This window comes from Strigops habroptila, chromosome 1, assembly GCF_004027225.2.
Source record: "Strigops habroptila isolate Jane chromosome 1, bStrHab1.2.pri, whole genome shotgun sequence".
In the NCBI taxonomy this organism is placed as follows: Eukaryota; Metazoa; Chordata; class Aves; order Psittaciformes; family Psittacidae; genus Strigops; species Strigops habroptila.
The window spans coordinates 137,887,971-137,960,059 of NC_044277.2; the positions used below are offsets into that span (position 1 = coordinate 137,887,971).

Below are 72,089 nucleotides of genomic sequence, written 5' to 3' on the forward strand. Positions count from 1 at the left end.
GCTAGTTACAATGCTAGTGAAGAAAAATTGCAAAGTCCATTGCACTGAATGCGAATCCTGGGGTTTCACCCTTGTTAAAAAAACCCAAATGGATTTATAGTGAAAAAACCTCATTATCAAAAACTCACTTTGAAGTAGGGAAACAACTGATACCACTAACGATATTGTCAGGGGCTGAGTTGACTGATGGCTGAGATAAAGGCAGTTCATACATAGTTCTGACACTTGAGCAAGAACTTGCTGAAGGCACTGTTTGCCTTTGTAAGGCTCCATGACGATACTTCCTTTCAAAAAAATATTTGATTTATAAAAACCAAACCAATTAGTTTAGTTTGCTAAATAAACCCCCAAATGATGCAAATTTGACATTCACTTATCAGCATTAACCTGATCTTACTTTATTTATCCGCAAATGTTCAAATTAAAACGTAGTGTCTAACATGTCCTGTCTGTGCTGCTACCTCCATTGTGGAGTTTTGGGGGTTTGTTTGTTTGTGGGGGTTGTTTGTTTATTTTTTAATTCCAATCTGTTATTTCAAATGTTGGTTTTTTTCCTATTTTCTTTGAAACCATCATTGCTAACACCATGGAAATAACACCATGGAAATGAGCAAGTATCCTTAGGCAGAAACCTAACAAAGGAAAACACCCAAACCAAACATCAGGGGCATGCTTCTTACTAAACCAGACCAGAACAGCTCCAAAATTCTTCATGTAGTCCACAAACAGGCACTTCCCTTTTGGCCAATAAAGTTTTACATCTTTTTGCCAGCAGTGAACTTTGGTTTTAATATACCATGTATTTCCTTGATGCTTTGGCTAAAAGCAAAAACTGCTGCAGTTTAACTATGTTACTTTGATTTTTGATATAACGCAAGCATAGACACATGTATATTATGCTACCTTCTATCCTTCTCATTACAATGGTAATGTAGAGGGAAGAAGCAAGTCTCTCTTTCCATTCTGAAGTTTGCTGTTCTTTCCATCTGCTCCAAGGGGTTGTGATCAACTGTTCCACCTACTTTACTAACAGTTTGCTTAAACATCGCTCTTGGATGTCTTCATTTTCTTACGTTAGCTGGTTTCCTGATGACTGTTTCACAAGGGAGTCTGTATATTGTTATTTGAAGTGCTTATCTAAAATAAATCCAGCACTGCCTCCTGATTGTGACAGAAGTAAGGTGCTAGCTGATGTTTTTCTGGAGGGGATATGGGAGACACACATTATATTACTGAAGTTCCAAGGATATGAAATAACACATAGCATTACGTAATGGAAGGATCAAATTAACAGAACACACATGGATATGTTACAATCAAAATGCATAGTGAAATAATCTTTCCCACCCCCCATTTACAAGATCCCTAACAGAAAATCATAGCTAGCCAGTACTTAAAACTCAGTCCTCCAAGTCTCTATAGGTGCTCAATGCCACAATGAAATCTCATAATCATTACAGATAGTGTGCTCTTATAATTCTTGCTTACAGTATGTCACTAAACATACTTTTTCCAAAATCAAAGACTGAGGTTATTCACTGGAAGAAAGGAAGGAATGAATCTGTGTCAAGCAGTAGATACTCTCAATTTTAAAAATATTTCTATAGCTTAGACTAGTAAAAATAAAGGATGTTTAAAAAAGGGCATTCCTGAGATCTTAGACTGCTCTGCAAGAAAAGCTGTTCGCTATTCTGGGCACTTTTCTTCTACTGAAAATTTTTAGTGACTTAAATATAAATGAGCACATAGAAAAACATCTCAAAAATGGGGTCAACCGTGGAAGTTACCTCTGCCAGCACTAGCTTATGTAGTCCATTACATTTTCTTTCCCCATTACATTTTATTAAATACTGGGGGTTTCTGTTGGTTTTTGAGTGTAATCAGATTTAATTACTATTGCCTTTTTTTAATTGCCGAGTTTGAATATTTTTAATCTATCCCTTTTGTCTGTCCTAACTAAATAAAAGTAAAGCAACTAACTTAATTTTTGTCGTAGTATATTTACCATACAGTTGCAATCCTCTGTATAAACTAAAAGCAATTTGAAATGTATTTTAAATTAGATGGAAATGTGTAGAAAAAGATGAAGCTGCAGAAACTGAAGCAGGCTGATCATCAATGAGGCTAATAGCCTAATTACAAAGCTTACCATAAAAAGCAAAGCCCAAGAACAGACATAAAAATCTAGACAAAGGAAAAAAAACCCTGTTCTCTTATTCAGAGAGGCAGACGGTCACATTTAGACCCTTACACATTTCACAGTATCTATACACCTAAAATACAGATACTTCAAGCTGTTTGACCTTGGCTTCTTACTTGGCCGTTCCCAAGTGCCATATTGTAGGATGGAAAGGCCTCAAAATTCTGCTCCTGAAACTAATAACCTCAGGGAAGAAGAAACCGTATCAACCTACTAAAGACTAAGATCATTGCAGATATTGGTGCTATGACTCTTTCATTCTACCCACGCTGACAGCACTTTGTGACCAACAATCAGTAAATATAGTATCACTGATTGTTGCTTAGAGAGACCGTAAGCTACAAGGCGTAAAGCACTGCTGGCAACGATAGTACCCTATAGAAAAACCCTAAGAGCTAGCACACAGTAAAGCTGAACCACTGCCAGTGATGCTGAATAACTTTTAAAGAAATATTCAAAGTATTGATAGGACCTACATCTATTCCACCGTGTTCGAAGAAGTCATGGGTCTGTATTTGTTTCTCCACCCTCCACACGATATGAAGCAATGATATAGAAGTTTTTTCAACATAGACACATTTTTTAAGTTGTTGAATTGCTTACAGAACACTGGCAAAATCTTAAATTTTGTCCAGAACGAGAGGTTTGAACCTATAGTGGAAATTAGAAATGTATTTTAAATAATGTCTGTGCTTTACAAATGCTGAGTTTTGACAAATAGTAAAAGGGTACATCAAATTCTTAACTGGTAGTATATTTCCCTTTCTAGCTTAAGCAACCGAAAGTGAAGAGACAGGGACTGTGGGCATGGAGGACAGATATCCTGCTATCTCTGCCCCCCTTGGAGTTCCTTTGTTTTGGCTTGTTTTGTTTTGAGCTGCAAGAACTATGGAATGGGTGTTCCCAGCTTCTGGCAGCCATATGTGCTGCCTACCATCTGTTTTCATTCCACTGTGCTATGGAGACAAACATACTTCATTTTTAGTGTTCTGCATTTCCCGATGTTGCACATAATAGGGATTACATCTGACGTCTAAGCCCCTGTATGTGAAAAATCTTCTGTGGATAACTGATGAGAAAAGGCAACAGATTATCACACAGGATGAGATGAGATAATTTGCATTGCCTATTTCTCAGTACAAGTACATAATTTATACAAAAGTTTGCTTGATTCCTGTACACTTATGCTTTCTCTCTACACTGCCCACATGTGGCTTCCTCCATATGTTTTAAAGATACATTTTCCCAGCAACTTCCTGGGTTGTAGGAAATTACTACTACAACTTCATGGGTTGCCCCTAGTGGTTGCAATTCTGTGCGCAGCAGAGTCAAAACAGGATATGAAGAAAAGAACAGCTGTAGAGAGATAAACCGCAGAGCCAACAGCGCAGTACAACAAATACTGGTTTGAAAGGAGGAATTCTGTGCACAGGCTCCCACATAGTTCTGCTGGAAACCATGCACTACAAAATTAGTTTGCCAGCATTAATTGGATCGTACAGTATTTATGTAAAATTTGATTGAGAAGATTTCACTGCTACACCTCACTGCAACTCTGGAAAGCACTTATGGCACATTGGACAGCCAGCAACTCTTTAAAGTGCACTAGACTAAACTGAATTCTAGAAAACATTGCTGGCTTTGCCTATTGACATTAAGCCATACGTTTCTAGGCAGCAGTATTTTTCTTCCCCCCATTTGACCTCTCCCTCCTCAAGGTTACAGGAAGCTGAGTAAGCACTGACTTTTAGCTGCATATGCCCTGATAATAACTTCTACAGCTCAACCAGTATCATATCATTGCCAGCATAACTTAATACCCATACTTTCAGAGCATGTTGCAGTACAGATCTTTCTATCATATTTGTATGGTGGAATATAATACTGCAAATTAAGGATACTCTAAGTTATTATTAAGCAACTACTGATGAGGAATTACCTCTGGTTTCAGAAAATAATGAAAAAGTTATTGAGCTGCATTGAAAGAGATCAACAGGGAAAATTAGTGCCTTTAAAACAGCCTATGCATGAAGAGATTCAAAACACTCACTGTTTATAGGGTACTCCAAAAGACATCTGAAGGAGTTCCATGTAACTTTTTCAGATTAGTTCTATTCAGTCTGAGGTTTTTATTCATTAATTCTTTCCTATAATAATGTACTTCTACTCATTGCATGTCATCTTACAAATACAGAAGTACTTCTTGATTAATTAGGTTTGAATCTTTTTAATTCATTCAAACATTTTAATAATGGACTTCAACTACTCTTCTGTTTGAGTGGATGATTCTGTTAAGTTATCTGCAGCTATTACTCTTCCCCCAGAGATTCTGACCAAAATTGTGAGAAAATTACTTTTATCTTACTACTATTAAATGTACTTTGCCTTCTGCTTTCAAATTACCAAATGTAGTTAAATTGTTCAGCAATTCCTTGAGGTCATCTGTTTTAAGTAATACAATGCAAGAAATTATTTCTGTCTTAAAGCAGTATCTTTTTCAGCCATCAAATTACGAAGCAGGAATACTTTTGCTGATTGGTGTCACCAAGTCTTTTTCTGCCTTTTTTCTTCCCACATAGCATACATATTAGTCTAAAATACTTTTCTGTTGGGTTCCCACTCAAAATCTCAGAACTAGCATTTAGCTGAAACTAAATACAGGAGGAGTTTTGAATGGAGACTGGCAAATTCCCTTTGCATTAGTCAAGTGTTGATGAATGCTCTTCTATAACAGTTCCCTGTCACTATGTTGTTTTGCATTAAGGGAGTGAGACCATCTCTTCTAATCCCCCTCCTAAAATGCCAATTTACATTCTGAAACAAAATATATAATCCATCATACATCATTCTGTCACCCCTGAACTGCCATAAGCTGCTGCTGGAGAGGGACTCTTCATCAAGGACTGTAGTGATGGGACAAGGGATAACAGGTTCAAACTTTAACAGGGGAAGTTCAGGTTAGATATAAGGAAGAAGCTCTTTACTGTGAGGGTGGTGAGGCACTGGCACAGGTTGCCCAAAGAAGTGGTAAATGCTCCATCCCTGGCAGTGTTTAAGGCCGGGCTGGACAGAGCCTTGGGCACCATGGTCTAGTGTGAAGTGTCCCTTCCCATGGCAGGGGGTTGGAACTAGATGATCTTAAGGTCCTTTCCAACCCAAACCATTCTATGATTCTATGTCTGTGGCATAATTTTGATGCCTCTGCTCACTGTGCATATGCAGTTTCCTAATAAAATCTGAATAGTTTTATATTTGCTTAGATTTGTTGAAAGGTCAGCAAATATTTCAATTATTTTTAACAATTATTTCAAATCAATACAGAGGCTGGAAACGGTCAGAAAGAGGAACAAAAAGCTATAAAAACACTGATCTTGAGAACATCATCTCTAATTTTCACTTATTTTAAAATAAAACGATAGTTTGAATTTTGCATTATAGTCCTGTAATAGAAAATTTCTTGTACAATCCAACTGTAGCCTTCCTCAAATTCTCTGATAAAGATTACCTAATCTGAACATTCATTCCATACTTTATTCACAGCACTGACATCTGGGTGGCAGTTTTTATTAGACTCAACGAAAAGAAATTTAAACACTGCAGTAACAAACAGAAAAATTGCATATAGTTTTACATCAAATTTGGGAATAATATTCAAAGTAACTCAAGACAATAGCTTGAAAAGTGATTTCAACCTACATGCTTAATAAATCTTTTAAAAAGTAGGCAGATCTGAATTTATATCATTAAAAAGTATTTATAATGAATAATCTATTTTTATAGAAAGAAATTCAGATAGTTTTAGTCTCAATTTCATATCACAGACTACGACATTCTTAGGTACATAATGAACACTTCTTGCAAAATTATTTTCCTAGCATATCATTATATTTCCAAACATTTCTAGGTATTAAATGCAACTTTAATACTTACATAAAGGTATATAAGTATATAAGGTATATAAGATCATTTAAAGATTGCTTCAAAATTTAGTTTAATTTCAGCTCCTATGGTTATTACACAAATTAATATTTTTAAAATGTCTAAGACTTCTATTATTCTTTAAAATATCTTAAAATCATCACAAGCATCTGCTGTAATTGGAAAATTGAAATCAAATTGTTTTTCCAAGGAGATTATATATAAAAAAAACCCCAAACACAAAACTCCCCAGAAACTAAAGAAAAATACCGCAGCAAGCCAACCCCAAACCTCCAAATTACAATATATTACAATTGCTCTGTGATCATATTTTGCTTCCTAAAAACTGTTTCCTTTTCATTATAAAGTTTAAGAAAAAGGTATTTAATGGTTCAATCCCTTAATTCTGGTGTTTGGTTTTAAAGCGAAGAGGTTTTCATTGTGATCTTTACCTATTCAAGTTGGTTAAATGGATGTTTCAAGTGCAGTTTCAAGTTGGTTAAATGGGAGCAGTGAAACAGGAAGTATCTGCCAGGAGGATGAACAAGAACAGCCGACCAAACCTTCATATGTTGTATCCATGGTATAAGGTCTTCAAGGAATCCAAAGGACATTTCTTCATTTCAGGTTTTCAGAGGTCACTGAGTTTTATAATTATCTCTAAGCAATTTTCTCCACATCCTGTTAAGCTCTCTCTAAATAGCTGTGTGTGTTGCCATGCAGCTTCACCATCCCCTCCATCTAGAATTGCTTCCAACATAACTTCTGTGGCACCAGAAAAATCTGAATAGGAGCAAAGATTTTTATCTATCGGAGGAAAAGATAAGCAATTCAGTCAGCCACTGCTCCAGACAGCATAAAATGCTAGAATACATGTTAAAAAGGGTAAGTTCTAATGAAAGTTTAAGGATCTCAGTTGGAACCACTCAAATTCATCTGCCAATCAGTGGCAGGAAAAAACACAGCTGCAAATTTTCAGTTATTATTTGTTTAGTGCTCATGCTCAGAGGACTTAGTCAAGACTGAAGCCACTGCACGTATAGAAGCATCTATCCTTTCTAGTAAAACACAAAGTATCTTGTATCCACTTTGCTCTTGCTAACCATGCTCTGTTGCAGATAGGGCTGTGTATATTAATAAAACTGGAGTTTGTACCAGTTTTCATTAAATACATAGTATTTTCCTGACCTGGCTAAGAAGTTGGAAAAATCAAAATGCATTTGCATTTCATTTTTAGTATTTGCACAGTGCTCTCTCCATTTAAACACCTTTGCTGCATGATATAATTCATTATTTAAATTCCACACTTACCTCCTATCAGTTCAATTTCCGCTGTTGGAGAGCAAAGCCTCCACTTTACTCTTCCACTCTGAAATGTCTGACTGCTTGTCCTCACTGAAATGTTATCTATTTTTAGACTGACTGACTTGCACTCAAACTTCCAGCTGATGGAAGCAGAGGATGACCCCTCTTTTCGGGCTAAATAAACCTAAAAGGAAAGAAGACATAGTCAGCATGTCAAAAACTAAGATGACCAACATGCATCTAATTAATCATTGTAAAAAGGACATAAAATCTTAAGATAACACACTTTCATTCTTTATCAAGCCTCTGAACCTTTAAAACTGTACATAGCAGTTTTGTACATCATTCTGAATCCTTAAGTCTATTGCACAGTTAGGTAATTGTACACATTTACAACCCTTCACTGGAGAACATTAACCTATTTCATCATGTTTGGTAAAGTTTAAGCCACAAAAATACCTAAGTTTATTATTAAAAAAAAAACCCCAACAAACAAAACCCAACAAAACGACCAACAACAGACCTCTGGTTTTTATATAAACGCACAGGCCCACACACCTTGGTTGTTCATTTTGATTCATCGGTATTGCTGATAAAGAAAACTGCAATCAATATTTTAAATTCTTCAGATGCGGCTGCTGGCTGCACACCGCTTCTCCTAGGACTTGACAAGTCTTGCTTAAAGCAAATCATACATGCTAGCCATATATAAATCTATATTAACATTATGTGAACTGTTAATGATATGCATAACTTAATGTAGTCTCAATGCTGTTCTAAGCTTCACCTGGCTGAACAGTCAAGCTCATGTGCTAATGTTCATTAAAGCTATAATGAACCCTCATAAGAATTTGGTAATAAGCATCTGATGGTCCTTACAAGTCTAGCAACTATTATCAGTAAACCAAGACAACAGACACTACAGATTAAAGAGTCGAAACTGACATGATCCTTTCAGAATCCTTAATTAAGAAAACTTATCAAAGTTCTGTCATGTCCAGGCTTCTGATTAATGTCATACTGAATGGACTTAGACAGGTCTTTAGTTTTTAATCTGGGAAGAACAACCCTGTATAAAACGATAATAAAACACAGTAGTATGCTTTACTAAAGATCCCAGCCTTACACAGAAATGCCATTGACACACTATAGAACAGAATTTTAGTGTTACTATGCACCAGGCATGGAACTGTTGATTCTCATGTTATAGAAAGCCAAAAAACCCCAAAGGTGTGAGGGTACTACACTGAAGATCACCTTCAAAGAGAAAAATGTAACAATTTAACCTGCTTTCACGTAAATATAATGTTAATGCTCAGGAAAGTGCTGATGTCCAAGCGAATTTTTTTACGTACCTTACTAATCCTAGCAAGAAAGCCTCTTGACCAGCTTCTATTGAATTGCTGTATTTGAGTAAGAAAGCTAAAACACTCCATTAATTACTACCTGGTTGAGGTGCACTAAACGTAGGCTTTTAGGGATAAAAACTGAAACATCAGCCTGTCTCATCTCCCATTACAGTATCCAAGCATTTAATCAGAAAAACAGAAGTTAAAGTTTCCTATTGTGCCTTTTTGATGTCCTCAAATTTTCACACCTGGCTACTCGTCTTCCAGTATTATTTGAAAAAAGCCTGAATTCAGGGGAAGAAAAAGAAAGAAAAAACCCCAACTCATTCAAATTCTCTTCCACTGGAGCAATTCTTGTGGAAAGCAAGCTTCAAGAAACCCATGGATTTCAGATCTACAGGTTCTTACATTCTCATTATCATCTACTGTCATCTGCTTGTTTGAGGCCTGGACACCAAATTCTCTCTGGGTAATCTGATTTAAATTTGTGTTTTATATTTGTTTGAGTTGTGTAACAAAGCCATGTGACACTGAATCACAAGAAAATACACAGATACGATGGAGATGGCTACCATCACATCAGATTGGCCAAGATGATCATCTATCTGAATTGTCTTGATCAACAACATTGCAAAGACAGAATATGTAACTGTTCTTTTGTGTTACTCCTGGGCTAATACCTATAGTCACGTTTACTGCGGCTTTTAGATTTAAACTGCTTTCCATTATAATTATAATGGTAATATTGGCTGGTAAGTTTCTTGAAGAGCTGCTGAATCAAAATCCAAATCAGTACCTTGCACATTTACTAGAGACATTACAAAAAGAACAGACAAACCCCAAACAACCTTTCCCTCTGCTGTCATTCATAATACAAACAACCCCCAACAAAAAGCAATTTTAGATTCATACACAGATGCTGTTTCTGTAGAACTAACAAGCCTTACCCAGAAGCCTGAGATATACCTGGATCTGTAGCTCCTAATTTCTCAAGGCCACCCTCTCATTCTTTATCTAGAACAATTGAGGTGCTGTTGAATACAAGGGCAAAGTGGGTTCGCCTGGTCTTATAGATGGGACCCTCCCTGTTTTATCTGATTAGTAGAGCTGAGTGGAAGAGGAGACCAGCAGTAATTGGACTACTGCAAACACAGTATGCTTCTTGCAAAAATGAGGATATCTGATCATCGGAGTCTTGAAGATATAAGGTGCTACCAGATTTTCAGCAGATCCTAGGGAAGCAGAGAACAGTTGTCCCTCATTCTGAGTTTTTGTTACTTCTCTTTTCTTATTAGCCTACTTTTTTGTAACATCTTCTAAACTAGTGTCTAGTCTCCTTCCTTATTCCTTCTCTTTTATGTAGGATAACCTATCCAAGCTATTTCCCTATTGCATTTTGCAGGGTAGTTATATATAGAACCCAGCACAGAAAATCTCAGAAGACAATTACATACTCAGCTCCATCTTTCATCAATGGGAAGCAAACCATCGCTTAAACTAGAAGAATGTTCAGCCAGAGACCTTTCAGACTAGTAAAATGACAGGGGAACAAACCAATAACATGCTATAGTCCCTGACAGGAACATTCAGTTCCACAGTTGGTAGTCATTGACGGAAGTTGTTTGCTTAGTAAATGACCCCTTCCCACCTTACAGGCATCAGTTCTCTTCTTAGATTTAGAGAATATGATTCTTTGGCTGCTCAGTGTCCTGACAGATTGGAATGATTCTGGCCAGGGTATACGATAATCCAGGTAACAGACAGGTTTTTGCCTTGCAGGTGAAACTGTAATATTTAGGATGACAATTTCTTCCTTCAGCTGTGTATCAAAGAGATATGATACCCTGTAAAGCTATTCTCCAAAACAACAAAAGGAAAAAAACCAATTCTTTTTGGAGGGAAGTACTGCTTTTCAAGAAAACAATATTTGTGCATTTGCCCTAAGGCAGAAGAAGGAAGCCATTTCTTTAAATTTGGTGCTTTAGCAAGGATTTTACCTATCTGCAGAGAATTTGATTGTCCTTTCTGAAAGACAAGCTAGATTTATTTCCAATTTCTTAAATCATCCAGCAATCTTACCTGAAGCTTAACTATTTACAAACATCAGCTGAATTCTAGAGGGGTTCTCTAGAGAGGTTTTGATGCCAAACACCAACAAGGGTTTTCTATTTTATTGGAGTTATCATGCTTTTATGACAGATTTTACACTTTTAATAATTGTTATCCTTACCATTTTCCAATCTGTTTCAATCTTTCTCCAGATAGACTCAGCCTTCCAAACACCTGCTTCCCAGCCATTTATTTTTTCATTATTACTGGAAACCCGTGTATAACTATCCTCTACTACATTGTAGATGAGGTAGAAGAGCTTAGATGTCTTCTCTTTTTCAGAGGGAACAAAAATTACTTCTTTTCTTTTCTGAAAAATGAAAAGAATACAAGCGCTGTCATTCCCCAATAGATTTCAGTAAGAGTATGTTACTTTTAAACAGCATACCATGACTTCCCAATTCAGTTTTGCTGCCAACTGAAAAGTATGTCATTTTTAAGAGAGGTCATGGACAAAAGTATTTCTGCAAAACAGAAGTTTTAAACCAGTTTCCTACAATAGACCTGCACCTTTTCCAGAAGGGAGCAGAGATTTTATTTTTAAAATTTTCATTCAATTACTTTAAGAAGTAAATTATTAACAAAATAATATAAAAATAGCAAATTTGAGAGATTAACATATTAGGAATAGAAAATTTACGTTGAGTATATTTCTTGTACAGTCATGACTAACAAATGTCATTTGTGACTATCATACACAGGTTACAAACTGACTTCAAAAAACTTAAGGTAGAAGCTTTAGAATCAATGGACCACCATTAATCCTCAAAAATTACCTGTAGACCTCTACTGAATTCACAAACTCGCACCTAATATTTTGCAAGTTTCACTGTTTGAACTAAATCTGTAGGCTACCTACCATTAAGTGCTATTCCTCTGCAGACCACAATCCTAGAACCTCTAGTTAGCTACCTCTAAGATGGTCACGAGTGCAAAAGTTAAATACCTCTGGACCAATTTCACCTCTGGCTACTCGCCAAGCCATCGAACCTGATGTCCTTCCACCGTATTCTCCGGGTTTAGGCGTTTTAGGAGAAATAAATTCAACAAGCTCCACAATTGTTCTTTCTAAGAGCTCTTTTCTTCTATTTTCTGACAAAGATTGTTGTCTCTGAAAATACATTAAGAAATAAAGCAAAAAATTCAGAAAAATGGTATTTGTAATTCTGCTCTAGAGCAACACCAACAGGGAAAAGAATTGAAAAAGCAGACTAACATTTAAAGTCAAGACTGACTGTTAGAAACACTAATCTTGGAAACAATCTTATACCACATGTGCTAATATAATTCAATTGTAACTGCATGTGAACTTGTGTACACTAACTACATAGCTTTCTTTTAAAATAAGGTTTGTACTATACTTTCAATACATTTGCTTGGATCATAAAACACTTCCAAAGCATATTTTATAGCTATTTCATACGTATTCTGTACCATAGCTGCTCTTGATATTATCTAGGGAGAAAGGAAAGCAAGCATAATTTTGGAGTCAAACTTCTCTAAGGTGGAGTGATTAGATTGGCAACAGCCTTGGTTTTGTGGTTAAGCCCAAATAAATCATTCAGTTGGTCTCTGAAACAGTTATTTCACAGTGATTGATTCCACCATAACCTATGACATTCATATTTTTTACAGATATCAGAAACATGAGAAAAATGTATCACCTACACTCCCAGGTAAATTAATGGAAAAGAGAAAGAATTACATAATACACTTTCTTTGCCCACATGAATAAAACTACAGACATTTTTTGGTACACAACTTACAAATTCGCTGAGAGGCTGGGGTTTTGTCTCCATCATTTTCACGTCAAACATACAGAGTTGATATGTGAAGCATTTTTCCCTAACTGTGGATAGTTTTTCCAACTCTGTGTGGGTGTAAGTTCAACACTGAGTACACAAATGATTACACATCATCTTTTTTTTCCTGCTTTGGTGATGGCCCAAAGCATGCACACTCAGCCTACTACTACTTCAGGCCAGTACGTGTTTCAATTATCAAAAAAGCAGTCCTGACCCCAGAAAGTTTTGCTATTAGGGATCAGAGAAGAGGCATTTGAAGGGTTATTTCCAAACAAACATGTGGAACTGGATACAGGAAAGTAGATACAGAGAAGTTATGAGAAACAACTGCAGCTGAACAAATTCCAGCTGCCTAATACCAGTTCTAACACAGCAAGGGGGTAATACACCTCTGTGTAGCTGGATGACAAGCAGTGACTCCAGCAGTTCCTCATGAAACACCAGGCCTTCCTGAGTCTAACACTTGCCTGGGCACTTTGGATGTCCACACACAGTACTACAGATCTCACTCCAGCTCAGAGGAAGTCTGATAGTACCCTTAAATTAAAAATATCAATCTACAATTTTCTTCAAGCCACTTTGCTATAGGGAAACCCAGTGTCAGGAGTCATTGCTATCAAAATTAGTGAGCGATGCAAGACTGAGACTTGGTTGCCCTTGCTCTGCAAGCTGTTGTAACAGTATCTGAAAAAAACAATTGTTAAAGAACAGTGCTTCAACACAGAAAGGGTGCTTCAGAAGACAGGCCTCTTTCATATACGATAGAAGAAATTGGCAGGTTCCTCAACTGTAAAGAGTACAAGCACCCTAAGTCTTGTCATCTCCCCTCAATCAGTAGACTCTTGCATATAAATACTAGCAGCATGTAAGACATGCATAACACTCAGACTCCACAGAGATCAACACTGCCTGTGCTGGGAAAACCTGTAACTACATTTCCTACAAATGACATTGTCATGAAGCATCCATGTACTGAAATGAGTTCCAAGAATGCCATTATCAACTGCCATAGCTCAAACTTCCTGCTTTTGTTTTTTGTTAAGCTATTACCCTCTACATACACGTTCAGGCCCCACCTTTCTTTGGCAGACAAAGGGAATAGGAAGGAAGAGGAATTGTGAACTGCAGCTTTAAAATTAGTTCTGCATCATGTGCAAGTTATGCTGTTGATGTTTCCTGAAGAATCCTCTGCTTTCAAGATCAATAACCCATGGTTTAATTGGACCCACTGCTGAGTAAAGCAACAGATAATTTGAGGAAATTGAATCTTAAACCTTTGTACAAAGAATACTGGTTCATCTCACATCAATCACCATGAAATAGCTGCAATTCAACCTAAATTACTAGTTATCCTTTTAAGAGCTGATCTGGCTGCAGTTATAACCATTCACAACACTACCAAAAAAATGGGGCCTGGAGCAAATAAAAATTATTTATTTCCCTGCCCCACCACCCCGATTTCCAATGAGAGCAGTGGAAAGTTCAGGGTCCTCTCCTCCCTTTCTATAGAGGTAACATACAATGGATTGGAATAGGGCAGTGCCCATAAAAAGTTGATGAAGAATATTTGTGTGGTACTACAGAATAACATCACATGGTTGGTAATGCAGAGGTTATACACCCATTTAGGAATGCCTGACCCAAATAAAACACACTATTTCTGAGAAGCAAAATAATGTAATGAATAGATTAAATTATCCTTTGCCTCTTTTCAATATACTTTGAACTGTTGTGTGGTCTCTGGCAACTAAACAGACAGACATGCAGAGAAACAATGGCCACAGCCGTTGCTCTTTATGCAGGAAGGAAAAATAATGATGTCTCAGATTCCATTTTCACTAATATTGCACTACAAATTATAATGTATACTGCATACTGTGCTTCTTGCGCTTCTTTTATTTGTAACTTAGAATAATTGAGCTTAAAAGATGCAGTGTTGAAGCTCTGCATCAAAAAATACCAAGACTATAACCCCTCCTAGTGCGGAGCCAGTCTCTACGAGATGATGGGAAAAGGGAAAGTTAGTGGAGGCCTTTACCTATGTCAGTTATCTGTTGAATAGGTTGCAGTGAAGACCATACTAGCCAAAATAGGACTTGTGACTGAGCAGAGTAATGAAAACCTGCTATAAGATGTCTTGGTAGCTCTAGTGGTGAGCTGCCTTACCCACTACTGTCTGCAAAATCTGCTGAATACAACATGGATATCCTCAGACAGCAACTTTTAAAAAGTCGCTTGATTCCCACTGCATTGTTACCTTAGTATGAATTTTTGGAATGGCCCTTTGACTACGACAAATGGGGGAGAGGGGGAAACTGTTCTTTTGTCAACCCCATGGCAAACCACCTCTAAGCCCCTGAAATCCAATCCAACTATAACAGACAAAAGAAAAAAGGAGTATTAGCAGTTACTTACAGGGATTAAATTTATTAATTCAATTAAACATTATGAACAGCTAACGTGCAAAAGGAAGTGTATGTGAGAAGAGAGAATGAGTATCATTGAGCTTGTAGAAAGGGAGAGTAAGTTGTTCCTCAGAATAAGATACCATTAAAAAGACTGACAACCATAAGACAGATTTAATAATATGGGAAAGCAATAGGGAAAGTGTGCAGCATAGAGAAGAAAAGGCTGAGATTTCCCATGTGTAGAGAAAGGAAGATAGGATACAAGTGTGTCTTGGAAGCACATGTATAGCTTGCTTCCCTGTACTCAGTTTTTAATAAAGTTTTCATTTAAAACATGACCAGAATGCCTGTTCTCTGTTCAAAAAGTGCTCATGTCAGCTCAGGAGCTGCACAGTCCTATAAAGCAGGGGGAAAGGAGTAAGAAACAGGCCAACAGACCAACATGCAGCACCATCTGTTGGAGATGGCAATGCACTTTTTTTACTGGAGTTCTCCAAACTTCTCTAAGCGAAGCAGATCATGATCCTACAGTGATATCATTGAGGTGAGAAGGAGGTCAGGCAAGCCAGCTCATGACTCACTTGTATATACTTTCCTGATTCCATCCATATTGTCAAAGTTATTTTTCAACTTACTAGTGCCCTATTTCCAGTGTTTCCCTACGGACACCTGGTGGAGAAGAGTCTGGTGACTGGTTTCTGTCACCAGCAGATCAGAAGAAAGGCCCTTGAGATCAATTTTGTAGCCAGCAAGGGTACAATGCTTGAAGAGGATGGCATTTAATTCCTTCAACACTGCAAAAATCGCATGCATTCCGATCCTTTACCTCCTTTTATTTTTTAACTCTGGTCAGCCTTCTCAGTGCTCCACTCTGCTGTGACTCTAATATATCACTACTGATAAAATGATTTCAAGCTTTAGCCTCAAACATGAGGCAGGCTCAATTTTTCACACTTTCACTGTGAGGCTATAACCCTCAGGCCAGCAGGTCTCTGAAGAAGGCATAATCTGTTTATTAAGCCATCAGCTGTATGCTGTCACTGGAACTAAAGTTTCTATGCACAGGAATTAGCCTTGAAAGGAAGTGGGACAAAAATGCAACTTTACAGGTGGATCAAGGCTTTGTGGTTTTCTAGTATTTTGAGTCAAGAAAAGTTCATCCTGTCCCAAGTAGGGAGTGGAAAAGCTTAGCAGAGAGGTGCTGAATGCACTCAGGTTCTGTGACTGTGACATGCTGGTGCAAACGGCTCCATGTGTTTTGGGGACATTCGGCATGAACAGTATATGAGGCTCTGAGCCAAAGTTCTGCTGATAGAATCAACACTCCTTGAAAGTCTTGGAAACAGCCTGTGAATCACCCCTCCTGCTTCCTAGAGCTTGTAAGAAGTCACGGAAAACAAATTAGGCCTACTTTTCTTATAACTATAAATACTATCATTTTCAAGTTATAGCATTACTGATGTGGAAAATGCTCAGCTGCCCTCAAGGAGTCCACATAGTTACAAAGCAGTTGTAGTTTACCTGCAACATCTGTTAGTGCACAAGTCTACTCCAAAGCCATAAAGAAAAAAATATACACACATGGTATATATTTTATATATATACACATATTTGACTATGCAAGAGATATGATAATCCTCTTACATACAGCTGTTTCTTATTTCACAGAAGTTCAACACTGTGACCGATTCTTAGGTATTCAGTATAAAATGAAGTCTGTACAGTTAGCAGCATTTTATATTCCATAGTGCACAGACATTCCTATGAGGTTACCAAATGCATTTCTTTGTTCAAGAACTTCGCATTCTGAAGAGACAGTTAGGTTTCACTTAAAGAATGCATTTAAGAAAAGCAACGTACCGTTCTATTCAGTGCGTTAATTGTTTCACGTAGTGTAGCTTCACTGAGTGCTGTCCTTCTAGAGAGTATTTCTTCATGTTTACAGCTGTATCTCCAGGTGACATCAACCACCTCAAGCACAAGTTGAAGAAGAAAATAAAGCAAACAAAAATTCTCATATATCTTGCTTCATTCAAAGAGGCTAGCTAATCAAAGTATGGTTTTCTGTAATAATTCTAGAAATCACACTAAGATGGAATACATCACACCCTTGCATCTAGGCAAGCTTGTTTATTATTGATATCATTACTCCTACCTCATCTTTGGAGAATGCAAATATGTAGGAAAGCTTCTTTCCCCACCCAGTTTCATAGAGAAGAGGCTTATCACAGACATTTTCACAGGGATCACAGTGAAGCCATCTTTTCTGAGATGAAGAATATACTTCGGTCCATACATGATCTATATAACAAGGACCAAGAATAAACAATGAATTATAAGGACAGGTCCTCTCTTCTAATACTGTAGGATATTTTAACTTTTCCTGATTTATTAAATGAAGAAACAGGTGAAAGAACAGGTTTTCTGTTCATCTACATTCAGAAGTAAAGTTACCAGAGCTCTCTCTAAGGATCATAGTCTCCTAGATTCAACTAAAGATTGTATCATTCTGAAGTCAATCATCTAACCTTACCTTGCAGAACTATATTTCATCTCATCAGGCAAGACAGGAAATTAAATTTATATTGTCTTTTTTAGCTGAACAGCAGCTCATAACTCTACATGCTACCTGATGGCTTAATATAATCTGAGACCCATAAAATACATAACCTCATTTTGCATAGGTTTTTATTAACAATACAACGTTCTATAATCCTGATACCTGTACAGTCCCAGACGTATCTAGCTTCAAACCCTACAGCTCTGCAACATAGTGTAAAACAGTTAGCCCACTCGCCACAGCGTCCACATCTGGTTTCCAGAAGTTTTTCCGGGTGGTTATACCTAGAGGAGAAAACCAAAACAAAACCAGAATAACTGAAAATACATTTCACCTTTCAAAATCTTTACATCATGACTGCCCTTACTTGTGATTATTTGAACAGATTTCAGTGCCGTTCAGACCACAAAAGATAATAGGAATGATTGCTGTATTGCACAAAACAAGTGGGAGCAGAATGCTATTTCTGCTTTGACTCACATGACTCCATCACATGTTTATGGCAGCACTTGTATGCTGGTCCTTTTGATAGTCAGCAAAAATATAGAAGAATGTATATCTGCTCTTTTGCTACAGACTCTGTGTAAGATGTGCATTACCCTTCGCGAATTCCATAGAAGTAAAAGTATTCCCTGAAATAACAAAACCCTACCTACATACTATGCCAATGAAGATGTACTTTATGAAGTTAACAAAAAAGAAGAAAATCAGACAAGTATTCAGAAGAAGGCCAGGTAAAAGAAAGCAATGTATAGTTTTAAAAAATCTCTAATCTTACAGTGCAATTGCTGCTTCATCTACCATCCTATTATGTTACTTAAAATGGCTTCTCTAATCTTTCAATCAACAACTTACTACTTGTTTACAAAACACACAAATGGAAAGATGTTTCTTGAAAGACAAGAAAAAAAAAAGACAAAGCAAACCTCTGTACGCTCACCTTGGGAATCTATTACACAACTGACACTGGTTGCAATAATGATTTTCCACTCGACTGGCATTCCACCTTAGCTCATCGTCAACAGGCAACAGGTAGTCACTTTTAGGCTCTGTCTGCCCACCACACCTGCTGCAAGGAAGATTATTTACCCAGCGAAAAAAGTTATTCTTAAACCAGTCCAAGAGCTCCAACAATAAGAAATCCTCTTCATTCACATGTGCACCTGTAAAGTTCACACAACACAGTTAGGTCAAATGGAAAAATAATTTATAGTTGAACTTTGCGGTATCTACATAAATCACCATCTCTAGGCCTTTACTATATTTTAGAAGTCTCATTATAAAAAAAGCTTCATACACTAATTAAGGACACACACACAAAAATCTAAATTCTCAAGACTGAGTAACATCAAACTGTGTATATAAAGAACAAAAAATTGCACTCCTACACACTAGAGCTAGCGTAAGTAAGAAATTGCTCAGAAAAACAAGTTAGATACACATTGAAGCCTGTGAAGTTCTTCATGCTCCCAGTCTTCCACAGCTTTCTGCTCCTAAATGTTCTTTTCCTATTCTTGGCTATTAAACTAGAAATAACAATCACTTTGATTTCATAATCCCAACGAACCAGACATTGGCAGCAGTCTAGACAACCAGGTGTAATTATGAACAGACTTTCTATAAACACAGCTTAATTACTGTTCACATGGTATATGTTCTACAAGTTGTGTTTGTTAATGAATTCAGCAAATAAAGACCTTTGTCATCTTACCCCAGCTAGAACAGGATGCCTTTATTCTTCTACTCTAGCCAATTTCACCACACTGGACTCTTCTGACTCATTTTCCTGTGTTCACAACAGGTGCTAGAATCCACTCACACACTACCACTATTCCACCACCTGGAAATAACTCCACTTTACCTAATTAACAAATTTAATAACATATTAACATATTTAATTAAAATTTAAAAATCAAGTCTTCCAAAAGTCTCCCAAAAGAGATCCTTCTAATTCCTTAGAGTCTTTAAATGTATAACCTGCTCCAATGTCCAGAGAGATACTCTTCCTTCTCAGATTCATAAACATTCAAATAAGCCCTCCTACTAACTCCATTATCTAGGCCACGCTTCAATCTTAGATATTTATACTGAGTTATTTTATGTACGACAGTTTGCATGTAGTCACAGTGCAGATAGGACTGACTAATGAATATGGAGATACAAAAAAGAACTTATAAAAATGCTGATTAAAGGAAGTTGAAGGAATATGCACCAAATTTGTGCACTAGCTCCTTTTTCATGATGGCAAAGAGAGATGAGGTAAGATGTGAGTTTTACTTATTTAAGCTCAATTCACATCTTTCACTGAAGCTGAAGTAGTCTTTCATACAAAAGACTCTGGGGGGGCCTTAACTCTATTAAACACACATTGCCAAGACAATGAAGTGCATGAGAAAGGATCATCTGTTAAGCAAAGCAAGAATACCTGCGTTATAATAGTAGTAAAAGTTCCATTTTTACTTATATGTGAAAAACATTTGTACTGGAACACTCAGGTTGTTATTGCTTACAAAATTAATTATTCAAACTGTCTGCTAAAAACTGAGTAAGAAGATTTCAAGCACACGCTATATTCTCTTTTCCTGGATAACATTCGAATCAGAACCCATCTATGAAAATATGACTGCTATCATACAAATATTCTTCTCTTCATTTGTAAAATAAATCCTTCATGAAAACGTTGCACAGAAAGAATGACAAATGTAATTTATGTGAACAGAAAAAAAGCTGACTGGGACATGCAGCTGTATTTGACAGCACAATCCATCTTTCTAACGGAAAGTGGTAAAGGGAAACGGTTAAAACAAATTTGTGCTTCTGACTAAATGACAGTCATCTTCCTGGCCCAGTCTCTATGATCCAAAAATGCCTATTACGCATTGTAAGGGAAGCCCTAAAAACAAGTGTCACCTAGCACTAAGCAGTTATTCCCACAGGCGAAAGTCTTACTACAGCAGTACAGGTAAGTCAAAGAAGCTAAAAGGGCCAACTACCTGTATGTCTCATACACAGTCCATTCCAAAAAGAATGTTTCTAGAAAGCTCTTTAAAAACAGTTTCAAATTGTCACAATACAAAACAGTGGAGTTCCACCCCTTCCCCTTTATTTGTACCTAAATTAAGGCCTGGAAGCCATTTTGAACAGATCAGTTTGATGGCTTGTGAAGAAGCACCTGGAAACACCACCCTCCTCCTTCCTTCCCCTTTCTAAATTACATGCACAGTATTTAGAAAACTATATTTAAATAATATACACAATAGAGGACAGTCTGAGAGGCCTCCTTGTCTTTCTTTTTTCCTTTTCAAATGAATTTAAATAGTTTTATTACTGCTAAGTCTCTTTTCCCCATTGCATTGTCCTACACTGCTGAATGAGAATGCTTTGTATTTGTTTATGTGGTTTCCTACTTCCCAGTAGTTTAGCTTTATAAAAAAAGAGGAAAATTAGTAAGAAAATCCATTGTCAAAAAGTTCTCTAATGCCAAAGGCAAAATTACATATTAGTGTGTGTCTATATGAGACATTTAGAGGTCTCAATCACAAAGTATTCTATAAAAAAGATGAGAAAAGCTTATTTTTGGCTGACAAATCAAAAGCACTCCCATCAAGTTAGCAGAATTACTTCAATCTTCTATCAAAGATTCACAGTGAAACGATTTTTTGGTGTAAATATGGTCTTGGAATAGTGCTGGGAGTTTTAAAAATATATCTTTATTTCATACAAGTAAAATTGCACTACATTACTAAAACAAATCAAACTGTCATTTGAAAATAGAAATGTCACTTTTAACTGATAAAGACTTTGTACATTCAAAACAGATTTGCATTTACAAGGAAAATGTAAGGTTTAGCCACTGATGCCACAGATATTTATGTCTGTATTTCACTTTTCACTCCTGTTTATTTAAGCTTTAGCAAGAAAGGAAATTATTTGTATCAGGTTGTGTTTTGGAAAGGTCTCATCCAAAATCTCGCCAGTAATATCACTTCAAAAATAAGCAGTATTTTGAAATATTATTTTCAATTTGGAATTGTACATATGGCAGAATTGCACTGTGACAGTGTCAGAACAATGACTACTCAAACAAGAAGCTCCCCTTCTGTTGTACGAACTATTTCACTCTAGATGCAAAGAACATAACAGTACATGCTCACCCTATTTATTTCCCCAGTATTGTTTACTGCTAATTCAGAAATTAAGAGTTCAACATCTACACATACAAGCAAAAAAGGATGGATGACAAAAATTAAAGGAAAAAATAACAGAAGGAAAGAGAAGAGTAGAAAATCTTAGAATTAGGAAGAAGGCAATTCTAACTTAGAGACTGCATTTGGAACCTGTAGACATATGACCAAATCCACACACCTAAAGCACAGTAGATATATGCATCATCCAGATGCTTGAAAGAATATTTTAAATTTCATATACAATATAACTTTGTAGCATTACCTTTGTCCAGTCTTGTAGCTTGTGCTAGCTTTTTCTGAGCCTTCTTTTTCAATTGCTGAAGGGGAATTGAAGCTAGTGCTTTCTGCTGAATAGAGGGATTCTCATACATCAATACAAGATGCTCAAATTTTGTTTGAAGTGTTTTCAAGATATTTGCAGCCTGCAAAAGGATTTTCAGTCACAAGATGATTTTTAAACTTCCACCTTAAGCCAGAAGAACCAAGCCCTCCTATCTTAGTTTGAGTCATAATGCTATACTCAGATAAATTATATATTTTTTTGCAGGTGAAATGTTTATTTGTAAAGATGTCAATAAAAATTACAGACACCACCAACCCAAACTGTAAAGCCAGCCTTGCCACCTTTGAGTATTCGGAATCGTGTTCTGAGTGGAAAACAACCCATAATGATTCACGCAGAAAACTGTTTTACCTCTCATGGCAAAGGTTTTTTTACTTACATCCCCCTCTCCCATTTATTTTGGACACCTTTTACCTGAAATCCACAAAAGAACCTGTAATTCATCACATTTCCTGGACGCTGCAGCACCAGTTCATAGAACTCTGCTACTGATGAACCCCACTCATCTATTTCTACTTCCTTCTCTCACAGATCAACTCTGATACAGACATGGATTGCCCTGTGACCATGCACTGAACAGTGTATTTCACTAGAAATCAAATATAAGAACTAGGCTTCTTCAGACAGTTATCCTAAGTGTCACTTAGTGGCAGCTACATGATGCACCCAATAAGGTACATCCATATCTACTAAAATAAATAGCTAAAGTTAATAATACTGAAGTTAGTACCCAAGCAAACTATTTACTCTTAAAGGGGGACAACGCAGAAAGTGAAATGGGATTTTAAAATTAAGTCTGACATATTCTGGGGGGAAGCCTGTGGCACTTCTGTATTACCTCATTCCTACTGCTAGATCATGTCTTTAGCCTTGTTAACTAGCATCTTTTTTTCCCCACCAAAAAATCGCACACTCTACCGAGATGCTAGCAGCAAATGCAACATAATACAGGTGTGAGAACTCCTCAAGAGTCTTCTTTCAAACAAGCATCTAAATGATGAGCAATTATTTCAATGCTGGACAGTACTACAGGACCAGTCCTTACTTTTCATGACTGCTAAAACAGAACAGAACTTGTTTTACTCTTCCTGGAGCTCATCAGCTGCATGTAACTAGTTTAGCATCATAAACCAAGCTGTGTTCAGGTTCACTTTAATGCAAATTGAAAGAACAGAAATAAGGGAAGTTAGGGACTGCCAGCGGCTTATAGATCTTCATGTTCTGTCAGCTTCCTGAAAGAACATTCAGAGATATTGCTCAGCACAGCAGAAATGACTATTCAGATTTTCCCACTGGCAAACACCATCAGTGTTACTGTAGTGCTCCACTGGTTTAATGGAAGCCACTGTATAGCAATAAAGGCTTATGTAAACATCTAGAGGTGTGGTGAATCTCACTGCAAATCCAAGTTTGGATACCTCTTTCCTCCTCTAATCACTACATTATCCAGGAAGGGATCAGAATCTATCCACCAGTATAATGACTAGCCAGAGCTTTCCTTTCTACTGGTCCTACCACACCTGTTAAATGCTCTGAAACATGGAAAAATAACAGTTGCAGAGTAATGGATCCATAGCTCTGATGGCTAGGTAAGTCAAGTAGTTCCAAGTAGCTAAGAAGGATTAACCTCAGAATACATTGTGCCAATTTGAAATCTGCAACATTTTTCTCATTGCAAGATCGGTGCAACTTCTACAGCTTTAAAAGCTTCCAGTACTGCAGCAAGTCACTCTAGAGGTTTCATAGTCACTTCCAACCACTATCATGGACATGGCTGAAACAGTAAAAACCAAGATGTAGACAAAAAAAAAACCGAACCACAAACCCAAGACTTCAAATAAATTCAAATAAACCCAGTCGGCATAATTTAGAGGCAACTACTAGCATGCTAACATACTTAAATGGCTCAATATTCAAGTGCCTACAAGAGTTCCTTTCCCAAAGGACATTATGGGTGATGATGGGTCACTGAGTACTCTGTCCCCAAAAGCCATCACTTCAATCTATGCTTTGCCATTTGTCTTCCACTGATCTTGGGATACGTATTGGGAAGAAATAGTACATCATAGTTCAGTATCCAGTAATATAATAGCATTTAAATGAGACAAACTGTTTAAGGATGTATGAGAAATGACCTTTTGGAAAGATTCAAGTGACACTGGTTCTAGGGAGAAAAACTCTTTAGAAAGTTAAACCACAGCATCCTTCAAACCTTCTATCAAAAGGCATAACAATTTTTCAAGCCTGTATGAGGTGTTAAAGAGTCTTCTCCCACCAGCCCAAATAATATCAGACAAAACGACTCTACTTCTCTGTCTCGACAGGAAACTTTTTCTCAACCTCTGGGACAAGGGTAACAGCCTAAATAACTGTAAATTTGTCCTTGTCTGGCTAAATTCCTCTCTCTCACAACAACTGCATGCAAAAAAAAAGCAAAGCCGCCTCCTCACAGGCTACACATAGAGATCATAATGCATGAACCAAGATGCCAACAATCATTAACATTATGGCTGTGCTCATATTCTCTTGCTGGATCTCAAAAACCAAACACAATATAGAGCCCTTGTCTTAGCCTCCCACCCCTCTCTTTGTTCCCCCCACCTTGCTGTTCCCTTCCAATCAAATCAGCTTTTTTTTTTCCTTTGACACCCTGATCAATAAAACATTTCCAGACATGTTCAACAAAATCTTTGTTAATATTCTATTTATGGCATGTTTCACATTGAAGTTGCACGGAAACCAAAGAAAACACTCAAAAACTTCAGCAAACACTGGAAAAATAACAAATTCCTCTAGTCCTACTCAAAGCAAGGTTAGCTATGAGGTCAGACCAAGTTATTCTGGGCTTTATCGAGTCAGGTCTTGAAAACACCCACATTTGGAGACCACACAGCCTCTCTGAGCAACCTGTCCCAACAGTTAACTCTTCAGCAATCTTTATATTCAAGATTAGCATGCCCACAAAGTTTTCAGGTTATAATTACCATTTCAAGAGATTGCACAAGTGATGTTTCTGGCTGCTGATGGGCAGGGGCAAGAACAGAGTCAGCAGGTCTTGAAGGCTGATGTGCAACTGTCTGGGTGCTGGCCACAGTTTCAGAGGATCCTGATCTATGGATTTGATTTGACTCATTCAGTCTGCTACTCCTCTCTCCAGCAATTAAGTCTCTGATTCTACGTAGCTGCTCAATTGAAGCTTCCTTAGGGAAAACCAGGTGAGTTTCTTCCTGAAATTTAGACAAATTAATTCAGCAGTTAATGCAGGTCTAAGCTAGTGAGTGATTTCTATCTATAGCTAACAACTATATCATTTACTGGAAGTTAGCATGCTAAGGCTTGGCAGTATACAGCAGAAGCTTGTAAGTGCCTCACAGCAGAAGCCATTAGATCAAGAACCTACAGCCAGTCTAGAGGAAAAAGGCTTGGAACAACATGCTTTTGTTAGTAACTTATTTTGTAGAGCCACACACAGGCAACCCAATTATGGTTTGGCAGAGAAAGCAGCAACAACAAAAATGAGAAACAAATGCTCAGTTCTCACAGTGCAGCAGTGAAATGCTAGGCAACAAAGGAAGATAGCCATTGTTGGGGGAAGAAGCTTCTAGGACGGCATCTGCTGGGAATTCTCTTCTATACTGATATCTTTTAGGTTTCAGGAGCTTTCATCTAGGAAATGTTATTCTTAGAGACATGTAACCAGCTTGATTTCTGGGTTCCTATTTTTGATCGTAACATGATTACTGGTATCATAACAAAAGATTACTAATTGTTACAGAGCAAATATCCTAGAATGGTTTGGGTTGGAAGAGACCTTAGAGATCATGTAGTTCCAACCCCCTACCATGGGTAGGGACACCTTCCACTTGACTACGTTGATCAAAGTGGCTTTGAACACTTCCAACTTAACATGAAGAAATAGGTTGCTAAAAACATGAAAATCCTGAATCATTCATACTTTAAAAGTTTCAGTTTCTAGCACTGCAGCACTTCTATTTATTACACTAATTTGTTTATTCACATTTACTTTTGGTCACCTATCACTGCAGATGCAGTGCTTCACTTTAATGCTTCTACAATCACCACAAACCTAAATTGAATTTATCAATCCAGCAGAAGAATCCTCATTTTTTAATTACCAAGGAGACACAAAAGAAGAAAGAACTTTAGTCATCACAGTTGAATATAAGTTTGTGAGCTCCAGCCTCAACTGACACATTAACCAAAAGATTAAGTCAACATGGTCCTAGAGAGCTGACAGAAGTGGGAGTAGCACTTTATAATATGTTTAGGATGACTGTTATTACGGCTTGAGCGCTTCACTAACTACACTGACTAGCTCTTGGCTAAAACACATCATTAAAAGTCACCTCCTGAGCACCAGCATGAGAATAAATCCACAGACCATTTCTCCCTCTGCAGTCACCATTTCTTTTAGCATACTTTTTTTTTTAATTAGGACAATTACCCTAACTAACTTCACCCAAAGAGAAGGGGGAGGTCTCATGACAGCCAGACCTAAATCACATAATGTATATATATCAATAAAGAAGCATGGCATCAAACGGATAAATTAAAGCAAAGCTCTTCCTTGAGCTTTGCACCACTAAACAAGAGTGCTCTCCTGTAATTACAAAGGCTGCTTCTAGCTTAATCAACTGGCAGTTTAAGCTCTACCAAGACAGGCACCATTTCAGGACACAGAGCAATCTTCAAAATACATCTTTTTGACTGCAACAGGATCAAGATTCACTCAAGACTATTTTGAGATAGAGTTTCATAACTGTTTTAAATGGCTAGAAGCCCCACCCTCTCACAACTTCAAAGGGCTGTTGCCCTCCACTGCTTTGATGACACTCGTGCAGCAACACTATAAGTTGGCTGAAAAATATTTCTTCTCTTGTTTTGGGGGATTAATTTTTAACCAGATCAGCTTCCCTTATCTAGTGACTATAGGGCTACACAAGCCCTACTAATGGTAGGAACAAGCAGCAAAAGAGCAGGACTTCACCTCCCTCCTCTTCAAAATGACAGTTTCCACACGCGAGTTTACAATATGGAAACTAATGTCTGATGGTGCAGTCTGCTGCCCACCTAATAGTGGGCTGCTACCAAGAGAAGGGGTTTTCACCCTGTTTCCCACCATTTCCTTTGTGCCAGCACGGATATGCATCTGACAATTAAACAAACTAGTAGTACACCTGAACAGCAGCAGAAAACTAGATGATCTTAAGGTCCTTTCCAACTCTAACTATTCTGTGATTATCACAGATCAGGTTAGCTCTAGCTCCACCAGATTTCTGAAGTAGTCTCAACTAAATTTTTTGTTGGTTAACTGCAGATATTTGCAAACAAAGATTGAAAGAAAATACCAATTGACTTAAAATCTAGTGCCTTGCAATTGGGAAAGCACAGAAAAAAATCCAATTTCAAATTTTAGTGTGCAAACTGATGAAGACACTAGAAATCACCAAGTTATACTCACCTCTTGAAATCCCATCTCAAATAAACATTCAACTGCTCCTCTGACAGGCAACAGCCTCGTGGAAAATGCTGGATTTCCAATCCGAATTAACCTGTATTTTTCTTCATAAGGATTCCTGAAGAAATTGAAAGTTTTAATTACATTTGAAAAATCAAGTAAACACTTAAAAGCTGGGTAACTGCACCAAGCAGCATTAGTCAGTGATAAGAGATTTTTTTTAAAGTTTAGTTTCATTCACACCATGCAGGCAGAATGTGAAACCTATCTAAAACTGACTTAATTCATTTTCTTCTTCATTTAACTCAGAGTTACAAACTGGTTCTAAATTTTAGTTTGCAAATTAAGTTCATAAATACATGTTTTGTAGCCCTAGCCAGCAGGGCTTAGTCTGAAGTGATACTTAGAGACAACTTTACACCCCACCCCACCTAGTAGAATTCTAACTGAACTCCTCAGCACGATGCTGAATTGCTTCAGGTCCACTATGGGTGAAACTACTGAAGTATTTTTACTTCTTGAAGGGCTTTCAGTTCCGTTTTCCTCTTTCAACTCTTCTAAACATTCTTCTCTCACCTCTTTATTTAAAAGGAGTGCAGGACCCACTGTTCTCTGTCACACACCAGTTTTTTAAAGTGACTGACAAACCACATACAGATAGGGAGGGGCTGCTCGTGCATCTTGAGCTGCTTGAACATAAAGGTCAGTCATACATACTGGTATGTATGTACACCCTACAGAGCCACCTTGCAAAAATTCAGCTATAATTAACTGTTGATACCAATCTTATAGAGTCAGAAGAGAAAGGCAACAGAAAAATCAAGTTACTCTTTTAGCATTCTTGTTATGCATCCACTAGTTTTTGGGTGCTTAAATGTTTGCGGAATCAGGGCCAATGCAGGCTTTTATATTTAATGCAAAAAAACCTAAGCCCTCAAAACAAACCCAACAGCAATAAACAAGGAAATACAAACCCAAACCACCACACGCTCACAGCAAAAAGAAACTAGACGGTTTTGAACTTTGACATTCCGTAATAAAACTGAATCGCACGGCTCCTCTTTGAGACGGTCTGCCTGCAAGCCCAGGAATAACTTACCGCCTAAGAGTATTTAACGATAAGTTCCTTACGGAGCTGCAGCAGTAACCCGACAACAACCACCCAGCTCACAAGCGGACTCGGTCACCTAACACCGCCCAGCCAAAGCCTCGGCCCACCGCCATGCCCACAGAGCCCTTGGGCACCCCGGCACGGCCCAGACCAGCGAGTCGCGGCCGAGAACCGGACGCCTGCCCTACGGCGGGCCCCGACCGCGTCGGCCAGTCACTCTGCGGCAACGGGCCCGCAGACCAAGCCCGCACCAGGGCGCCTGCCGCCGTGCCCCGCTCACCGGAGGATGTTGTCAGCGTAGGTAAGGAGCAGCCGCGAAGCCTCCAGGAAGATGTCGCGCCTGTTCTGGCAAAGCTCGCTCACGGCGGGGGAGCCCGGCGCGGACGGGAGCCCCACCGCAGCCGCCATCGCGCCCCGCCGCCGGTGCCGCCGGGAGCGGCCGCAGCCCGCATGCGCAGCCGGGGCGGTGAGGTCACGCCCTCAGAGACCGCTCCCGCAGCGGTCCCGCCGCGGTCGGGGTCAGCGGTGGCGGTACGGGAGCGGTGAGCTGCTGTGTGCTGAGGGTTTTGGGCATAGAATCATCTGCGTTAACAGGAGCCGGCTTCAGTGTGCGCTTGCAGCCCAGAAAGCCAGCTGTATCCTGGGCTGCATCAAAAGAAGCGTGACCAGCAGGTCGAAGGAGGTGATCCTGCCCCTCTACTCTGCTCTCGTGAGACCTCACTTGGAGTATTGTGTACAGTTCTGGTGTCCTCAACATAAAAAGGACATGGAGCTGTTGGAGCGAGTCCAGAGGAGGGCCACGAGGATGATCGGGGGCTGGAGCACCTCCTGTGTGAAGACAGGCTGAGAGAGTTGGGGCTGTTCAGCCTGGAGAAGAGAAGCTGCATGGAGACCTCATAGCAGCCTTCCAGTATCTGAGGGGGGCCTACAAGGATGCTGGGGTGGGACTTTTTGTTAAGGACTGTAGTGGTAGGACAAGGGGTAACAGGACAATCAGACGGGAAGTTTAGATTAGATATAAGGAAGAAGTTCTTTACAGTGAGTGTGGTGAGGCACTGGAATGCCCAGGGAAGTTGTGAGTGCTCCATCCCTGGCAGTGTTCAAGGCCAGGCTGGACAGAGCGTTGGGCGACATGGTCTAGTGCAAGGTGTCCCTGCCCATGGCAGGGGGGGTGGAACTAGATGAGCTTTAAGGTTCTTTCCAACCCTAACTATTCTATGATTCTAAGTATAACCATTACCCCAACACTGCCAAGGCCACCACTAAACCATACCGCTGAGGGCCTCATCTACACGGTTTTGAACACTTCCAGGGATGGTGATTCCACGACTTCCCTGGGCAGCCCATTCCAATGCCTGATCAGCCTCTTGGTGAAAAGATTTTTCCTAATATCCAATCTAAACCTCCCCTGGTGCAGCTTGAGGCCGTTACCTCTCGTCCTATTGCTTGTTACTTGGGAGAAGAGACTGACCCCCACCCCACTACAATCTCCTGTCAGGTAGTTGTAAAGAGCAATAAAGTCTGCCCCAAGCCTTTTCTTCTCCAGACTAACCCCCCCGGGTCCCTCAGCTGTTTCTCATCATACTTGTGCTCCAGACTCTTCACCAGCTCTGTTGCCCTTCTCTGGACCCGCTCCAGCACCTCAATATCTCTCTTGTAGTGAGGGGCCCAGAACTGAACACAGGATTCGAGGTGCAGCCTCACCAGTGCCCAGCACAGGGGATCATCAGAGGGGCGCTGGCACTAGAGCAAGGGAGCAAAGTGTCGGCAGGAAAACTGCTGAGAAATTACTTATGGTGACATATAAAATGGGCCTGGAAAAAACTCCAGGGTATGGTGCTGAGGAGCTCCTCACGCCTGTGTGTGACGGCCCCGAGCTAAGTGGTTATGTGCTGTCCACCGCCGGAGTTTCCACAGTTCAGTGCGGCAATCCGGTATTGAGGAAACCGGTGGGACACGACAAGGCGTCCCTCACGGCCGTAGTGTTACCCTTTTGCCTATTACTCCACTGGGACCGTTCGTTCGGGGGTTGCCTAGCATTTCTGCCCTCCCTTTGCGAGTTTTCAACGCGTGTTTTGGGGGAGGAAGCCATTTCCTCTCCCCTTCCCGTTCCCGGGACTACCGGCGGCCGCGGGGGGGGGGGGGGCCGCGCCGGCTCACAGCCGCGCACCAAGCGCCGCCGGGCCGCGCAGTCCACCGCCGAGTTCTCGATCTGCTCGGGCGGCTCCTCACCAATCGTGACATCGGCGATCAGCTATAAAGCCGTGGTGTGTCCGTCTCCCCCTGCCGCCTCCCGGGTGGTGCGGCCCGGCGCCGTGGGGACGGCGGAGGGAGCCCCATCCAACCCCCGTGGAGAGGGGGGGGAGCGCGGCCGGCGGAGGTACCGTGGAGGGCTCGGGCGGACGGAGCGGGATGGGCAGCGGGAGCGCTCCCCCTCGCCTGCGGGTCCGGCGGAGAGGCTGCCCCTATCGGAGCCGGGCGGGACGGCAGTTGCGGCGCCGGGGAGTCCCGTGGCGTCAGGGTTTAACTCCTGGTTTAAACGTTAGAAGTACCTAATAGCCTTTAAACGCACGGTGACGTCCGGCAGCTCTTGTTCCCGGGCGGAGATTGGCCCCGCTTGTTTATCTCTTCCACGGCAGGGCACGTAGCATTGCTTGGGCCAGACGAGGGCTCCTGGTCATGGTACAGCAGTTGACAGCGTGTTATTAAAAGCTGCGTGTTAGGCCAGCACCGGTTTAAAGACCTCTGCAACAATATTATGTATATTGCCGCCTCTTGAAATAGCCAGGCTACCTATCTGAAAAATGCACAATGACAAATTTGGGCCAGGATTTAAAGCAGCCTTTTTTTTAAAAAAAAAAAAGCCTGCTTTAGTAAGTGTTATTTTTAGCTTTTTACTTTTAATGCCACTGTGGTGTGCTTGTGCTCCCATGGGAAAGACTGAGTCTGTGTATTTTCTCTCTTATGAGGAGAGACTGTGGGAGCTGGGCCTGTTTAGTCTGGAGAAGAGCAGATCGAGAGGGGATCTCATGAATGCATGTAAATATCTCAAAGGCAGGTGTCAGGAGGATGGTGCCAGACTCTTCAGTGGTGCCCAGTGACAGGACGAGGAGCAATGGCCATAAACTAAAACAGGAGAAGTTTCACCTCAACATGAGGAAGAACTTCTTTGTGCTGAGGGTGTCAGAGCACTGGAACAGCTGCCCAGGAGGTTGTGGAGTCTCCCTCTCTGGAGACATTTAAAACCCACCTGGACACGTTCCTGTGTACCTGCTCTGGGTGGCCTTGCCTTGGCAGGGGGGTTGGGCCATATGATCTCCAGAGGTCCCTTCCAATCCTAATGATCCTGTGATAATGTGATTTGATGATTTTAGCAGGAGTGCATGAGCCCAGCAGCCCCATATGGTCCCCACGCAGCTCCTTATGTACCCCATGTATTTTACCAAAGACCTAGTCATGTTGAGTTGCAAAAAGCAACTTTTATGAGGCAAAAAGCAGGTTGTTGCCTATTTGAAAGAGAACTCTTGAAACACTCTCCAAGTCTGTTTAGAGATATTGTTTGTTCTATGCAGTGTGCTCCGTGGTGCATTTCCACAAGTCAGGCACACTCAATGCTGGCTTCTTTGTTACATTTGTACACAAAAGTTCAAGGTAGTACACTTGCAGTCACAATGATTGGGCAATAATCTGCAATCACTGGTTCTTACATTCTCTCATCTCTGTTTAGAGATGCAGCATAGATTTATTTCACTATGCATGTCTCATGATTAAGGCTTTCTGTAGACAAGGGTCTCTTATCTCAAGGGAGTGTGATTTTTAGTGTAATGAAGGCAGTCCACTTTAAGATGCCTTCAAAGCTAGTTTCATTGCCAACTTCTCAACTAATGAGTTATGTGTCCTTTGCCCGAGGATGTTATCCTCCTCCTCTGGGGCCCTTTGGCCTTCGTTCAGTCATTATCTACCAAAAACAAGATAGTTGTTCTTCTAAACCTCAACAAATACATTTACATTGTTTCTTCTGGGGTGAATTTCGACCTTCCTGCTGTAAATTCAGGAGCAAGGTGACCTGCTGAAGCCTGTATCGTAGGTGTTGGCATTGTTGAGCTGCAGCCTCTGCCCTGCTCCTGCATGCCAGAAGTGTGCGATCAGACCAGCTCCCAGCCTGGTGGATGCTGAGGCAAGGCAAGAGAGAGGGGCTGTGATGCAGCGCTGCAGCGTTACTGTTTGTCATGGTCTTCTCATCTGCCCAAAGTACTTGTGCTCAGCAGCGGCCTCCTGCCATCACTTCATATGCCTCATGATACCTGAGGTCTGGTGGGGTTACCTTCAAGGGAGGTGGTTGTGGGGTACATCTAGCCAAACGCACTTGAGGTGCTGTCCCCTGATGGTCTAAATAACCCAAAGCTCATGAAGGGTAGGTGGAGGGAGAAAGATGAGGAGTCTTGCCCAAGATGCGTAGTAGGCACACTTGGCGAGTGCCTTGGTGACAGAGCCAGGAAGGCTTTCTGGACTTTTGCTGAGAAAGATTGAACCAGATGACTCTTGAGAACCCTTCCAACCTGGTGTTCTGTGATTCTATGACTCCTGTTCTGAGTTTTCTAGACCGTTTTGCCTGTCAAAAACGTTGAGATGACAACATCCTTAACATGATAATGGTAGGACATACACATACAGGTGAACATACACTTCCTCCCTTAGAAGACTGAAGCTGTTAATGCTCATTGTTAAACTTCTAGAGAGCTGGTGGTTAAAGCCATATGGGGGAGGGAGTTTTGCAACAAAACCAGAGTGCCTTGCAGTCCACAGCAGTGCAAAATCGTATTCATTAGAAGCTTAAGCTAGAATAGCCCGCTAGAGGCAGTCACAAAGCGAATGTGTTTCTATGCCCTGTCTGCCATAACGCATACTATTCATGATTACAGAGACAGAAAATACATCCCTTTCTGCAGGGTTGAAAGTAGGCTTTCATGTAAAAAGCAGGTTATTAATTTAGCATAATTACAATGTTTTTTGCATTAGCTGCTTTATAGATATGTTTGTGTCTTTTTTTTCTTCCAGTTACAGAAACGTGCTTGAAGTGACTGATTTCCACCATGTTCTCACACTGCTCGTGGGATCTATTAAAGATTGCAAAGCTTCAACTCCGAGGTCTGAATTTAAATCTGCATTTACAAAGCCACAGGAGAGCATTCAGCAAGTCACTGCCTGCATGTCGAAGGAAAGTAGTTGTTACAGGTATTGGCTTAGTGTCCCCTCTTGGTGTGGGGACTCAGTTTGTGTGGAAGCACCTTCTCCAAGGAGACAGTGGGATTGTAGCACTAGACGGGGAAGAATATGCAGGCATCCCATGTAAAGTGGCTGCCTGTGTGCCGAGGGGAAATGAGGAAGGTCAGTTCAGTGAAGAAATGTTTGTGTCAAAATCGGAGGCCAAATCCATGAGTTCTGCCACTGTGATGGCCATTGGTGCAGCAGATCTGGCAATGAAGGACTCCGGCTGGTCTCCCCACTCTGAAGAGGATCGCTTAAGTGCTGGTGTGGCAATTGGGATGGGAATGGTTCCACTGGAAGAGATTTCTGATACAGCTGCTTTATTTAAAATCAAGGGTTATAGCAAGGTTAGCCCATTCTTTGTCCCAAAGATTTTAGTCAATATGGCAGCAGGCCATGTCAGCATTAAATACCAACTGAAAGGGCCAAATCATGCTGTGTCAACTGCTTGTACTACAGGCGCACATGCTGTCGGAGACTCCTTTAGATTTATTGCCACTGGTGATGCAGATATCATGTTGGCTGGAGGGACTGAGGCTTGCATTAGTCCTTTGTCCTTGGCTGGATTTGCAAGAGCTCGGGCCCTCAGCACAAGTTTTAACTCAAGCCCTAAAATGGCCTGCCGACCTTTTGATTCGCGGAGAGAAGGGTTTGTAATGGGAGAGGGTGCTGCTGTGCTGGTCTTGGAAGAGTACGGACATGCGGTACAAAGAGGTGCCAGGATCTATGCAGAAGTTTTAGGTTATGGACTGTCTGGTGATGCTTGCCACATAACAGCACCTAATCCAGAGGGAGATGGTGCATTCAGGTAAGTACTATATGTTGATTATGATAGCTACTTCATATGCTGATTATACTGGGTACATTTGTTTTTGTTGTTGCATGCTTTTCCTAGAGAAATGCTGTTCAATCTTGAATTAATATTCCAAAAGCCTGAAAACTTAACCTGAAAACTGAAAGAACTTCTTGTAAGGTTTTGCCCCTATTTTATTCTATTAGTAACAAGGTGAAGGCCAGTTCTTGCCAGAATCAGCCTTTTTGCATAGAGTTATGAAAACTTTCTGTGTGTGAAAATATTTAGCGTTTGGTGCCTACAGCTATTCACACAGCTGTAGTCAAAGTGTGAAAGGAAAGCTCTTTTTTAAGATCTTTTTGGTCCAATAGAACCTTTTCAGATTCTCCTGAAAAAACTCCACTGCAACAGGTTATGTCATTTGTTGTGTTTCGAAAGGAGGATAGCATTCCTGAAGGAATCCCAAGTGATGAAAACTGTAGAGCACTTGGAGGATCTAGTTTGTTAGAATAATTACCGTACGTGTAATTAGCATTAATTGTGGCTATTCTTATTTAGAAAAGACTTGAACTCTCCATAGGGAAAGTATTTAGGTCATATGCCAGTGCTACAAGCATGTTTAAATACTTCATTCTTGATGCAACTTTGAGTGTTGGTGGAGAGGCATAACAAATAGACTTTAGCTCCACCATTGTTACTTTCATCAAAACCCGTTCACATGTAGATGATATTAGTTTACTCGTTATCACTGACCTAATTAAATTGTCAGTTAAATTACATGTGTAAGTTTGGGAGCTTTGTGTAGGCTGAATACTACTGCTGACATTGGAATCTTTAGTAAAGATTTAGTTTGCATTATTCTGAATGTATGTGAATAACACAATTCAATACTTCACTGCACAGATAGATCAAGTTCCTGCACGGTATTGTAAAGCTGTGTTTGCATCTTTGTTGGGTTAACAGATTTTCCAAGAGGTATAATATACCAGGTTTCCCCTTTATGCTGTTTGATTCATACTTAATTGTTCTGCAGACGTGGGTGTGAGCTGAGTCATCAGCAGTGTCGTCTCCCAGATTTTCAGACTTGTTTACCCTTGAGATGATATGGCAATGCATTGTAACTGGATTTTTTGTATATTTTGTGATTGCAGTAACATATAAATTGAATTCACAGTGGGAAGTAGTTGAAAATTAATCTTGGCATCTAAAAATGTTAAGCCTTTCCACCCTGGAGATGAGATAATACATTTTATTACAGTCTTCAAACCAGTATTTTATTACTGCCGTGGTATATGGATTAAATCCATGTATATGCTTCTCTTACTTTTCTGGGGGAATTTTATTTTCTACATCAAAAAGAATCAGGGGAATATGTTTCTGTCATCTAGTAACTAACTTCAGTTGGAGACTAATACGTATGTTTGAAAAAACCTGCAGGAAAGGACAGGCAAAGCCAGACTCAGAAGTGTGGATATAAAGTGTGTTCTTCACACTTTGTTAGTGTAAATGTGCCTTGCAGCTGACATTTAGCTAAATTAATGTACGTGTTTCCCTCAGTAATCCTTTTTGCCTAAGTGTTGCCTCACTGCTGAGTGACAGTGAGCATCAGTGACCTCCAACCTAAGCTAAGCTGGATGCTTCTGAGGGTAGAAGGCCATGCTGGAGACATTGAAATTTGCCCAGCAGCCTGTGCTATCTTTTTTGTGAGCTTCCTTTTATTTACTTATTTTTCATAAATTTCAAAGAAGTCAGTGGTCTTTTGCTCAGAGATACTTCGTTAAGCTCTCTGTGCAAGGAGAGATGTTGGAGATCTGTGAGAAAATCACAGTATGGAGCTGTATTGATCCTTCTGTGATTTTCATAGAAAAATGTGTTTTATAGAGGCAGTCACAGTCCACAGGTTATCAGGAGTTAGAATGAAACATACAGTGTCAGGGTAGAAAAGTGTGACTTCTAGTAAATTTCGTTTTATATATAGGAATTTGTGCTATCTCATTGACATTTCTAGCCTCTGGAAAGCATGCAAAAGAAGCTCAGGAGGAGGATGACTGCAGAATTTTTCTTTCATTGCCCAATATTTTCGTTTGATAGAATTATTTTTTTCCCAATTCCCTAGTATTGCAAATATGAGGGAAAATACAGTGTAAAAACTAGGGAATCTTCTTTTCACTTAAAATGGGAAGGGGATTTTTTAGTCCAGTGTACTGAATGTTACATTAATGCATCACTGCACTAGAGAAACTTCAGCGGATGGAACATAAATTTTTGTAATTATTTCAGCTAGTTATTTCACTCTCAAATATTTGTTTGTTTTTAATTTTTGCATTGAAAAGGATCTTTGAGATACTGATGTAGTCTGTAGAGTTATATCTTCTCTATTTCTGTATTTTTCACAACTGTGGAATTTTTAGCAGCAGGTGCCTGACTTTTTAGTGGGTCTCACCACTACTGTCTTTCTTGGGTGGCTAAATGTAAATGCTGGTGTGTTTAGTTAGGTGAATCCATCTCTTATCTTTCCTTTAGGGTGCCTAAATGTAAATGCTAGTGTGTTGAGTTAAGTGAATCCATCTCTTGTCATTTACATCTTGGTAAAATATGTCATGCAGATTTTCATATTTGATAAACATTTTAAAACATCCTATACTTTTGCTTTTGGTTTGTACATGTGTGTTTATGTCAAAAAACCAATGGGAAATTCATTCTCTCTTCTTTTTTTCTCAGGTGTATGTCTGCTGCAATAAAAGATTCTGGGATCAAGCCTGAAGACATTACATACATCAATGCACATGCAACTTCTACACCTCTAGGAGATGCTGCTGAGAATCAAGCAATCAAGAGACTTTTTAAAGATCACTCACGTAATATTGCTGTTTCCTCAACAAAAGGAGCAACAGGGCATCTCCTGGGGGCTGCAGGAGCTATTGAAGCAGCTTTTACTGCACTGTCCTGTTACCACGGAATTTTGCCACCTACTCTAAACTTAGAGAAAACAGAGGCAGAGTTTGACCTCAATTATGTTCCATTAACAGCTCAGGAGTGGAAGACTGAAAAACGGCGTATAGCACTCACAAATTCATTTGGTTTTGGTGGTACTAATGCAACTTTGTGCTTTTCAAGTGTTTAACCTATGCTGTGCATGTTGTGAAAAATGGCGCTGACAATGATTTTCTGTACTGCCACCCTTGGTATGTACCGGTATCTTTTCTCAGCTTTGAGAATTGCTCATTTGAAACATAAGGACTTTCTTCACCCTAAAATCAGTAATTTTAGAAGACAGAACTTCTGTTACTCATTTTAATAAAAGTAAATAAAAAACCTATTCTTTGTGTTGTAAAGAAGTTTTTCTTCTTAAGTAGAAGAGAAGACATCATTGACCATTTTGTGGGTTTACTTCATTAGAATAGATTTTTCATATGCGTGTGGCACAGAAATTGCTCTGAAACATTTGTGCAAAAGGGAGGCTGCCTAACAAACTAGTTTCCATATGTTGTGTTACTTCATTAGCCATGGTGTGGAGTGGTAACAGTGAAGGATGCGTGCAGCATGGCTTATACATCTTCCATGTGGCCCATGGATAGAATTAGTAGGTAACCTGGTTTGTTCTGAAATTTTGGACAAGAATAGCAAGGTAGATATACAAGTATAGTATGAAGGATTTACAAGGTAGTTACACAGAAAGGAAAAAGACTCTTGAAACCCCTGTCTGTTCTGCCAAAATGGAAAAATAGAACTAGCCAAACTTGGAAAAACAAAGAATCTTTTAGTAAGAAAAAAAAACCCCAACCCACATGCAAGAAAATCTGGGTCTTGTGTTGAGGGTGAGGGGAAGAAAGAGAACAGGAAAATAAAATTGTACCTACAGCTGACATATTGATGGTGGGTTAGTAAAGGACTTCAGCTGTTCCTTCTGGCTCCAGTTAGCATCTTAGCCAAGTAGTGCCTCGAAAGCGCAGATGTGAGTGAAGTCAGACATCCCTATTGGTAAGTTATGTCATTAAAAGTCTTTTTACCAGTTCTCTTTTTGACCTGTGTAAGTGGAGGCAAAATAACTCACTGGATTTAAAATAAAGGACATGTAAAGTAGCTATACTATAAGTAAATTTCATTCTGGGAAGAGATTACTTATGGGCTATCATGAGGCTTAACAGTACCCTAGAACCTCATTATTTACACAAATGGTCTGAATGCCGATGTGGAACAGCATAATTTTTGCATCTGCTGTCTTTACTCAATAGAAAGCTAAAGAGAATTATGACAAAAATGCAGTCAGAGAATAATTAAGACTCTTTCAGAAGCTGAGCTCATACAGAACCATGCAGTCCAAAATAGATTAATGAATAATAAGCCTGAAAGCAAATAGAGAGAGTATGGGAATTTGCTGTTGGGAAAAATACCTACAAACCTCTTATCTTCTTGATGATTAATAGTAGCAGTACAATGAATGAGGATTCGGACTGCACACAGTGTAAAAGGCAGATATAAAATTCACCATTACTATCTGCAAGTTACATACAAAAAGAAATTGATTGAAAGAATTCTACCTCCAGGAAACAGCCAGCATTAAGGTTGTGAATTTGGAGGGATCATCCAGCAAGTTTCTGGAGATATTTTTTCAGGTAGCTGTAATCCAGGGTGGAATGTGGGAAGACTAGGTACTGCTGCATTATTGAGGACCTGAATTACCATCTAACTAAACTTGCCCAGACTCGTTATGTAGCTGCAGATCGGTAATTAATACTGTGACAGAGTGATATGTTTCTGTTTCCCTCCGATAGCAGAGATCGTGGCCCCAGGAGTGTTGGATGCAGACTCTTGTGTACCAAGCATGAAAAGACAGATTACACTGTCACACAGAAAAGTAAAACAGAAACTGAAATGATTAAAAGATCTTTCTCCTCTGTCGTGGTTTGAGCCCAGCCGGTAACTCAGAACCACACAGCCGCTCGCTCACTCCCCCCCCCCCCCCCCTTCTTCCTCCCCCCCGCTCCCGGAGGGATGGGGAGGAGAATGGGAAGAATGCAACTCCCACGGGTTGAGATAAGAGCAGTCCCGCAACTAAGGTATAACACAAAACCACTACTGCTACCACCAATGATAATAACGATTAGTGAAATAACAAGGGGAGAGGATACAATTGCTCACCACCCGCCGACCGATACCCAGCCCGACCCGAGCAGTGATCTGGGCCTTCCGGGTAACTCCCCCCGGTTTATATACTGGGCATGACGTGCTGTGGTATGGAATACCCCTTTGGCTAGTTTGGGTCAGGTGTCCTGTCTCTGCTTCCTCCCGGCTTCCCCTCCTCCCTGGCAAAGCATGAGACTGAGAAAGTCCTTGGTTGGAATAAACATTACTTAGCAACAACTAAAAACATCGGTGTTATCAGCGTTGTTCCCAGGCTGAAAGTTAAAAAACACAGCACTGCACCAGCTACTAAGCAGGAGAAAAATGACTGCTATAGCTGAACCCAGGACAGTATCCACCCCTTATTCCATACCATTCACGTCATGCTCAGATCCCACATCTCTCAGCACACTATCACCCCTGTCCCATATATACACATATATATACACCCACACCCACACACAGAGAAAGATATCGTTCCCTAGTCCATGGACCAATCCCTGTAAAATTGCTGAACTCATCCAGTCCATGATGTCAGGCTCCATCTCTTGTAATAGTCTTTCAGGGCAGGAGGGACGGTACATAGTGTTGGGTTGTTGCCTGCTGATGATACCGCCAAACTCATCTGGTCACTGCTGAGCTCGTCTGGTTTCCTCAAAATTCATTCTTTGTTGAGGTGATGATCGGAGGGAAGTCAGGGTCAACGGCTGGTGACCTGAAGATATCTAGCTGGTGGGCTATAAAAGTGTTATAGAGCAGGCAACAGCATACAATTGAGTTCATTGGCTGTTTTCCCCCAAAATCAAATCCCCTTGAGGTACACATCGGACTTCCCCATCTTCCCGCATTACCCACCAAGTATATCCAGGTCCCTGAGCAAAAGCAACCCCACGAGTGGGTTTGCCTTTACCTGAAGCAGGAATAACCCAGACTGTCTTCCCCAACAAATTCTTTATGTGCACCACAGGAACTTTATCCCCCTCTACAGTACGTAAAAGTTCTGATTGGGCTGGGCCAGCCCTGTTGGCAGATCCCCTACTGTTGACCAACCAGGTGGCTTTTGGTAAATGTGTATCCCAGTGTTTGAAAGTCCCACCACCCATTGCTCTCAGTGTAGTTTTTAACAGCCCATTGTACCGTTCGATTTTCCCAGAGGCTGGTGCATGGTAGGGGATGTGGTATACCCACTCAATGCCATGCTCTTTGGCCCAAGTGTCTATGAGGTTGTTCCGGAAATGAGTCCCATTGTCTGACTCAATTCTCTCTGGGGTGCCGTGTCGCCACAAGACTTGTTTCTCAAGGCCCAGGATAGTGTTCCGGGCAGTGGCATGGGACACAGCGTATGTTTCCAGCCAGCCGGTGGTTGCTTCCACCATGGTAAGCACATAGCGCTTGCCCTGGCGGGTTGGTGTAGCTGCAGTGCTTGGAGTAGCCATATTGTCTGTTGCTGTCGGGGTTTGAATAGCTACTGTGCATGTCACTGGGGTTGGTGTAGCTGTGGTGCTTGGAGTAGCTATATTGTCTGTTGCTGTCGGGGTTTGAGTAGCTACTGTGCTTGTCACTGGGGTTGGTGTGGCTGTGGTGCTTGGAGTAGCCACATTGTCTGTTGCTGTCGGGGTTTGAGTAGCTGTTGTGCTTGTCACTGGGGTTGGTGTAACTGCTGTATTTGAAGTTGGAGTAGTTGCGTTGTCTGTTGTGGTCAGGGTTTGAGTAGCTGTTGTGCTTGTCACTGGGGTTGATGTAGCTGCTGTACTTGGAGTAGCTGTGTTGACTGTTGTGGTCAGGGTCTGAGTAGCTGCTGTGCTTGTAGTTGGCATAGCTGCGTTGTCTGTTGCTTTGCCATCAGATCCAGAGACATTTTTTTCCCTTTGAAGGTGCTGGATAGTGTTGAGCAGGGCTCTGTAGGCATAGGCCAAGCCCCAGCACGTTGCCAAAATTTGTCCCTCTCTGGTATAACCAGGACGACAGCACACCTCGTTTAAGTGTTTTACTAGTTTTTCTGGATGTTGCACTTGTTCAGTGGTGAAGTTCCAAAGCACTGGAGGGGCCCACTGGCCTAGGTACTTGCCCATACTATCCCACACACCCTGCCACTCATAACTGTCCAGCCTCAGGGAAAATCTCCTGGTGGTCCTCCTATATCGTCGTCTAACCCTAGACCAGATTCGAACCTGATACTGCTGAATTTTTGACATTAAACGAAATAGGATGTTCCTACGATGGGATGGCCGTGGGTAAAACACACTCCGTATGTTTGCCAACATGCTGATCCCCAGCACAATCAGCAGGCAGGTTTCAAGGGTACTCAAAGGCCATCTAAAACCTTCAGAACTCTCAATTGCTGTTGCAAATAGGCTGGTGGGGGAACGGGGGGTGAAAGAGAATGCTTCCTTCGTAAGTTTACCCCCCGAGGAGAAAAAAAAAGATATGCAATTGCTAAAATATTTCATTATATACCTCCCAATGTATAGTGGTGATGGCCACGCTGGAAGCACAAACCAGACCAGTTTCATGATCAATGAGTCTATTGTATTACAAGTCATTACCATGAAGTACAGTGAAACAAGAACCTTAGCCCAGGCCCCCCAGCCGATAAACGCTAAAACAGCAAATAGTGGCTGTAAGTAAGGTACAACATGCTGAAACTCTGAGATCAAGCGCAACACATCTGAGAGCCAAATAATCACCATTGTGACGAGTAGTAACAATGAATGCTTATCACAAATATGATTAAACACACTCTGGTCAGATCTGTCGTTATCTCAACCTTTCGAGCCCCACGTTGGGCGCCAAAAAGAACTGTCGTGGTTTGAGCCCAGCCGGTAACTCAGAACCACACAGCCGCTCGCTCACTCCCCCCCCCCCCCCTTCTTCCTCCCCCCCGCTCCCGGAGGGATGGGGAGGAGAATGGGAAGAATGCAACTCCCACGGGTTGAGATAAGAGCAGTCCCGCAACTAAGGTATAACACAAAACCACTACTGCTACCACCAATGATAATAACGATTAGTGAAATAACAAGGGGAGAGGATACAATTGCTCACCACCCGCCGACCGATACCCAGCCCGACCCGAGCAGTGATCTGGGCCTTCCGGGTAACTCCCCCCGGTTTATATACTGGGCATGACGTGCTGTGGTATGGAATACCCCTTTGGCTAGTTTGGGTCAGGTGTCCTGTCTCTGCTTCCTCCCGGCTTCCCCTCCTCCCTGGCAAAGCATGAGATTGAGAAAGTCCTTGGTTGGAATAAACATTACTTAGCAACAACTAAAAACATCGGTGTTATCAGCGTTGTTCCCAGGCTGAAAGTTAAAAAACACAGCACTGCACCAGCTACTAAGCAGGAGAAAAATGACTGCTATAGCTGAACCCAGGACATCCTCTCTTCAGCTCATTTCAATTTAATCATCTGCTGCAGGTAACCTTTAAACCATGAAATCTTTTTGACAGTAGCTACTTTAGGTGTTTTGATGATGGATAATTTTAACGGGCCTAGATGCAGCAATAGATAGTGTGTCCTGTAGCAAATTAAGATTTTTTAAAATTAATAGAGCCAAAGATTAATTCCATCTATTTGTATTTTGTTTGTACAGGTTTCATTTTATGTACTTGTTTGGAGTCATCTCTTTTTATCACATACCACACTGAGCTGATCTGGGACTACTTACTGCTAATTACTGCTTTATTATTGGTAGCTGCAAACATTAAAAGGAAAATAGATATCTCTCTATTGCTAAACTATTAAGTGGGTAAATTGACCAACATATTAAACCAGAATGCTTTCTCTCTAAAATGGTCCCTTTATCTTAATCAAGCGATGTAATGGTCCAGAGTTTGAATTAAAAAACCTGAATATTTAGGCTCGCAAGCTCAGAGTTAGTTACAATCTGCTAAGCAAAGCCTGGAGATGCTAGTAGAGTGCTTATTTTGAAGCCTACTTCTGAAGTGGTGCAACATACTTTTGAGAGCCCAATGCACCAGGCAGGATGACAGAGCAGCTGAGGCTGGAAGGCACCTCAGGAGCTAGCCTAGTCCAGCCCACCTGCTCAAAGCAGGGACAGTTAGAGCAGGGCCATGTCCAGCCTGGTTTTGAGGATCTCCAAGAGTGAAGATTCCAGAACCTCTCTGGGTAACCTGTGCCAGTGCTCAGCCACCCTCACTGTAATAAATTTCTTACATTTAAATGGAATTTCTTGTATTTAAATTTGTGCCCATTGCCTCTTATCCTTTCAATGGACACTAATGAGAAAAGTCTGCGTTCCTTTTCTGCATTCCCCCATCAGGTACTTCAGCTCATTGATAAGGCTGAACAGTCACAGCTCTATCATCCTCTCCTCTTATGTCAGGTGCTCCAGTTCCTTCATCATCATTGCAGCCCTTCATTGCACTTCCTCCAGTACGTCCATGGTTCTCATGCACTGGGGAGGCCAGAACTGAACCCAGCACTGTGCTGGTGCTGTGCACCAGCGCTGTGTAGAGGGGAAAGCTCATCTCCCACAATCTGCTGCTGATGCTCTTACAAATGCAGCCCACAATGCTTTTGGCCTTCTTTGATGCAAGGGCAGCTGGTCCATCGGACCACTAGGTCTTTTTCTAGCAAGCTACTTTCCAGCTAGTTAGTCTGAGGGAATGCTGTGTGGGGTTATCCCTCGTTAGGTACAGGACTTGGAATTCCCCTTTGTTGAACTCCATGAGGTTCCTGTCAGCCCATTTCTCCAGCCTGTGTAGGTCTCTCTGGGTGGCAGCACACCCATTTGGCGTAGCAACTGCACCTTCCAGCCAGCTTGCTGAGTCCTCTATCCCATCGTCCAGGCCATTAATGAAAATGTTAAACTGGTCCCAGAGTAGATCTCTGGGGTACTCCATTAGTGTCTGGCCTCCAGATGGACTTCATGCCGGTGATCAGAACATTATTCTCTGCATCGTATACAGACAAGGTTTGGGAATCAATAAGATATTGAAAGATCTATCAGAGCTGGAAATATAATTCTGTAACTGTTGCTTTCTATCTCATGTACAGCCCATGAGATATCATGGTCTGTCCCACTGACTTTTCTGAGCAGAATCTCATTACCCATAAGTCAAAACTGGTTTATAAGGATAGGCTCTAAGTTTCTTAATACTGACGCAACCGAATCTGATCTACATCCCCTAAATCAACCTTAGATTTTTTAATATTTCTTTTAAGCACAACTTCAATTTAACTGCTAGGTGAGGGATATTACCCATTCTCACCCTTTGTATCAGAACATGAGAGAATTTCCTCTGTCCCCTTGCTTGGAAGAGGAGGAGATTTAAAACCTTTGTCACGGTTGGAAATCAGTTTTTATCAGTGCTTTTCCTATATTAGTGTAGGCAAATTACTCATAACACATGCCCTTCTAAGCATAGTACATGGGGGTGGAGTTTATAACAATAGATCTCCTTGAATTTCTTTCAATAACAGAGAGAGGAAATTACCTTTACTTGAAGGTTTCAAATGAATTTAGAAGTAACAAAAAAGAGAAAGATTTATAAGCCAGATGTGCTAAGAGAAGCAGATTCCTGAGACTGTTAGCAAATAGTACAGGCAGTCTACCACTGCAACAAAGTCAATGAGTAGTAGTTTTTCTATTCAAAGCTGGTTTACAGACATTCTCTTTGTAATTCAGCAATATAAGACAGAATGAGAGTAGAGGACATGCTCTTTGTTCTGTGTTATGCAGCTTAAACGTGCATGGAAGAGAGTGTGCAGAATGACAATTAATGAAACCCTGGAAAATAACAGAACATGTTCCCCCAGAGGCAACTGTAATATCCAACTAGATGAAGTTGCATTTGGGATTGTCTGCAACGTCATACTTCTAATGGGAGCCAATAATTTTTCCTTAATTCAATTAATTAGTCTTTGTTGCTCCTCTGATTGGCAATGAGTGTGCTGGTTCTGGTGATTGTGTTTTGAATGTCAGTGCCTATATTTTGGGAAGTGGTCTCACTCCCATGGGCCACCTCACCTAAAATAAGCATAAGGAAGACTGAAGATGTATTTACTGTTGAGATCCACAAATTTTGCAGGCCCCATAGAAAGAACTTGTGCCTGGTCACCATGTCGCTGGGACATTCTTATATATGTACTGAATGATTTGCTCCTGGTCTGGTGGCACTCTCCTCTTCTGAAACACCTAAAAAAGAAAGCATTGTTGTTCATACTACGTTTCTGACCCTGGGGTTTACTGGCTGATAGCCAGGTTAATTTCCAGCACACTAATCTGTACTGGGATGTTATGGATTCCAGTCCTGTACTGGGTCCAATCAGCCTGTGCCTCATGGGGGATGCTATAGGCTAGCTTTAGAAAGAGGTGTGCTTTAAGATTTCTGGAAAGGAGCTTAATGTTTCTTTCACTTAAGCCCAGTAGGTCTTCAGAGCAAATCTTTAAAATCCTCCAGTTAAAGAGTGCATGCTTTGTTTTCTGGCCATGTTCAGTATAACAAACTTTGGAGGCATTTCCACCTCTAGTACATGCTCTTGATGAGATGGGCTTACCATGGCGTTTGTGTCTGTGACATCTGGTAACCTCTGCCAGAACAGTTTCAGACCACCTAAAGCCTGTTCCCTGTGCCATGTGGTGCCTAGAGAGCTCCTCATACTGAGACTCTTCTAAAACATTTCCAGTTATTTCTGTTATGAACAGTATTAAATATTTAAACTCATCATCAAATGTGAATCCTATGGGAGGAAATTTAAGAGATCTGCTCGAAGCTGCTGCTTTGTGGATTAACTATTTCTGCCCTGAGCACTACTGTTTGTCCATCTCTAATGGGCGACACTGAGGGCCCAATGCAGAGCCATCAGAAACCATAGAAGAGCATCTTCTGAAACTGGACAAAACTGGTGAGCCTCTGCCTACTGACAGAGAGTAGTCACTCCTACTCTCTAAATGTGTGTCAAACTCAGTTGGGGTTGACCGGTTAGCCTCAGGGTTAAAGTGAAGTTTTGACCGCAGTCACATCCATGTCAATAGTTTTGCATGAAGACCTTTTTTCTGCGTTTTAGGACAGGGACTATTTCCCCTGGTATCCTGCGGTGGTTCCCCCTGAGCAGTGAAAATCGTGAGCGAAATGAGTGTGATCACACGGTGGCAGCAAATTCTCAGTTATCTGAGGCGCTCGGGCACCCACAGTGCCCTCAATGATTACCCTCAGTCATCATTTTCCTTTTCAAACCATCACCCAGCCACTGCTTACAGAGGAATAGAGCAGAGAAAGGAAGAAAGACGCTAAACAGACTTCATCCAGCCTTTGCTTTTTCCTTCGGTTCTACTTTGCGAATAAAAATCAAGTCTAGACTGACTTGCTGAAGCGCACAGAATTTGGAGAAGGCCGAAGCTATGATCTTAAATCATCAGGCTGACACACAGATGGAGTAGTAAAGAGGGGAAATTATTCTGTATTTCCTAAGCAGCATATTGGTACACAATTGCCAAAAGGAACACAAATTGTTCTAAGATACTTTAGAATGCCCCATCCCTGGCAGTGTTCAAGCCCAGGTTGGTCAGGGCCTAGAGCGACATGGTCTAAGGTGAGGCGTCTCTGCTCATGGCAGGGAGATTGGACCTAGATGATCTTAAGGTCCTTTCCAACCCAAACCATTCTATAAGAAAAGCCAAAACCAAAAAAGCCCCTGCCCTTCTGCCATAGGTACAATCCTACTGATTTTGCTTCATTTGTATCTCCTGGTTCTATAGAAATGAAGAGGACTAAATACTGCATTATTCTTAATCTTGTAGTGCCAGGATGGAATAAATGAAAATTATCAATGTTGTTGATGGACTAGTGAAGTTAGTTCATTCCTAGATTCAAAACTAACCAGATACCTAGAGTTGCTCAGTGTTGTAATTTTCACTATTTGTTCTCGTAGGTGCCATTGTGTCAGACAGCAAGGTAGGATTTTTCAAAGCCAGGAACAAATCCATTTTCACTCACGCTCTGAGAGAAGGGTATAAACAGGTATATGTGAATGCACAGAATACAGAAATTCATCTACCATCTGCTGCTTAAGTAACAGGAATGCAAAATGTAGTCTAAGTTGCGGTAGGAAAATGACAACAAGTGGCTTTGCTGTTAGGTTTACAAGCACATTTGGGGAATGCTGTGTGACATGCATGGTGCAGTTGCAACAGTGAGCTTCCCCTTTGGCAAGGCCTAGACTAGTGATGTTGCTTCCTAGTGCGCATGGGCTCCTTTTGTTTGCACTGTGTGATTGCACATAGATTTTTACATAGGTGATATTAGAACTGACAAGCTATCTGCTTTTTAAAAGTATCATTGGATGTCTCACCTTTTCCAAAATTCCAGCTAAGTAAATCTGATTTTTGGCAATGATCTTGAGAACTATCGAGCACATGGGTTCTTTAAAAACCAGAGTGCTCTGGCTATCTGGTACTACAAAACAGGCGATACATTGATAAACAAAAGCTAAAGCAGTGTTATTATCCACACCTGCCTTCATCTGCAGTTGGCTTATTTCCCTTCACCTGGAATCTACATGTTTCCAGGGAGATAAGGAAAAAGGATAACACAGGTTAAGCTGGCTTAATTTATGCATCTGGCAGCCTACAGAGAGTCTGCACCAATTTCTTTGCCTGCTGGCTTTACTGATACTAAGCAGTAAGTATCTAAGCAGTAAGTATCTTACTGCTTATACTAAGCAGTAAGAATTGAATTAAAACCCTTAGATACTCAAGCCAGAAGTGTAAATCAGGAAAAAGCACAAATAAACAAATAAATGGAAGGGAAAGTTTTGTGCTACCGTAAGATGAACATTATTTGAATATAGGGGAATTATTCCAGGATGTATTTGCTAGGTTAAAACAATCTGTATTTTATTCCACCTCTAAATATGAATGAATATAAATACGAACGAGGAGGTACAGGCACTTAATAGGCTGTTAGATTCGGGGATGTTTAAATAATTCAGCTTCTTCAGCAGCTGGGAAACCATGTGTAGCTTGTAATGTTTGATCAAGTGAGCTGCCTGACATGACAGAAGAACAGTTTGAACTCATACTTTTGGGGTGCCCATAATGATTTTAGTGTGTTAATACATTGAAGGATGAAAGACATGACCTTGAAGAATTACTTTCGTTTTTCATGTGTAAAACAATGATGTAAATTCTATCGTTCTTAAAAGCCAATTATAAGGTCTTTTGTTCTATACTGCTGCCAGAAGTTTCTGGAGCATAAAATTATGGAGGATAACATTGTCTGATAACAGGACATACGAAGGGCAAAGACATTTCTGAACCTTCTCAAAGAATGGAGGAAATCTTTGAGCAAATACTTGCAGACTTTGATCACTTTTTAAAGTCTGAGTAATGTACTGAATTTCATTGGAAGTGTGCCACGTGGAAAGTATACTGATAAACACTAGAAAGTAGCTGAACATACATAGAAGACTGTGTGCAACAGAGGATTTTTGAGCTGGGCAGATGTTATGAACTATATAAAAGTAGTCATTTTAAGCAGAGGCTTAAACATCTCCTGAAGGATGAGCATCTAGTAGAAACCCTGTCCTGCCTTTCACATCTGCTGAGATTGATTTCAGAGCATCCTTACATGGCTTTGTCAGTAGGTTAGCACTAGCATCCCTACAATGATATGTGTGGGACCAAAACAGCTTTTCCTAAGGTGCTTCTGATATGAAATGTCTATAAGGAAAATGAAAAGTTCTCTGTGAGACTCCAGAGAACAAGGTTTAAATAGGTTGCACGAACATGAAGATTTCCCTCTGTCCATTTACTGTATGAAATTTATGAAACATATTCATTTTTAGAGGCCAGCCATTTGAAATTTATAGTCTTTGTCTGAATAAGAGAATTAAATAGCACTTTTTTATCATACAAGTTACAAATGGTTTATATCATAAACCATTATATAGCCATTTTAATTGTTTATAGTAGCAAGGCTGCTACCAATAAACATGTGTCCTGCTGCTTTATATCATAGAGCTTACATGGTAAAGATGCTGATAAAAAACGAACATGAACAGATACAGTACCTCTGTGAAACATCCTGCTGTGGTCCTTAGTCTCTGTCAACATCTTGATGTTGAGTGGTGAAATTGAAAAGTGCCACAGTCTGCTGGTGGAGGCTTTCATAGAGCTTTACAATATAAAAGCTTTCTTCTGCTTTCCAGCTCTTTTTAAAGTATACTTGATGAGTGATAAATAAAGCAGAATGTAATGCAATCTCTATATATGAATTTTTCAGGCAGGAGTGTACTTCCTCTGCATTTCTAAAACTCTAATAGCTGAAAATCATTATCTCCTGTATGTGCAAACAGAAGAGCTGGTGTTGGCCGATGTTACAGTTGCCTCATCAGCCCATAATATCTAATCAAAGATCAAGCAAACAATAAAAAAATTAACATAGAAAACAGGATGTGGAGATGAAGAATGTCCAGATGAAGGAAGACGGCACTTTTTGCAGTGGGACGTGAACCTGTTTTGGAGCAGCCTTATGTGCTGCTCAGAAGTCCTTGTGGGGGTCTTGTCCTCCAGGGGTAGAGGTAAGGCAAATGTTTGTGGTGCTGAAGGCCATAGCCATAGCAGCACCCTCCAATGTCTGCCAGGACTCCCATGTGTCCCTTTGAGAAACACCTCTCCAAACTCTGTATTCCTTTTTTCTTTACCTCCTTTTCACGTGCAGTCACTTGCAGCTATATGTGGAGATTGTCCAGTAATTTCATGTGGGTCTTTAGACATCTTCTTTTTAAGCAATGATAGTGGTTTTTTGTTTGTGCCAGTGTGATCTAAAACCGGCATGTGCTGAATCTGGGATTAACAAGGCTTTTTTGTGTCAGTTTTTAATAGGAATTTTAAATATGTTAATTATATCTAGCTTTTATTGTAAAAATCAGTTATGTGTAATTTAGATTATGGTTTCATAGGTCAATAATGATAGAACATTTATAAGGTTTTCTGTATTAATACTTATGATAATGGATTATGATTTTTATTTTAAAATCTGTCATCATGCAGTAAGTGTTTCTGAGATTCATTATGCATAAATATTATATGAGGCACACATTTTTGAGAATACATCAAACATTTTGAATTAAATGGCAGTTTCTGCTTGCACTAATGAGCAAGTAAAGAAAATTTCTAAGCTATAAACTCCACTCTGTGAGGGATAATAAATAGCTTTTCTTAAAGTATTAGAAATGGCTAATTTATAGTTTAACCTGAACTTACTGGATAGCTGCTCTGTCCCACTTACAGACAATTCAAAATCCTTTTTAGTTATGGCAGAGAAAAGTGTGCCTAATTGATAGGACATCTTAGCTGCTGTGCTACATCCAGGCAGTCATTCATAGTTCTTAACTAATATTCAGCTCTTTTGCAGAGTAACTGATACATTACTTACTAACAACAAAAATTAATCAGAGAGTGTCCAAAATAAAAATCAATTGTTTGCGATTTGGGTAATTTCCTTATTCATTGTTGCCCATATAATGAAGCTATACCAGTTATTAAATCTCTGTTTATTATGACAAAGTTCCCTTTCCAGTCCATGGCCAAGTATATATAAATGAAGTAGGAGTAAAGCTGTTGTAACTCAGTACTGTTTAGTTCTGAGGAAATGTGTGCTAAGATGACATAGCTTAAGTCAAACAGCATGTACAAATAAAAATTCTATTTACCAATTACTGTTGGTAAAATGCTGCAATATGGAGGATAGTGGAAATAGTTTAATTCCCAACTGGGTTTTTCACAAAATGTTTCTGTGTTTTAGATTCTCCATCTCAGCTTGGCCTCATAAAAAGATTTTAGAGCACATTTGGTATGAATTTCTCCGAAGAGAAGTGTCAGAATCAGTTCAAGTATTGGTGAATGCTTATAAATTATTACTTTGTTCCTGATAGTAGGCTGCTTTTATGTAATTACTTATTTTCTTTTAAAAATATTTGAGTTGGTAAAAGCAGTCATGGTAAAAGGTGCAGACATCTTACCATATGAGAGAGATAAATGAGGTTCTCCCTGTACAAAATCTTTCTTAGGGTTGTCTTCTCTGAATCAATGGGGATCCTCCGGAACTTTCTCAACTGATTCTATGCTGATATCTCTCTGTCATACGGCAGGTGGAAATGATCCATCCAGAAAGATAATGCCACTTCAGTGCTAAATGAGAAGAGGACAGCGTTAACAGGACGGAGTAGATGTGACAGCTGGTGACTTTATGATATGGGGAAGGCTGTCAACAAGTGTGGCTAGAGCTGGGCACAAAACCTCCTGGGAGATGTTGGCTGAGATCTGTTTGTGTTTAGAAACAAGTCTTTGAAAGACATTATTGGTTTGGATAAAATTCCAAGCGAAACAAAGTTGGATCATGGCAAAATATAATTTTATACCAGCTTGACTGTAGCTGCTTTTGCTTTTGGCTACCTCAGGCTTCCCAGATCCAGGACTCTGGAAGAGATGCTATGGCAGTGACCTCATAGAGAGGTGTAGAAACCCCACAATTTAGGACCTTGGTGCACTCAACCACTTGGCCTGCTTTAGTTCTGGGGACTCCTTGTAATTTGGAAATGCTTCCTCACTGTTCAACTGTAAGCGCAATTTGGAATGAAACCAACATATTTTGTGAGACATATTTCCTTGTACACAACCTATTTCTACAGCTGTCATTCCACACAGGCAGCAGAGGCAAGTATTTGCCACTAACATGAGATGAGTCAAGGTTGTGGCTGCACCATCACCACTGGAAATGCCCAAGATCAGGTTGTACAAGTAACCTGATGTAGGGAAAAACTTGCTTGTGCTTGTCCCTACCTAGCATATTTTTGCTGAGAAGAGACCATTTGGGAAATCATAGGGAAAAAAATTGGACAGGTTTATTGTCTTATTTCCTTACAACTGGAGGGAAACTGGCCAGAATATTTGTTTCATGTAGTTCCATGCAGTTTAAGGTGGGAGGGCAGAATTTTATCATCTGTTTCAATCTCTGTAAAACTGTCTTTCTGGTGCAGAGATGAAATGTAGGCTGTAATGATGAAAGCTGTGCTCACAGACTGACCACCAGTGACGATGCAGTGTAGGTGGATGAAGATAATGAAAAAAGCCAATTATCTCAATGTGGCTAAGCAATAAGTCTTTTTAGTAACTGGAAAAACGTCTATAAAGTGCAAAATACCCCAGAGGTTTATATGTCCCCAGTTCAGATAGTGCCTCAGAAAAGAAAAGCTACTCTACTTGCATACAGTAAGGTGTTTACCTTCCTCTAGTGAGGTTTGGAAAAAGCCAATCTATAAACTTTTTTTATAAAATAGCATTTTGAAAAGGGAAAGCCATCTGGAAAATCAATGTTTGGCAATTTATCTTGTGTTTTTTATATAACATTGTATTACTCTCTGATGCAGTTCTTATTTCAAGACCATTTCTTTTTAGTCTTTCTTTATAAATCCACTCCATCAACATACTTCTTTCTCTACAGCCCTGTTCCAGGAGATACCATCTTATGCATGATATAAAATGCCTTGTAATCCCCTGGCAAAGCAGTGGAGATTCCTTCCCACAGCTGTGACAGGACAAAGTTTTCCAGGGAAGATGCTCCATGTCCTCTGATAGAAAGTTAGCAGCCTGCCTGCTTCTTAAAGAAGTGCAGGGACTAGGTCCCGCAAGGGTCTGTGTGTTTTCTCCGTAGGATTTTAGGAGTACTACTGGCAGTGATGAGGCTCTTTGCTCTCCTTACCCAGCACATGGCTGTTAGTAGATGACTCTTGCTGCAGAAACTAACCAAATCTTCTGTCTTCGAGATCCTGAGTCAACTGTGCACACATACTGTCATAATCAAAAATAACCAGAATGAATCAGTGATTTAGCTTACCGATAACTCACGTCCACATGAGGCTTTTTCCCGTTAGCTTGGTTCCTCACAAATGAAAGCAGTGTTCAGTATGCCTGCTTAACAACTCTAGCTGCTGCTCTGTCAGGATGAGTTCTGAATTTTTCACTGCAGCTTTTACATAACACACACCTAATTATTTGGGAATGTGCTCAGCAATGTTCATCTCAGGTCAGCCGGGTCAGTACCTCATTACTGGGTAACTGGTACTGGAGCCCCAGGCTCCTAACTGTGGTGGGTTTTTTATGATGGCCTACTCCATGTGAGTGTTTGATTTTTTCAGATATGAATCTGAGATGATTTCATGAGGTTTGATTCAGTCGTTTTTTTCTTTCCAGCCCTGTGGTGTTTTGAAAAATCAACCTTTGTGTCCCAGTAAAATAATAAAGAGGTGTCACTATTTTAAAATGGCTGCCTGGAGATTTATCTCTTAGAAGTAACCACCTCCCGGTGGTGTGGAGCTCAGACTGGTTTTGTCTCCCACAGCAGATGGAATGAGGTCAAGGCCAAAGGCCTGATCACAGTGCACTGAGTGCCCAAGGATGTATCGGACTACCTGACGCAGCAAGGATTTTGTTCTAAGCAAAGTCACATTTGGTTTTCAGATGCATTAAACTCATGCTTGCACAACTCATCAGATCAATGTGATATATGTGTATGCCACAGTGACCACTAATCTTTGTAGCCTACAGCTAGCCTTATTTCTGAAGGGCGGTTTTAATGATGGCATTCCATGACCATCCTGGCTACCCCAGTCGGGGCCTTTTGTGCTTTCTTGCATGTTGAAATCATGAGATAATACCTTCTTTTTCAAACCATTGTTGCAGCCATGTCAGATCAGACTTCTCTGTCTTTTATCCTGCCTGGAGGCTGGTCAGACCCCCTAGAGAAGGGATTAGAGTATAGAGTGGTTTTGGGACAGTGATTCTTAATGTGGGCTAATGACTTCACCAGCATGAGCTGCTCAGATTGGAAGAAAGCAAATTCAAAATCTCTCCAATTGATATTGTTATGTGCTGGAGGGGAGCCACTGGGACAGCCACCTAAAGGAAAGCAGGGTGTATGAAATAACAACTTTGTTTTAGAGCTAAAGTGAGAAGCTGTAAAGTAAAAGTGGCTGCAGCAAATCTGTCCCTGCCTGAGCAGATATCAGTGTGAAGAGGAAGAAGAGTCATAGGCCTGTTCCAGAGGAATGCGTGGAAAAATCATGGAGGAAAAAATTACAAGCAATATTCAACAAACCGAGCTGGTTCTTGGCCAGGCTCTCTAAGGCAGATGGTACTGTTGGTTGCAACAGCTGCAACTGAAAAAAATCCAGAAGACAAAGGAGTAGCTGACAAATATTTAAAGATTGTTACCATCTGTTGAGCCAAAACTTTTGCTACTTTACTTGGCAGGGAAAGCTTTGTAGTAGGACTTCTTTACCTTCTCTTCATTATTGGAAGGCAAGGGTGATATTTAGGCATTGCTGTAAAGATCAAGCTCCTGAATGCTAGCCATTTACAGTAAGATCCTTAAGGCTGGTGGATTTGTAGCCCCCCATATTTTTTACCTAAGCAGGTGGGATGTTTGTTGGGCCTTCCTCCTTCCTGTTGCTCTGCAGCTTGCTGATATACTCATGTTTGCCATTCTTAAACATCAAAAAAATGGGTCAATATCGAGAGGCTATTTTCACTTCCTAATCTGTGTTGCTTTTTTATCTGAAATTTAGCAAAAAAACTTGGACCGAGTTGGGCAAACAAGTGCATTTATATGAATCTGCAGGTGACTGGTAGATAGGAATGGAGAGCATAAAACCCCACTTTTTTCCAAAAAGAAAAGGAGGTTACCATCAGAACTGATTACAACTCTGATAACAGATTGCAGGTGGTGGGGATCATTGAATTCATCTATCTGAATCCTAATATGAACATTAGACCATAAAGGGATGCCAGAGAACAGAGATGGTTGTAGGCAGGAGAAAAGAGGATATTGCAGTCTGACATGGTGAGTGACACTGGAACAAGATTATCTTTCCTGTCATGTACCTGCCAAGCTGAAGCTCTTGATTTGCCTGGTTCTCTTGGCTTTGGTGTCATTCCCACCATGAAGTGAAACTTTTGGATGAAGCAAACAGGTAAGGGAATGACGCAAAAACACAAACTAATTGGTAATACCTCTGAAATATTCTGGAGTCTGGGCTTCCAAATTTCTCCTTGAGAAGGGGACAAACATTTCTTCTTTCTGAGCATCCTACTCTCCCAGCATGGGAGCAGTGGGAAGTTGAGCTGGCTGATCTGAGCGGTGCGTGGGAAGGCAGGTGCTCTGGGATCGTTTCTCTGGAACACACTTTGGCATGTGTTACTGACATTGTGCCCTAGCAGGGACATGAGAAGATGTGTGCAAAAAGGAAGAGCCAATTCTACAGCTGAGAGTGTGAGGGAATCTACCCCCAAATTAACAGTAGTGCATATATCAGTTCAACAGGAGACTCCACCGTACATGCAGATGAAAATACATACCTGCTTGGCAATTGTATTGAGCTGTGAGCTCTGTTCATTTCAGAATGAATAATTATGCCCAAGTCTTTAGTCTCTTTCTCCATTAAAGAAGTATTCCTAATAGGGTTTCTCTTAAGCAGGACCATACCTAGGTTTGCTGCAATTGTCTGACTAAGGTTGTCATGGCTTTTGTGCTTAATTATACTGCAGGGCACCAGAGTGCCTAAACTGATCTTTTCCCAGACATAGGCATTTAGAGCTCTCTGGTAGATACCAGATCATATATTTGGTGATGTCATGCCTGCAGTCCCTGCATGGATTCCAATCTATGAGTGCTCTGATTTCTCATTGAAATTTTCTTTGCTATATTCTTTCAGCTTCTCCTAGAAAGCAACTGGTTGACAAATGTCAGCTGGAATGGGTTTTTTTTGGGTTTTGTAAAAGCAACATTATGCAAAAATTATAGGTTTAGTGACTTTTAGAAAGGAAACAGACATTTGCATTGAAGAGGTTGCATAGGTGCATGACACTTCTGGGGTTTAAAAATAAATTGTATTTTATCTTGAACTGACAATATTCAGGAAAGACCTGAGAATAAATTTTCTTTTTAAAGAATAAGTACTTTGATTACTCAAAAGTATTTAGTATTCTTTCCCTATATGAAAGAAATAAAAGCCAAGAGCTATGATGCTTTTACCTTGCTCTGACATTGTCTTGTCCTTGGCATCGTCATCTTTCTGTCTCACTGGCTTTTCTCATCTCCACATGAACTTGCAGCAGCATTGTCTGGAAGGTATGGTGACAGGGCCAATTCTGTTTCAAATGAAAGGCAAAATAATGCTAGACAATGCGGTTATGCCAGGGAGGAGCTTGGCCTGCTTTCCTGATATTATTTAAAAACAACTGCTGCTGTCATCACTCTGTAACTGCTGATGATTAATTTTATATAACTGAAATTTTTGAATTTTCTTCTAAATAATTTGGTTCAAATTTTGCATTCAAAATTAAATTTTAGTTGACAAATATCCCTAAATATTTACCATTCCAGTGGCAACTATAATTTTTAAAAAGTTCAGCTTCCAAACCTGCAAGTGCTAAGAGTTTCGACTTGCAGGAGATTGATTTCTCAAATAGGTTCCATTCACAAACATGTCAATGCCTGTGCATGTAGAGAACAGATTTACTTTTTCTGAGTTCTGATATCACTATAGCTCTTCACTGCCATAGGTTCAGCTGGATTATCTAGTCTTGGATATGCCATGTCTCAGCTTTACATCTTGTAAGCTCAAGTCTGATCAGGTTGGAAATCTTTCTAAAATATGGATGGATAGATCTAAGAGTTTAAACTATTTTTAAATTTCTAGCATTTTGTAATCTCATCTCTTTCTGGGAGAAGTGAATTCTCTCCACTAATTCAGTGGATATCATTTAGCCCAACTTGCATTTTGCTCTGCTGAAGTCACAGATCTTCTCTGGTAGAACTTAATTGGATTGTGGTCACTGCTCATTGTGGTAAAGGGACTAATGCTAAGCAGAGTGACTACAGCAATTTACCTGTGACAAAACCATACTTTTCTCTTTTTTTTTCCTTTATTCTGTAATTTTTTTTAGTAATCAGTAGTTTCAAGGTGTTCCAAACCCTTCATTAAGCTGCAACCTTCAGCCCTGTGAACCGTAGTCACTGGCAATGTTTGCATTCATACCAATCACCTTATTATTGAAGGAAAACCTTCATTTATTCTCTTCTCACATTTTATTTCCACTAATACATTACATTACTGTGGCCAGCAAAAAGTGGATCTGGAAAAGTGGTTTCCTAAGTCAATCTTTGAAAATACAGTCCTTAGGGTAAGGCTTCAGGTTCAGGTTTCTTCTTCTTTTTATGTTTGGTTGGTTGGCTTTTTGGTTTTTTGTTGCTTGGTTTTGGATTTTTTTTTATCACATATAATAATTGTAAAGTAGTGAAGCTTTATTTGATAGGTTTCAGAACATATTTTGACTCTGATGCCCAAACCTGAAGTACGAATAGAATGAAAACACAGAAATCAGCCAGTATGTTTTTAGTAGAAATAGTGTCAAGAAATAAGCCCATTATTAATAGTATTTTTGGTGATCATGTAATTAAATCCTATTTAATGTAAGGTGGAGAAGGAAAATTAATAGTGCTTATTCTGAAATATGGTACTGTCCTCTACATAGCTGGAATGGACTGGAAGTTTTCCCTTTCTGAAAAATAGTGTTCTTATTATATATTATCAATATGAATTCAATTTGCAGAGTAACTGTAGTCTCAGAATAGTACAATCTCCAAAATAATAGCTTTCTGCTTTCCCTTTGCTAATCTCAACTCCCGCTCGTGCTGGTGCATCAGAATGTATGGTGCAAAGCTACCGTCTCCTTGTACTGGCTAGGAGCACTTCAACTATAAATCATGAAGGAACAGTCTGTACTATCTAATCACTTCTTTGACCTGAGTATTGCTCTTACTGTGAGAGACTATGATTTACTGTCTGGCACAGAAGTGCAAAAGAGGTCCATGTGATACCTCCAAGTTTAACAAACTCAAATGTGTTTTGGTAGGTCTATCCCAAGGACTGGGTCTTTCGCTATCACTTGCCTCTTCCTATGGGCAAAGGTGATTATGCGAGAGTCAGACACCAAGTCAACTCCTGAAACATCAGATCGTGTGCCTTACCTTAGAGAAGGGCAGGGTTTCTGCCTCTTTTCTTTAATCACTGTCATGAGAATGGGGCGAAATATGTGATCTGCACCCTAGAAACCTCTGTCACTTGCTGGGTATGGTACAGCACTGGGTGTACAGCTGGGTGAGAGAAGGAGCATCTCTTGACACACTGTTTTTAACCCACAGAGGAATCTGAATGCCACACAGATGGGACAAGGCGTCATTTCATTTTCTTCAGGGACTGTTCACCCTTCCCTCTTCTTCTCCTGCAAGTTACGTCAAAGTCCTTTTCTGCTGAGCTCATACCAGCAAAACCTTTCCCAGCCAGCTTGCTTTTTCTTCCAGGTCCTAGTCGCCCTCCATGTTTTCTGGCCTTTATTGACTTTGCCTTCTCTCTTCCTTTGCATTACCCTCTACACTTGTCTGTCATTTGTAATGGTCTTTCTGTTTTTTAATTCTTTCCTCCCAAATCTGTACCTTTAATACCTTCTTCCTGAATTATTGTTTTCCACTCCTTTTCCATATAACTCTATTTTCTTCCAGATGTTTTATTCAGAAAGTCTTCCTCTGCGCAGTCCCTCAAATGCATCTTTGGCCTTATGCGTCTATTATTTCTGACATGCTGAATGTGCTTACTTTAATGTCCATATTCTGTTGTCAGTTACACTGACATAAACCTGGAAGGACTCCATTATTTCTTATCCATCTATTTATAACTGAAAGATGAGTATCTTCAAGCAGAAAAGCTCCGTGTCATTCTGTAGTAAAATTACAAAGTTTGTGTTGTTCTGGACCAACCATAATTTTTGTTAGGTTTGTTAGGAAATGAACAATTTTCTTCTGTCAGATGTCACATAATGACCAAACAACTGTTTCCTCATGTCTGGTCAAGCTTGATCTGAACCTAGAGGTTTAAAAGTGATAGAAGTTAAAGCAAGAACCACTAAGTAGTTTGCCAATAGTTTGCCAGATCCAACCTGGTGTTACTCCTGGTTTATGCCAAGACTGAGCTGAGTCTACCATCAATCACAATGCACTTTTACAGATGTCCTTTTAATGAAAAAATATACCAATTTTTTTCCTTGTTTTATTATTTCCTCAACAGTATAAGAAAAGGAAATATGTTTTGAATCTAAATCACATTGTCAGGCTGAATACTAATTATACAGCTTAAGTAAATGCAAAATAGAAAGGGGTTGTAAACTATAAAAAATTTTCCCTTTAAAAGCCCTTCCAGAACTACACTGCTGAGTTTGATACCTTCTGTAGATTTACAGCCTTAGTCATGCTTGGTTTATATCCTTTTGTTCTAGGGCCAGTGTAGCCTTGTAGGTTCATTAGATGCATAATTTCTGATGTTTATTCATCTCTTGTGTTCCTGCCCTGTCTTCCTTTTATTGGCATGTATGCCAAGTTCTTCTAGCCTCTTCTTCTAATGGCCCTACTATATTTTTGCTACACCTCTTCCAGTTCAAGTTTATATTTGTTGTGGAGTTTTTTATTGCTACAAGAGAGACAAAGAGAGAAGTAATACTACTGCCAATAGCTATTTTTGTATGTAGCTCTATGCAATTTTTGTCTAGTACAATAGTCATTGTCCTTGTCTAACTTGCAAAGTTAGGAGTATCTTGAGACTAAGCTTTAGCAAGGTGAACTCTGTTTCTGCTTCTTAATTCTAGATGTTAGCTCTGCAGTTGCTTAGATTCAGAGCAACCGTGCTGTATATAGGATCAGGATGTCTGTAGTGGGCCCCAGCACTCATTCTTGGTCAGCTTATTTAGAACATCTGGTCGTACTGATTTCCTAGGTGTTGCTAGTACTCTACCTCAAATGTCATCTTGAGCCTAGCCTACATGCATGCTTAAGTGGAAAATTATGTGCTAGGTGAATCTAGATTTGAGCAGCCCACTGAGACAGAAGCCCATTATTCCACCTCTAATGCCTTATAAAGTGTTAGGATTGAAAAACTACCTTGGTAGGAGATAATGGCGGGTTCTTATAAATGCTTCACATCTGTGAGGACTTGTACTAACTTATGCTAAGGAGAGAAGATGGATCATGAAACAAGCCACTGCAACAAATAATGCATACTCAAAATGTAAAGAGTAAAATAAATTGAATCCTTATGAACACAGGAAGCTTGTTACCAACAGTAGAATCTAAGCCAGGTCTGAATAGTAGTACACATACGGACTCCTGAAGATACATACCTGTGCTTCATTGGCAGAAATATTAGTTGTACTTAACTGTATGTGTTGATATTGATTAGAAAAATGGTAATTTGGATATAGAAAAAGCATTCCCGCCTTTTCTTGCAATGCATGGCAAAATTCTTTGAACTTTAACAAAACAAGACTGTCCGTATATTGTAACAGTAGCTATACCAACCTAACTAATGCAGAGAAGAAAAAAAAGCTCAGGCAATGATTCGATGCAGTTTTCTGTCACTCCAGGCTTATTTCAGCAAAATAACTTTATTTTTTCCTGCTTTAAGATGAAGTAGCACATTTTTGGCCAGAATGGGTCTACACAACTTGTTATTATATAGGAAATCCAACCAACAACATTGGCAGATGTTTTTTCACCACTTTTTTTTTCCTTAGATAATTGAGGAGGAGTATGCAAAAATGCTTTTCGTTTTCTTATTTCTAATAATTTTCTTGCACATTCTTGTGCTACTTTCCATAGGTGGTGGTTTCATCAAGCAGATGATGAAATAACATCTAAGAACTGAGAAATACTTCAGCCCTTCAATGCCTGTCTGTGGCAAAGATTTAGAAAGAGAGCTGAGGTCTTTAACAGTAGCTGCACAGCACTCAGGCCCTTTCTTTGCACCCTTTGCCATCTGAAGGAAAGGCCTTGTAGCACATCCTACAAGAGCCATCAAGAACTGTGTGCATTGCACTGAGCTAGTAACTTTATCTTCTGGAGAGATGGCTCATTAGCAAGTTGGATGTACAGAGGGTTAGATCCCTTTCTGGGGCTGTTATTTGGACACATTTCGCTGACACTAAATGTGACCTAACAGCTAATCTTTGATTTAAGTGGGTTAATCAGATGTCAGATGAAAGATGGTACAAGCTGGAAATAAAAAGAGACTGTGAGCTTGCTCGAATGCTACTTTTTCTTCTCTTCATGATACTGAAGAGAAAGGATAGACACAGCATCTAGTAAATCCAGTTTAAAAGCCAGAAATCCAATTAAATATATTTATAGTACTTGTCTTTCACTCTGCTTTTTATTTCCTTGGTTTTCTCAATGTTAATTCATCACCAGAAATATTTTACAATTTCTCTCTGGGTAACACCTTACATCTGCTATAAGGGAACAAATGACCATAATATTTAGTACCTAGGCTAAAAGTCACTGAAGAAAAAGCAGTTTTTTATGTCATGAGTGTGAGAAAAAGTGAGTAGAATCTCCATTGTTCCAGAGGTGGTGTTTGAACCACAGGAGGGGAGCTAGTTCCATTAGTTTATAGACATGCCTGGACACACTCGCATCTTATAAGCACAACTGACTTGTTGCAGCAATCTTCCCTGGATCTGTGCACTGCTTGGCCTGCCTGGTTAACACTGGAAAAGCAGGCATGGGAAGGAATGGGTGGTGTTGGAGGATGGAGGTTTTAAAGAGGTGTAATACTTAAGAGAAGATGAGTGTGAAGCCACAGAACTGGATAAATAGAGTTAGAAGGAGGTCTGCCAGGGAGTTCAAGGCTTTAATCTGCTGCTTTGTCATTGTGACCAGTCCCTCTGCCTGGGGCACCTTACCTTCTGCCATCAGCTAAGATCTGATTTGCAGGGAGGATCCAGAGCACAACGCAACCTTGGATACCAGCTCTTTTTTGAGGACGATATTTGAATTTTTACATTTAGTTCTCAAAGATATTGGCTGGGAAAGGAAAGAAGCTTCTGAGCTTGTTAGAGACCCACAGAGAAGAAAGTGGTCTGTGAGGTAGTTGCTGTTTTGGCAACCATTATTAGACATAGGCAATAATTACTTTTGTAGCTATAGAGGCATGTAATTTGCTTTTCATTACTGTATTAGCAAATAGCATGGAAACCAAGAGAAAAAAAAAAAAAAGCTGCTAAATTTCTTTCAGTCCTGTTCTTTGCAACTCCAGGAAGGCAAAAATATTTGGACAAAAAGAAATAATGCTATAATGAGCCCCCAAAAGCCACGTTATGAGACTGAGGGGAAAATAGCTATTCTAGATAGCAGAAAGCTGGCTTTTAGTGTAGTCCTGTAAGGTGGAAATAATAAACTCTTTCCATTGTAACTTTAAAATATGAATTCAGTGCTGTTCTTCTGATGCATTGTGATAGATGCCAGGAGTGGAGATTGGTCTGCTCCAAGTGTGAGTCAGATAATAAAGCAATTTCTGAGCTGTAGCAGCATTGCACCTTTCCTTTTGTTTCCTCTGAGAGATACTGTAATGCTGCATTATCAAGATTGACCCTTGCAGCCCAATATTTTATTTTAAAATCATCCTTTAAAAGAATTTGTGAATCCTGAAGGGCACATCTCTCATCATGGGCAACTCTCCTCAAGAATCTGAAGAGGAAAATGCTACATGCATTTTCTTACCTTGAATCTCAAACAATGGAAAGAAATCGGTGGATTTCCTGACCTCTTATTCTCACTAAGAAACTTCTCTAAGCACTAATGAACATTTAAATGCTATTGCTGTCTTGGTGTGTAAAGCTTCAGTCAGCAGTCCTTCCAGAATCAATAACAGCAGGCAATCTACTGCAGTTTATCTGGTGTTTATTTTTCAAAGATACTTACAATGCTTGAAAAAAAATAAAGTGTTTCATTTTGAAGGTGGAAGAGCTGGAAGAGATCTTCAAGATGCTTTTAAAGCATATAAAAGAGACAAAAAATTGGGATTTAATGTTCACTTCCCTGCTGCCTAGTCAGCTGCCGAGCCATGGAGGGAGCATGGAGATGGCTTTCTCCCATTAGCAAAGCACAGGAGACTGTGCAAGTGCAGCTTCCCATAGGAGTCACAGAAGGAGGGAACGGGTCAGCTAAAATGAGGGAAGACAGTAAATGATGATAAAATACCAGTATTTGTTTTAAAGTGAAAACCTTCACGCAGGCTGCTGTACTGCAGTAAAAATAATGGCTTGGTTGTGCATGTGTCTCGTTGTAACATCTGAGTAGAGGATTATGGCAGCTAAACAGGCTTTTCCAAGCAGAATTGCTGTGGAGCTGACTTAAGGTTGTACACAGCTCCTGCTGTCTGGCATTTCCTAACTTGTAAATATTTGTTTTTACAGCCACAGCATTGTCCCTCAACATCATTTTTTGTGAGGTATTTATGCATCACATTGTCTATCAGTAGTAACTATGCTTGAGTAACAGTCCCAGCTGAAGTCTCTTTTGTGTCCCTCAGGGAATTGTTGATATGTTTGTTTTTTTCCTGTCTGACAAATTGTCGGATTCTGAGATGGATTTCAGGGGAACATGTGTAACTTTACAGTGTTAAAACAAAAATTATGATAAGAAACTATTTTTTTTACAACAGAAAAAATTAAGTTGTTTACCTCCTTACTGAAATTATGCAAGTAAATAGAAACAGGGTCTATGGAAAAGCAAAGCTAAGGTGACCAAAAACCTGTGTGGCACTGGGGAGCCTCAGAAAGCACTGGCCTTCATCTTGACATTTTAATTCTCTTCCTGTAAGGCAGGTGCTACCAGTTTTGCTGGGAGAGATGCCATGAAGATGCATGTATTCAAATTGTGGAGCACTAGGAACAAACGACGTAATTTTGTATTCAGTACAGGGTTTGGATGTGCTGGTTAAATAAGGCCTGCAGGCCACACATTGAACATTGCAGATAAAAAAAAGTCCACTGAACAAGGCAGACACCCTGTGGAAGAAATAGTATATGAGCTTGTAATTAAAACCTACATCCTAATGTATACACAGAATGACCTGAATTAGGACTTCTTGTGCATCCTGGCATGTTGTAACTTTACAGCACTTGACTTTACACCTAAGTGTTCTTTTAAAGTGACTTTTCTGTATATAAACTATAAGAAATACACATGCAAGCACATGAAAATGGAAGAAAAAGATAAATACATTCATTCCCATGCCTCAGAGATGAGTGTAGCTCATATCTTCAGTTCTCCTTAAGCCTGTGAGCAATGTAAGAAGCAGGACAGAAAAGGCTTTGGGCAGAACAACCACTTCTTCACTTCTTGAAAATGTTCAGAGGCTTTCCCTCAATTTCTTTCCCATCACTATGACGTTTCATTTACTTTTGCTTCATCTCTCAGAGACCTTGATTTAATTATTTCAAAAGGTAAGCAGTGCTCAGCACCTTCTCCCTCCCCTTGCAGAGATAAGGCTGTTGCAATCTCTGCTAAGAGAGAGCTGGAAAGGCAGCATCAGCGAATGAATACATTAAAAAAACCCAAAGACCAAAACTGGGGATATAAGCAGAAAAGTGTAGGCACAAACTGCTTTAATTACAGGTTGTGTTTTATCCAAGCTGACAAAGATTTTGTTCTTGATGTCTGTTTCTTCCAGATATCCTTGCAGGATATAAGACCTTGCAGCAGAGGCAAGCCAAGATCCCACAAACTGCGAGCATAGGGCTGGCCTAAACACGGAAAAGATTTTGCCATCCAGGTTGAAATGGGTCACAGGTCTCCCCTGGTAGTGCCTCTGCAGGTAAGGTTGCAAGCTGTGTTTGTGTCTATTTAGGTGACTCTGTTTGTGTAAGTGTATATCTATCTCCAGTCCTTCCAAGGAGAACATGCAGGAGAATGCAAGAATGGAAAGGAGCTTTTGGAAGGCTGTGCTTGAGGTTAGTCAGCAATGTGGGCAAAGCTGGGGCAAGGCAGTGAAACTGAATTTTGTAGCAAAGGCGGTTTAATTTGAAGAGTGAGGGACCAGTGCAGAGTGTGTGCTTTTATCTTGTACACTGAAGTTTTCCTTAAAGCTATTAGAAATATATCTTTCAATCTTGAAGTTTGGATTTAAAATCCATATTGGCTTTTAAATCCATATTTAGACACCTCCTTAAATACTCTGATATGAAAAAATATGCTTCCATTAAAGCCCAGTACTTGTGAAAATTGTGTTTCTCCTGACCGCATCTATCCAGCACTTACTGCAGTACAACCTGGATTCTTGATCAAAAAATGTTCTTGCAGATGGAAAGAAGTATTAAATAACTGCAGACTCCCGGACCATGCAGTTAGGAATTAGAATGCGATAAAGTTAGCATGGTAACGTTAGATACATTAAACACTGGATAACCGGGTTTGTAAATGTAGTTGTAAATGAGAGATCACCAATGTTTCTTTCATGAGGCCCTGAAGGGATTAATTCCTTACCCTGGACCCTTTTAATGTGTTTATCAATAGCCTACAGAAAAACAAAGAAAAATATTGCAGATGATACCAAACATAGGTCTAGCTGACACTTTTCCAATCACCTGTAAGTTTAGTTACACTTAGCTAAACAGCTTAAAAGTTACTGAGGAGGACTTGACAGAAGAAAGTAAGTCAGTATTACCGTACAAGCTTCATTTCCTTAGGAAACGAGGCTAAAAATTTAAATAGGGATTCAAAGCTTGATAGTGCCCTTTCAATAAAAAGAATGGAGCAAGAAGATATGCTTGCTTTCTTTCCAGAGGAAATTGCTAAAACAGGAATTTCTTTTAAAGATCAGAGTGTCTACTGTTGCTCTTTGCCCAGATGCTGTAAGAAAATGTCATTAACCTGCTGGTCCAATAGCAATAACTAAGCAAAAATAAATCACTGACTATTTATTAAGGTGATCCCATAGTATCAATCTTTTAGCCTTTAGGTTTAATTATTAATTATGAATTAATTACTCAGCAACCAGGAATCTGCAGCTTGTCTTATTTGATTTAATCCATTTGTTCATCTCCTTTTTATCTTGACTTCCCTCTGTCTGTTGCAAAAGCCTAACGACCTCACATTTTTATTCTCTTCACACAACACTTTTAGCCATGGTAGTGAATCTTTTGGGGAACAGGATAAGTAGAATTCCAGTAGTTCTGTCTATTCTTGCAGCTGCCTCATGTTAACACTGAAAGAGATGTTGAATCTAATTACCATCAAGAACTTGGATGCATGAACCCACATAGAGAAAACGAAAGTGTGAAAGATCCAAGGATATATTGATCAAAGAGTTTCAAAGCACTAGAAAGACCACAGGAAGCACAATAAAGCATAATAATACATCAAATACGGCATCTAAGAATGCTGATCAGGGGCGCTTTTTATACAATCTTGTCTCCCACATTTTGCATTATCCTCAGGCTCAGCTAGAAAGTGGCATTCTCAAGAAGAGTGACCCTAAACATATAACTTAGAAGTTTTTTGTGCTCAAACAGCTGTGAACCCTTTGCAGCTGTTGTTGCCTAATTCAAGGTTCGGTCAATCTCAGTAGCAGAATCTGTGTCTTGCTCATCAAACTCTTACTCTGAGGTATTTGTTATACCGAAAACATGTAATTGAAACCAATGGAAAAGAAAGGTTGTTACTCACTGGTGTCTAAGTGACAAGCTACACCTCTCCACCACTGCAGCAGGGATCAGGGCTCCTCCAAGAGTGGGGATGAACTCAGAGTGAAGGAAGAGCCCAACGCAGTGGAGACCTCACCAGCACAATGTCCTCCCACAGGATCTGGACAATTAAGAGCATGATGACTCCACAGGCACATTTCCCACTACAGAGGCCGTATAAAGGAAACAAACTGATATTAAATAACATCCATATCGTGAGATTCTAAAAGAAACATTCTGAGTTTCTTGCCAATTTCTTATAATTATAGATCCACAATCATTTAATATTATGTTCTATTATTTATTGATCTTAATTCTTAGAAAAAAAGGGACCAGTTGCTTAGCACCTCATATGTGCCATATTCTGTTGTAGTTCCTAGAGATGTTAGGGAATGACCAAGAGGGATCCCTGGGTTTTCCAGGACTTTTGTCATATTCATGAACATCGCTTTTCATGCCCTTACTTAGGACAAAGACTGATTTAAAACATGTTTGCAGGTAGTAACCAATATCTATTACTTTGATTCTTTGAGCAAGCAAGGGGAGCTTGTAGGTTTGGTCCAGATGTTTCTGACTGTGTTGTGGAGCAACGGAAGATTTCTGACACTACTAAATGAATACAGAAATGTTTGGAAGAGGCCATTTTGCTTAGTTTTAACAAAAAAAAAAAAAAGTTTTTGTTTAAAACATTTAACCCAAAACAGTTCTTCAAAGCTTTTCATCTTCATTCAGTTTGATAAACATTGCCTAATTAATCATAGAGATGGCCCTGCCTTGTTATTTGGGAGACAAGCCGACAGGCACTTTGATGAAAAATTATGATCATTCTGCATCTACCAATATGATTGCTCAGTGGATGCAGGCAAGAGCTGAGTTTGCAATTCAAATCCTACATTCCCTTTAAAATTGTTTATAAAAGAATGAAAGGTAACTATCACTAGCTATTAATGCTTTTAATGAGCTTATGAATTTTAAAAGGCATTTCATGGCAGGAAAAAGAAGCCTGCAACAACAATAATTTATGTGAGATTAAGGATGAGAAATAAACCAGAAAATCAGAAAATAAAGATAGTTTAAAAGCACAGCACTTTTTCTTCTGCTTTTATGTACTTATTGCTAAAATGGTAGCCTATCTGTATAAACATTGATACAGCACATAATGCAAATTGGATGTGAATACAGTACAGAAAAAGGCAAATAGAATTATCTGCAATTTACGTGTTTACAAAAGGATTTGCGTTTCCTATTTATCTCCTATTTCGTATTTAAAGTGCCAAATAAAAACCTAAAAGAATGAAACAAAATTTTGCCCTTTAGGAAGGAAACACTTTTAATTATTCTAAAAATATATATCAGAGACATAATGGCTTTCATTTAAACAATTGCCGCAATCCATCAGATATATAACAGAAGCAGTATTAGAAGCTAATGTAAGAACACTGAAATAAACCACAGCATTTTTTATCCTGTGCTTTGGCAACTGTTGTCTGTATTTTCAGGGTTTTCCAGACTGAGGACCACCACAGATGGGATGGCACTGCACTCTACAGTGCTTGTGCTCAGCAGCATCCCCTGAGCACCTCTGCTTTAACCCATTCTGCTTCCGCCTCTGTCACCATTATCTGGCTGGCCAAGCCACTGACAATGGAGTTTGACATTCATATTTCCTTATGCAGAAGAGGCATCCCTCATAGCTCAGGCAAATGAGCAAACCACTATTTGCTCAGCTAAAAACTAGCTGTCCTGGAGCTAAGGACATTGATCATTTTAATCAATTACAATTGCATTTCTTGGTGGCAAAATTATATGCAAAAAGTAAATTTGCCCTATCCTGTTTTAAGAAGCTAAAGTACAGAGACAGCACCACCTCCTGCATATGCTTTGATCTTTTCATACTCAAAAGCCAAGCATATTAAGTTGAACAATAGAAATTAAGGTGCCACTAAGTAGAGATCAGTTTCAAAAAAACAGTCATATCTAAGCTCACGGAGTGTAAGAAACAAAATTAGCATAAGATTTTCCCAGTAAAACCCAATGACTCTATAAATTAGCAATGAATGAGGACAATACTTAAACATGTGTTACCACTTTTCCAAGTGGTTAGTGAAGAAACTACAGTAACCAGCATTTTTTTTAAGTAGTCTTTTATTCTATTGCCCTTAATTACATGGTCATTGCAGGCCTGGACAGCATAGAGTTTTCCTATCAAATTACATCATGTAAATCAGACAGAAAGACTGTGGCATTTTTTATCTTAATATTGCAACTAGTGATAAATAGCTTTGTGCTTTCTGAGTATGAGCTAAGCACTTAGGACAGGGCCAGAGAAATTCAACTCAGAAATATATGCTAACAAACCTTTCATATTCTTAAGCTGGGAAACTCACTGTGACAATTGAGAAAGAGTCAACAATCATGGATAGTGCAGCCTGAAGTAAGAGTGGAAGACCTGAATATAAAGCAATGTTGGAACACCACTTCCGCAAGCAACTTAATTTTAAGTAGTACAGTTAAAACAACAGGATGAATGAGTATCTCATTAAGGAGTTCTCTTCACCAAATAAAAGGGACGAATAAAATGGATTTATAAAATTAATGATTAAATCATCCAACAGAACATGTAGGTCCATCTGTGTGTATCACTTACTTTAAACCAAAGATTAATCTTACGTTTTAAATGACAAAACATCCTTCATTATGCATACATAATAAACCTATACAATGTTTGCAGGCATTCACGAGACTGGTTTTAGTTTATGTTCATTCACAGTTGGCAATAAGCCTGGAAAACAGTGTGTTGCTCACTGTGAAAATCCATGAGGAATGATTTACTTCAGTAGATCGCCCTCAGGAACAGCATACATTCCTGCTGTTTGATGAAGTGCTACAAGGAAAGCATAACAGGAAAACAGCATTATTTGGATTCAAATTTTTAAGTAAAAAGTGATGCAGAGCAGCAAAGCCTTTTACTTGAGATACCCTGAAATCCTAATACAGTTGTGTACCTCAAAAGATAAGAAATTACCATTACCACAGGGTAACATATAACAGCAAGCTTTTGAGAGAGCTGGGAGGCTTTTAAGTGACCTTATTAGTGTTTAATGTCCTTCCCTTTCCTTGAAACTGGCTGCAGAGGCAGATGTGTCAAACGTTTTCTATTGCAGCTGTTGAATACCACAACTGCTCTCAGTCATTAGAACACTGAGGTATGTTTCTCAGTACTCACTGGGTTGTCATTTTTTCTCTTATTATTTCTGTGAAATCTGCTAAGCGGTGTAACTATCCACAAGACAGGAATTTTTTGGCCTAAGCTTAGGACCACAGATACCTGCAGAGGAAAAGATCCTGCCGTTTATAAAAAATACCATCATCAAAATAGCAATTTATTGCTAATGGGTATGACCAGGACATTGAAATGGCGCATACCTTCCCAGCACCTCACATCCTTCCAATGCCCCCTCCTCACAGCACCAGCTTGGGAAAATACTTTTAATTTCTCTACCTGATACATATCTGTGGACATCAATGTCTGTGATGACAGGTTCTTTGTAAATATGATCCTGATCCTTTTGGGCTCAGCACGTTGTGTAGTTTTCCACCAGTGTGCCCAGCTGCAAAGATGAAGCCCCACAAGATGTTTATTCATTGAAAGCTTGTGGGCTTTGCATGGAGTTTCAAATCAACACCACTCAGATGGTGTACACAGGTACAACCGCAAGTCCACTATGCTTCTTGTTACAGTTATCCCAACCATGCCCTTGAATCAAACAACATGAGCAGATTAGGCAAGGAGTCATAACATAGAGAATTCAGTGTCTAGCAATCTCCACACTTCCATTTAATCTCTGTTTAAACTGAGATAAAACTGGTCAAATATATCAGTTTGCAATGGGCTGCTAGTATTACTCCCTTTAGACCTTCCCTGGTGTATAAATGTTATTTCTGTAAGCAAGAAATAGAGCAAGATATTTTGATGCATTCATAATCCACTCTATGAGGTGGAGTCTCTTAAACCTTTAGCAGTGAAAAGTGAATGGATAGCAGTGTTTGACAACTGTATAACATGTTCATATTAAGCCAGGTGGTTAAATCTTCACTCTGGAAACTGTGGTTTTCAGAACAGAATATCTTTCCACTATGTTCCTACATTCATAGTTATGCTCTCTTGTGCAAGTACCTGCGTAATGGAAAAGTAATTTAAACTAATGCTGCCACCTGGGCACTGTAAAGTCCTTTAAAGGAGGGGTTTAGATGTGGCTCGGAGACCACAGAGTTGGAAGAGGCTTCATTTGTATTTGGCTGGCTAAAGAATGAACAAATAAAAGTGATGGTGGGCTTTCCAGTGCAAATCACACCATTATATTATTTGAGCAATATAATTAGGTGGTGAAAAGAAAAATCATGAATTCCAGTGTGACAGTTATTCTGGCCATTTAGGAGCTAAGGTAGGTATTATGCTTTTGCTGTTGAGTGATACTTCCCCCTCATAACCTCTCAGTACTTCCTCCCCCATGCATGATTTAAATTTTTCTAATTA

The 72,089-nt window shown here is 39.9% G+C and overlaps 2 protein-coding genes across 6 annotated transcripts; one reads left to right on the top strand and one right to left on the bottom strand.

The window, feature by feature from the left end:
* Window positions 1-5,711: 5,711 nt before the first annotated feature.
* NGLY1 (N-glycanase 1) lies at window positions 5,712-29,235 on the bottom strand. Of its 4 annotated transcripts, XR_003995097.1 has the most exons (13): window positions 29,055-29,235; window positions 27,667-27,781; window positions 25,169-25,411; window positions 22,104-22,263; window positions 18,595-18,817; window positions 17,817-17,938; window positions 17,250-17,395; window positions 16,955-17,065; window positions 11,828-11,992; window positions 11,003-11,191; window positions 10,426-10,591; window positions 7,430-7,607; window positions 5,712-6,925 (listed from the first exon to the last, which is right to left on the bottom strand). XR_003995097.1 is itself a non-coding variant. In XM_030512449.1 (12 exons), the coding sequence occupies exons 1-12, from the start codon at window positions 29,180-29,182 to the stop codon at window positions 6,750-6,752; spliced, it is 1,956 nt and encodes a 651-aa protein (XP_030368309.1). In that variant the 5' UTR covers window positions 29,183-29,235; the 3' UTR covers window positions 5,712-6,749. The 4 variants fall into 4 exon arrangements, 2 of the variants coding, with proteins under 2 accessions (XP_030368309.1, XP_030368327.1); XR_003995098.1 differs by lacking the exon at window positions 10,426-10,591 and having other exon boundaries at window positions 11,794-11,992; XM_030512449.1 differs by lacking the exon at window positions 10,426-10,591.
* Window positions 29,236-31,032: 1,797 nt separating this feature from the next.
* OXSM (3-oxoacyl-ACP synthase, mitochondrial) lies at window positions 31,033-38,170 on the top strand. Of its 2 annotated transcripts, none has more exons than XM_030512480.1 (3): window positions 31,033-31,154; window positions 33,833-34,850; window positions 37,557-38,170. In XM_030512480.1, the coding sequence occupies exons 2-3, from the start codon at window positions 33,868-33,870 to the stop codon at window positions 37,957-37,959; spliced, it is 1,386 nt and encodes a 461-aa protein (XP_030368340.1). In that variant the 5' UTR covers window positions 31,033-31,154; window positions 33,833-33,867; the 3' UTR covers window positions 37,960-38,170. The 2 variants fall into 2 exon arrangements, with proteins under 2 accessions (XP_030368340.1, XP_030368347.1); XM_030512487.1 differs by lacking the exon at window positions 31,033-31,154 and adding an exon at window positions 33,065-33,083.
* The last annotated feature ends 33,919 nt before the right edge of the window (window positions 38,171-72,089 follow it).

Bases quoted from the DNA above. Each gene is read 5' to 3' on its own strand.
- NGLY1 (XM_030512449.1), bottom strand. From the start codon at position 29,182: ATGGCGGCTGCGGTGGGGCTCCCGTCCGCGCCGGGCTCCCCCGCCGTG. The intron at 22,264-25,168 runs GTAATTATAACC...ATCCTTTTGCAG, and splicing joins TTGTGCAATCTCTTGAAATG to GCTGCAAATATCTTGAAAAC. The intron at 17,396-17,816 runs GTATCAGGATTA...CTTGTTATATAG, and splicing joins ATACGTCTGGGACTGTACAG to ATCATGTATGGACCGAAGTA.
- OXSM (XM_030512480.1), top strand. From the start codon at position 33,868: ATGTTCTCACACTGCTCGTGGGATCTATTAAAGATTGCAAAGCTTCAA. The intron at 34,851-37,556 runs GTAAGTACTATA...TTTTTTTCTCAG, and splicing joins GAGGGAGATGGTGCATTCAG to GTGTATGTCTGCTGCAATAA.